We start from the raw sequence: 70,984 nt of genomic DNA, 5'->3' as shown, positions 1-70,984 counted from the left end.
GTCAGGAGTGAGAGGCTGGGAAATCCCTTGGCTCACAACCTCCTCCTTCCATATTGAAGGCCAGCAGCCACCCCCCCCCCCACCCCCCATCCTTTCTCACCTTGTATTCTTGACTCCTCTTCACAATCACATCTGATTGTAGCCAGGAAAGCTTCCCTTGCTGTTTGGCATTTTCTCTGGTTTGGGTTTTTAGGCATCTTTATAGTTCTCCATGTTTAAGGACTCAGGATTAGACTCCTAGAGAATCTTCATATTTCGTGGTCAGTAATGATCATTTCACCTGCAAAGTCTTTTCTGCCATGCAAGACATTAGTACGCACAGGTTCTGGGGAATTGGAACACAGACATCTGAGAGAGCTGTTCTCCTTTCTATCAAAAGTATCATTTAATATGTTTCAGGTTTTTCCTTTAAAAGGGAAATAAAACTTAAAAGAGTAAAAGCCTACAATAAGGGTGTGAATCCTGGGGAAACGCCAGTTCTTTTTTTTTTTTTTAAAGATTTATGTTTTATTAAGTTTGGTCATAGGTGTGTGTCTATGTATCTATGTGTGGGCAAGTGTGGCTGTTGATGAGGTAAGAAGAGGAATTCAGATCCCCTGGAGTTAGAATTACAGGCAATTGTGAGCCACCATTTGGGTGCTGGGAACCGAACCTGGGTCCTCTGCAGGAGCAGCAAATAATCTTAAGCACTGAGCCATCACTCCAGCACCCCACCTTTGCATTTTTTATGTATGTGCGTGTTGGACTGTGATGTAAAATGTATTCCTAACTGATCAAAAATGTTTGAAGGGGCCAGGTGTGATAGTGCATGTCTTTGATCTCAGCACTTGGGAAGTAGAATCAGACAGATTTCTACAGAGAGTATTTCAGGCCAGCCAACCAGGACTACAGAGAGAGACCCTGTCTCAAAAAAAAAAAAGTTAGTAAGTAAGTAAGTAAATTAATTAATTAATTAAAAACCCAGGCAGTGGTAGCACATGCCTTTGATGCCAGCACTTGGAGAGAGAGGCAGAGGTAGATGGATCTCTGGTCTACACAGAGAAAGCTTGACTGGAAGATGTATTAAAGCTGTTAACTTACAGGAGAAGATGATAGGAGTGTTCTGTAAAACAGAAATATGCTAATCCTCTTCTCTTCTCCTCCTCCTCCTTCTTCTTCTTCTTCTTCTCTCTCTCTCTATCTCTCTCTCTCTCTCTCTCTCTCTCCATGAGCCATGTGCATGCTAAGCAACCATCCTACACCTGAACTACATCACCAGGCCTATTGTTTTCAGAAAGGTTTCCACTAAGTTGCCCAGATAGACCTTGAATTTATGATCCTCCCGCCTCAGCCTCCGGTGTAGCTGGGATTACAGACTTGTGCCATCAGGCCCAGGGCTAACACTTGTCTGTCCTTGAATCAGCCCATGCAGTCCTCCTCACAACCCCACAAGGTCACTCTCTGCACATTTGCGTTATAAAAGAGAAACCTAGAACCATTGCCCTCTTGCCTAAAGACACACAGCTAAAAACCAGTACAACTGACACCAAATCCCGCTCTCTAGCCATTGCTCCTAGACATGTGAAGACACGTCTGCACTTTCTAGATCCCAAGGAAGAAAGAATGCTGTTTTGCTCACCCAGCTTCCCAGGAACCATGACTTTTGCATAGGAAAATAACCTATTTGAAATAGGAAATATCTTGGGGCTGGAGAGATGGCTCAGTGGTGAAGAGCACTGACTGCTCTTCCAGAGGTCCTGAGTTCAAGTCCCAGCAATCACATGGTGGCTCACAACCATCTGTAATGAGATCTCACACTCTCTTCTGGTGTGTCTGGAAACAGCTACAGTGAACTCATATAAATAAATCTTTTAAAAAAAGAAACAGAGCCGGGCGTGGTGGCGCACGCCTTTAACCCCAGCACTCAGGAGGCAGAGGCAGGTGGATTTCTGAGTTTGAGGCCAGCCTGGTCTACAAAGTGAGTTCCAGGACAGCCAGGGCTTTGCAGAGAGAGAAACCCTGTCTCAAAAAACCAAAAAAAAAAAAAAAAAAAAAAAAGAGCAGGGGTGGGGGGAAGAAACAGGAAGTACGAATTACTACAAAACTGAAAACAAACTGCTCCCTAACTCCTGAGAGTATTAGGAGAAGATGGGAAAGATTCAATCTGGAGTATACCCTAAGCTCCTCAATAGGCCCACCAGTCAATGTATCCTAGAGTCACAGTGTGACACTCACCATTAAGGCTAACAGATCTTAAATCAAAATTACCTAAAGGTCCTTAATAAGCCAACATACTTAGAAGAGAAACATGCATACATGCTATGAATGGTAACACTCAAACTATATTCTCTTTCTATAAATAGTATTCCATTTAGTCTCATAGTAATCAAATACCAAGCAGGGCTGGGAAGATGACTCAGCAATCACGAGCACTTGCTGCTCCTGCAGAGACCCTGGGTTCAATTCTCAGTACTTAATGCATCATTAGTGCACCAATCTACAACTTCAGTTGCAGGGAATCTGATGTCCTCCTCTGGCCTCTGTAAGTCTGACCTGTATGTGCACAGACACGCATGCAGCCAAAACAACTCATACACATAAAATAAAAATAATTCTATAGGGGGCTGGAGAGATGGCTCAGTGGTTAAGAGCACTGAATGCTCTTCCAGAGGTCCTGAGTTCAAATCCCAGCAACCACATGGTGGCTCACAACCATCTGTAACAGAATCTGATGCCCTCTTCTGGAGTGTCCGAAGACAGCTACAGTGTACTTATATATAATAAATACATCTTTAAAAAATAATTCTATAGAAAAAACAAGTGACTATGCATATGCTCTTATCAAAACTATGCTCTTAGCTGTAGAAGCAGGAATCAGAACAGTGTTATCCTCTCTCTCTCTCTCTCAAAGAAGGCATAATCATAAATGAAATCACATGAACTGTTCATTTTCCTCTCTGACCAAAGGGCTGGGGCTGTAGCTCAGTGGAGCAACATAAAGCTAGCATGTGTAAAGTCCCAGGGTTAATTCCAAGCAGTGCCAGGGGTTGGGGGAGACACCTCACTTGCCTAAATAAATATTCTTTCTGACCAACTTTCCCCCAAAGCCATTAACTTAAAATACTTCATAAAGTTAATGGCTTTGGGGAAAATTCAATACAGTGGACTAACCCAAGACCTTTGAAAACCTGATAAAGAAATGAACACTATAGGCTATTTTTATACTTGTATGATATTGAAACATGAATCAGCTGTATTTGCCAATTAGTGATAGGATCCTTCCTATATAAAATAGAACACTATTTTGCAAGGATTTACTTAATCTAAAAACTCTATGTGAATATCTTATTCCCATTTTGTGGATGATGAAACTGAGGTATAGAGGAGTAGGGAAATATTTGTGTAAGGGGACATTATTTGGGACAGGGTCTTATTATGTAATCCAGGCTCATTTTAAAGTCGAAGCAATCCTCCTGCCTCAACCTCTCGAAAACTGGAATTACGATTACAAGTGTGGACAACCATGCCCAGCTTTTTTTTTTTTTTTTTTTTTTTTTAAATCTTGGGAACCTAGCCTCGGTTTACAAACCCAGTAAGTCAGTAAGTGCTCTGAACCACTGCCTAAGTGAAACCTCTGTGCAGAAGTCAAAGGCCTCAGTCACGGGGAAGCTGAAGGACATCTCCAGGTTCTTATCCAGAGACTGTCACCTCTCTGTCCCTTTCCTTTTTGCTACCACTGGAAGCCAGGGTTCTGGGGCAGGAGTGATGGCTCAGCAGTGCAGAGTGTGTACTGTTCTCACAGTGGACCTGAGTTCAGTTCTCAGCGCGTGTGAGTACACACACACACACACACACACACACACACACACACATCAGGTCATTAACTCCAGCCCCAAGGGGATTGGACACACTCTTCTGGTCTCCCTGGGCACCTACATTCACATGCACATACCCCAGCAGACAGACACACAGACAGACACACACAGCAAATGTTTTACCAATGACCAAAACTCCAACTGGATTCTCTGAATGACAGCAGGGTATGGTGACACAGGCATGGGGTTTTTGTACTTGGAAGATAAAGGTAAGAAGATCAGGGGTCCAAGGTCACCCTTGGCCATGTAGTGAGTTGGAGGCTAGTCTAGGCTCTAAGAGATCTTGTCTCAAAAACTTTTTTTTTCTTTTTTTTTTTTAAAGATTTATTTATTTGTTTATTTATTTATTCTATGTAAGTACACTGTAGCTGTTTAGACACTCCAGAAGAGGGAGTCAGATCTTGTTAGGGATGGTTGTGAGCCATCATGTGGTTGCTGGGAACTGAACTCAGGACCTTCGGAAGAGCGGTCGGTGCTCTTAACTGCTGAGCCATCTCTCCAGCCCAACATTTTTTTTCTTGATGTTTAATAATCACTCTATTTAAACTGAGTTTCTTTCTTGATGTCTCTTTATTACCATGGTGATGTAGAACACTGCTAATTTGGGCCTTAAATATCTTTCCAATTTTATATTTGAAATTCAGTTTGGGTGGGGCATGGTGGAACATGATTTTAATCCCAGCATTTAGGAGACAGAAGCAGGCAGATCTCTGAGTTTGAGGCCAGTCTGGTCGAAAGAAAGAAAGAAAGAAAGAAAGAAAGAAAGAAAGAAAGAAAGAAAGAAAGACAGACAAAGATAGAAATAGAGACAGGAGGTGGGGCACGAGGAGGGTGGGGTGGGGAGGAGGAGGGGGAGGGGTAAGGAAAAGGGGGAGGGGACTGGAAATTCCAGTTTCAGGAATTCACAAATGAACATTCAGTATTCTCTCTCTCTCTCTCTCTCTCTCTCTCTCTCTCTCTCTCTCTCTCTCTCTCTCTCGGATCAAAGGCCCAGACATATTTCTTTAATATATAACCAGACTCTGAAGACATGACAAAGGGGGAAAATGAGAAATGAGTCCCACTTTGCAGCCCATCAAATTTCCCAGGAATGGAAGAAATCACAGCTGGTCTCTGATAGACTCAAATCTGTGCCTAAAGCTTAACTGGCCTCCATCTCTCAGCTTGTTACTTCTTGCCTTCCCCTGGAGGCAAGAAGATAAATTCCCTCTGCTCCTCCCAGGCAGGCAAGAATGAGGATTCTGTTTACAAAGTACTTAATTAGCTGGTGATATTACTCATCTTAATTTGAGAGAATTAGCTTCAAACTCATCCACTGTAGGACTACTGGTCTACCCTTCGCAATACAGGCCAAGTTCAGCGTTCAGTTTCTGATGGGGAAGAATAGAGCAACTAAACTCTTCTAAAGTGAAATTGCATTCTATGTCCTTTATGCACATCACCTGCCACCCATGTCTTTCTGATGGTGGTTTCACTATCCAGGCAGGAGTGCACAATCATACCAATTCATCCCCTTTACCAGGAAAAAACTCTCTTACTCGATGGACAGTTAGTGATGTTATCTTCAAAATTTAAAGCCTAACATTAAGGCTAGAGAGATGGCTCAGTAGTTAAGAGACTATACTGTTCTTCTAGAGGACTCAGTGCCTACACTGGGCAGTTTACAATTGCCTGTAACTCCAGCTCCAGGGTAATTTGATACCTCTGTTCTCCACAGGCATCTGCACTCCTGTGCAATATGATTATTTATTTATTTATTTATTTATTTATTTATTTATTTATTTCTGAGGCAGTATCTCTCTACATAGCCCTGGCTGTCCTGAAACTCTCTCTATAGACCAGACTGGCCTCTTACTGAGATTCTCCTGTCTCTGCCTCCCAAAGTGCTGGGATTACAAAAGTGTGCTACCACACCTAGTAAAAATATTTTATCTTAAATTTATGTGTATGAGTATTTTGCCTGTGTTAGTGCGCCATGTGCACCCAGGGTCCATAGAAGTCAGAAGAGGGTCAGATCACTGGAGTTAAGGACAGTTGTGAAGCGTGGTGCTAGGAACTGAACCTGGGTCCTCTGTAAGAGCAGCAAGTGCTTGTGATCACTCTCCAGCCTGCCAGAAAATACATCTCAAAGCATTACGCTGTTTTTAGAACTTTACCATTACTTGTTTGTTTATTTATTTATTTATTAAGACGCGTCTCACTATGTAGACCAGGCTGTCCTGGAACTCACAGAGATCCATGTACCTTCTGTGTGCTGAAATTAAAGATGTCTGCCATCACATCTGGCACACACTCCTGTATCTTTAAAAATAAGTTTGCATTACATGTTTAGGTGTGTATGTTAACATATATGTGGGTGGCAAGCACCTTTACCCGCTGAGACATCTTGCTGGCCCCCAGTTTTAATTTTTTGTTATCTAAAATAATTACAATGCTTCTGCAGAAGTAATAGGAATCGGGAACCTGACTGTCCATTTTCCTTGGGGGAGAGGGGGACATGTTTGAATCCCATGGAAAAGATAAGCGCCCAGGAGTCAAGAACTTCTAGCTGGGCTCAGTGATGCATGCCTTTGATCCCAACACTCAGAAGGCAGAGACAGGGGGTTCTTTGAGTTCAAGGCTATCTTCCCATGCAGAGGACAGCCAGGCCTACACAGAGATACACTGTCTCCAGAGCCCAGGAGAATGGGGCTGGTGTTGCTTTCTAATCAAAAGAAGTGTCATTTATTAAGCAGTCAATAGTGGAATCTTCTTCATAGAGCTATCAAAATGAAGTTGCAAAGCCTTTTAATAAATAGTATATTGTCACTCAATTTCAGGAGCTGTAAACAAGACTTTTCCATCTCCCTTCACTGCGATGTCTATTTGGTAAATAAATGGTAACCAGATGAATAGTATTCGTTTCAGCATCATTTGATAGTTTAGAGCTTTCCTGTTTGTGACTTTTAATACTCTGGAGTAGTTAGGACCAAAGTGAATGCCATTTTCTAGGTTAAAAAACAAAGTGGGAGGAGGAAGAAGGGAAGAGGGGAGGTTTTAGAAGAGGTTGGCTCAGTGTAGATTATACTTATGTAGGATTGTCCTCACAAAACAGTGAATATACACAGTTAAAACGTATTATTGTACATTTATTTCTTTTCTGTTGCTGCTGTTGGAGATGGTAGAGGGTGTGGCGTGTAAGTGCCACAGCTGGAGTGTGGAATTAGAGGATGTGCTTCATAGGTCACTCTGCCCCCTCCCATAGAGGTTCCAGGGATCACACTCAGGCCAGTGGGCTTGTGGTGGCAAGTATTCTTACCTGAGAGCTTTTATCTCACAGGCCCTCATTTAATAGAAAGAATTCTTAAAATAAAATAAAATAAAATAAAAAGACAGGCTGGAAACAGGTTTGCCTGAAGTTGCCTGGCAGTGCAGGGTAGAGCCACTGGCTGAATGATCTCTGAGGCATACGGTCTCAACCTTCCCCTCATCTGGGATCCAGAGCCCTTCCGTCTAGCAGTTAGTTACCTACCATGAGAAGGCTGGTCAAAGAGAAGGACAACCCCAGACACAAATAATTGCAAAACTATGGAGCAAGGAGGGAGCTTGTGGAGCCTAAGAGAAGGTATACTTCATGCAGGTGGCTTGGAGTGGAGGTGAGGGCTGGGAGAATCTTTCTGGAGGAAGGGATGACATCAAACTCAAAAGCATTGTGAGGCCTAGCCTCAGAACTACTTAGAAGTTTATATAATAGGATACTATTCATATCTATACTTGGTAAGAATTTAACAGACAGTACAGCTAGTGTCTTTTTTAGAGTTCGTATTGCTATGATAAAACACCATGACCAAGACCAACTTGGGGAGGAAAAGGTTTATTTCAGCTTACAGATGCAGCACATCATGAAGGGCAAGGTAGGAACCTAGAGGCAGGAACTGAAGCAGAGGCAAGAAAGCTGCTACTGGCGTGCTCAAAACGTCTTGTCTTGCTAAGCTTGCAGTCTTATATAACCCAGGGCACTCTCCAATCTCTTTCTAGCCCACACTCCTGTAGGGAGGGTCAGCCTACACCAATCATTAGTCAAGAAAATGCTCTAATGGGCTGGGCATGGTGTCACAGGCCTTTTAATCCCTGCACTCAGGAGGCAAAGGTAGGTTGACCTCTGTGGGTTCAAGGTCAGCCTGGTCTACAATGTGAGTTCCAGGACAGCCAGGGGAGACTTGCTTGCTGGATACTGTTCAGATGAGCCAAATTTTAGCAGTGCCAAGTTGAGTAAGGTGACTCACGCCTGTAATTCTAATACTTGGAAGAATTGCCACAAGGGTGAGGCTGACCTGGCTACAAGAGAGGCTCTACCTAAAAACAAAACAAAACAAAACCAAGGAATAAAAAAGTTGTGTGTGGGGGCACTTGACAGGACATTCCCAGGAATGTCCGTTGCTAAAGATGCCTCCCGTGAATTTGGCATTTGTCTAGTGAAGGAGAGGAAAGGGCCGGGTTCAAAGGTGAATGCAAATGAATTATCCTGAGGTCAGATTCTGGGTTCTGCATGGCCCCTTCCCTGGTAAACACTGTGCTGTGGCACTCCAACAAAACATTCAGAAAATTATCTAGATGTTTAGGCTTGCTCAGGATAGGCAATCGTGTCAGAGTCCACCCTGGGGTTTTTCAAAAAACCACAGGAAGCTTAAGCAATTTTTCTTCATAGCCTCTTATCCTGTGTTAAGACTAAACTGATGGATCTGTTTGTCTGTCCTGACTTTGGCCCTTGCTTCTCACTCCTTGTCTTAGTTAGGGCTTTACTGCTTTGAACAGACACCATGACCAAGACAACTCTTTTTTTGTTTGTTTGTTTTTTTGTTTTTTTGTTTTTTTTTTTTTTTTTGAGACAGGGTTTCTCTGTGTACCCCTGGCTGTCCTGGAACTCACTTTGTAGACCAGGCTGGCCTTGAACTCAGAAATCTGCCTGCCTCTGCCTCCCGAGTGCTGGGATTAAAGGCATGCGCCACAACGCCCGGCTTCCAAGGCAACTCTTATAAGAACAATATTTCATTGGGGCTGGCTTACAGGTTCAGAGGTTGTCTTAGTCAGGGTTTCTATTCCTGCACAAACATCATGACCAAGAAGCAAGTTGGGGAGGAAAGGGTTTATTCAGCTTATACTTCCATACTGCTGTTCATCACCCAAGGAAGTCAGGACTGGAACTCAAGCAGGTCAGAAAGCAGGAGCTGATGCAGAGGCCATGGAGGGATGTTCTTTACTGGCTTGCCTCCTCTGGCTTGCTCAGCCTACTCTCTTATAGAACCCAAGACTACCAGCCCAGGGATGGTCCCACCCACAAGGGGCCTTTCCCCCTTGATCACTAATTGAGAAAATGCCTTACAGTTGGATCTCATGGAGGCATTTCCTCAACTGAAGCTCCTTTCTCTGTGATAACTCCAGCTGTGTCAAGTTGACACAAAAATAGCCAGTACAGAGGTCCAGTCCATTATCATCAAGGCAGGAACATTATGCTGTTATGACAGCATCCAGGCAGGCATGGTGCAGGAGGAGCTAAGAGTTCTACATCTTCATCTGAAGGCTGCTAGCAAAATACTGACTTCCAGGCAGCTAGGGTGAGGGTCTTAAGCCCATGCCCACAGTGACACATCCACTCCAACAAGGCCACACCTCCTAATAGTGCCACTCCCTGGGCCAAGCATATACAAACCATCACACTCCTCATATGTTAAAGAGCTTCCTAATGGTTATGCTAGTGTTCTCTAGAGGCTCAAGATTGAGAAAAGATATTATATGCATGTATGTGTAGTATATGTGTGTATAATTATAAATGCAGTTAGGTTGACATGCCTGTATGATGATGGGAAGGCATCTCAGTTCAAGTTGCTGGAACCAGCACCAGCAAGATGCTTAGGTAATAAAGGCACTTACCACCAAACCTGACTACCTGAGTTTGATTCCCCCAATCCCAAATCATGGAAGGAAAAAGGCAACTCTCTCAAGCTGTCCTCTACCCTCTACACATGTGACGTGGTACACATGAGCCACCCCCCATATATATACACATGTGCTCACAGCATAAATAAAATATTATAAATTTTTTAAAAGCTGGAACCCTAAAGCAAGGAGTACCGATAATGTAGCCTAGTCTGGTACTGAAAACCCCAAATCTTCTGCAGTCACTTTTGTGAGTCCAGCTGAAAGGCTGGGGAAGCTGGGGTCACAGCACGGGTTCAGGGGTTGCTGAGCTCACTCTTGGCTTCCTCTTCTGCTTAATTTCACCCAGGCCACCAGCCTATTGGACAGTGCTGCCTACAGGACAATACTTCCTGGTCTTGTCTTGCTTTTTCCCTTTTTTTTTTTTTTTTTTTTTTGGTTTTTTTGAGACAGGGTTTCTCTGTTTAGTCCTGGCTATCCTGGAACTCACTCTGTAGACCAGGCTGGCCTCGAACTCAGAAATCCGCCTGCCTCTGCCTCCCAAGTGCTGGGATTAAAGGCAAGTGCCACCCCTGCCCGGCTCTTTTCTTTTCGACAGAATCTCATGATCCCAGACTGCCTTCAAACTCCCTATGGAGTCAAAGATGACCTTGAACTTCTTCTGTTCCTCCTTGTCTCTACCTTCCAAGTACTGGGGTTACAGGTGTCTACCACTATGCCCAGTTAGTTCGGTACTTGGGTGCTTATGATGAAATGTAAGGCTTTAGGCATTGGAGGCAAGGCACTCTGCCAATTGAGCTGCTTCCCCACCCCTTGGGTTGAAATCTTTGATACAGGAAATAGAACTTGAACACCTGATTTAACATCTCAGCTTCATCACTTATTAAGCCTTGGGCCAGTATTTAAAACACCCTAATTCTGTTTCCTCTTTTCTTTTTCTTTTTTTAAAATCTTTGTAAATTGAGGTTAACATTTCCCATCTTGCAAGATTGCCATGAAAATCAGAGCTGTTTTGTGCAAAATGCCTGGTACCCAGCAGGTACTCAGCTATACCAGGTAATAATCACAAATGAATCAACTCAGACGAAGCTCTTACGAGTCACTTATAGAGCATTATTGGTGTGACTGGATGGAGCGGTAGAGAAGGAAGAAGTTACACAGGGGCAGAGTGTGCATGGTGTCTTGGCAATTAGGACAGAGTTCAATCTTACCCCTCAACCCCAGGTAGCTTTTCTGTGTGATTGAACTCGGCATGCTCAACCACTGAACACCACCACTAGCCCCTCTCCCCCAGCTTTTGATGAAGGGCTTACTTAACAATCACTTAGAGGCATTCTGAATATAAAATAATGAATACAGGATGTAATCTTGGCTAATTACTGCCTACTAGTGAATGACATACAACTGGCTTCATGAGGGGGGAGGGTGATATTTGAGGAGGGCAAACGTGTGTGCAGAGCTACGCCACAGGAACCACGCAGCTGGCCAAGAAGCCTGGCTTCTATGTGGATGTCTTCAGGTGTCACGGCATCTTAGTTACAGCATGCCTCACTCTCCAAACTAGTGTTGCACACGTCTTTTTTTGGCTGCATAGTATATGGTATTGAATACACAGCAAATATCCAATAAATACTTGTGTAACTTTAATTTTTCAAATGCTTATGTTTAATGATGGTTTTTAAACACTTTAACCTCCCTTGTAGTCCACCACCCACCAGAGGATGGAAAAGAAAGGATACGGGGAAGTGGACCTATTTAGAAATGGTTCTTTGGAGCAATTCCCATCTGTGTTGTCTGGAAATCAGTGGTCCAGTTCATAGGTTAGCAGCAGCAGCTCGATCCATTCGCAAACACTTCATAGGTACACCAGCAGTCCAGTTCAGTAGAGTCAGGATAGCAAACACAAATCAGCCATGGTGGCACTACTTAGTAGAGAGCCAGGTCTCAGCCTCTGCTCGAATCAGCAGGAGGGACCAGGGCCAACAGGAACACAAGGAGAAGTTCTCAGCTGTGTCTCTCTCAGGGTATCGAAGATCAGAGAAGATGCAAGACCCACATGCTTTGCACAGCTAGCTCTATAAGCAAGCCAAGCTCAGCCTTTGCCAATGTCCATTAAGTTCTATTTATTCCCTCCAAGCATCAGGAGTCTTTCATGGGTCTTGCCTCAACATGTGCACTTGTCTCAGCTGACATCACTTTGCCAATCAGCCCAAGTCTGAGGAAGTGGCAAGAAACTGCAGCACACCACTGGAAGTTTTTTGGTGCAGTTTCTCTCTATGGAGTCTTGACAAATGCAGCTCAACTACGCAATGCAAGGTGGACACAATGCATGTGTGTCGTTAGCAAAGAATCCTTCATCACGTGTCCTTTCACATGCTGCTTTAGCACTACATCCTTTCACCTGACGTTCGAGAATTTGCCTTAGCCTTTCATACCTGTGTCCACTTTAACAAAACGTTCCTTCATGTGTTTGTCACACGTGCCACGTGACAAACAAAAACAAGCAAAAACACAATCCAAATGACTTTTCAAAGAACCCTTAAGTTTCCTCTTCATACTTGTTACACAGATTGGGAACTGCAGACACAGTCACGTATTTGTCTATCAATGGATCTGACACACTTTTATCCCCATTCCTGGGGCCAATTTTCCATGTAGCCTGGCAATTGAGTCATATCTAATTGCTGCTTGGCCTTTTGGCTAAAATCAAGTGTTGAGTCACAGCTAGACTATATATAGCTGTATCCTTGCTCTAACTGTTGTCCCAAAGAAGTCTGTGAAGGAAATATGTTATACAGGCGACTGGCTGTGAAGGATATTGAAAAGTGCTTAGTGTGACTGAAGAATGAATTTTCATTTTGCTTTCATTAGGCTAGATTTAGGTAACTCTATGTGTCTAGTGGCTATTGTATTGGCCATCTCTAGTCTTTGAGAAGCGTTGAGACAGGACCTCCTGTAACGCAGACTAGCCTTAAACTCACTATGTATCTGACAGTGCCTTCACCTTATGATCCACCTCCCAAGGGCTGGGGTTATATACATGTGTGACATCCTCCCTGCTGTCTCTTGTGGTGGCCAGCTCTTGTGCTTTTTTACACCACAATCAACTGGTATATGACCGACAACACTTTTTGATAGTGTTTATAGTTGGCGGGCTTCTCTAGTAGTCTTATATCACTGTTTAAGAGAATATTCCTTTTCAAAGATTTATTTTTATTTATGTGCATGTGTGTGCATGTATACCATGCATGTGAGTGCCTGTAGAGGCCAGGAGAGGATTTCAGATCCTCTAGAGGTGGAATTACAAGTAGCTGTGAGATGTCCAATGCGGGTGCTGGGAATTGAACCTGTGTCTTCTGGATGCGTAGCAATTGCTCTTTACTGCTGAACTATTTCCGCCAAGCTGTCTTTCCTGCACCCACCTTCCCATTTCTTTACTCAGCATTTGGGAGCCAGAGGCAGTTGAGTCGCTATGAATTTGAGGCCAATCTGGGCTATATAGCTAGTTCCTGACCAACCACAATTACACGTAAGATCCTGTCTGAAGAGCAAGCGAAAAAGAAATTATATATATACTTGAAGACACACACATATATGAAGCAGAGCTAGGACATAGTTCAGTGGGAAGGCACAGGGCTCTAGGCTTGCTTTCTCATGTCATATGTATCACACATATATATGCTTATTTCAACATGTGTGCATATGTTATTCATGTGTGTAAATGCATACACATAACATTTTTAAAAATCATTGTAATTAAGTCACCTGTAACTTCTTCTGTAGACCAGGCTAGCCCAGAACTCAGAAGTCTACCTGCCTCTGCCTTTCAAGTTCTGGAATTAAAGACATAACCACTTAGACTTTTTTTTTTTTTTTTGGTTTTTCGAGACAGGGTTTCTCTGTATAGCCCTGGCTGTCCTGGAACTCACGTTGTAGACCAGGCTGGCCTCAAACTCAGAAATTCGCTTGCCTCTGCCTCCCAAGTGCTGGGATTAAAGGCGTGCGCCACCATGCCTAGCCCACTTAGACATTTTAAGTGGTAAAATAAAATATGGAATTGCAACTATTTTTAAAGGGAAGGTGACGGTTCTCTGAGCACTGAGGAAAGCTGTTTTTCCTTTTCAGTTTGGACCAGGGAAGCACAAAGGAACAGAGGAGTGTGGGCATGAATGTCTCAGCCTCTTGGGCCCTAGGGTGAACAGGCTGGAGGGGATCTGCTGCCCCACTGAGATCTTCAAATATGCAAACCTCTTGGGATAGGAAACTGTGGATCCTTCTATGGTGCATCTAAAATTATATCACACATCCATCACTGCAACAATGTTTTAAGAATGGCTTCTGAGTAAATCTAGTATTACTAACTATATGAACCTTCTCAGTTCCACGGGATTTTGTGCTATGCATCCCTGAGATCTGTTGGCTTCTATCTCCTGAGTGCTAGGATTAACTGTGTGCACCGCTACATCCAGCCACAGTTTAATTTTTACCAAGATTGTTAACATGTCACTGATATTTAAAAATGTAACTACCTGAGCGCATATAAAACCATGACAATAAAATTCGATGCTGCCTGATTAAGATGGCTCAGTGGTTAAGAGCACTGACTGCTTGCTCTTTTCCAGAGGTCCTGAGTTCAATTTCCAGCAATCACATGGTAGCTCACAACCATCTGTAATGGGACCTGATGCCCTCTTCCGGTGTGTCTGAGGGGAGTGACAGTGTGCTCACATAAAATAAATAACTCCTTGAAGAAAAAAAGGAAATAATCCAGTTTATGAACTTGTAAGCCCCCTATAGTTATCTTCCATTTGTGAACAAGAGTTTAAACTCTAGTTTGTGGTTTATCTATAAGCTTCAGAGACATTATATCCTAAGGATACACTGAGTTTTGGAGCCATTTTGGTGGCTGTCACCACCACCTCCATTAACTGGAGAATTACCAGATACTACTATTTCATTGATTCCAACTCAAATCATTTCATAGATATTAATATTTCATGTTTACTCACGACTCTATAGTTTTAAGATAAAATGTTTTTTTAAAAATTTATTTTTTTTAGCCGGGCGGTGGTGGTGCACACCTTTAATCCCAGCACTTGGGAGGCAGAGGCAGGCAGATTTCTGAGTTTGAGGCCAGCCTGGTCTACAAAGTGAGTTCCAGGGCAGCCAGGGTTATACAGAGAAACCCTGTCTTGAAAAACAAAAAAAAAAAAAAAAATTTTTTTTTAATGCATGAGTATTCTATCTGCATGTACACCTGAATGCCAGAAAAGAGTATCGGATCCCATTACAGATGGTTGTAAGCCACCATGTGGTTGCTGAGAATTGAACTCAGGACCTCTAGAAGAACAACTAGTGTTCTTAACTGCTAAGCTGTCTGACCAGCCCCCAGAGATAATGCTTTTTAAAAGTGGTTGCAGCAGGGAGCAGTGATGCATGCTTCTAATTCCAGTGCATAGGAGGAATAGACAGGAAGATCTCAGCCAGCCTTGGCCACAGTGGCCCTTAAAAAAACAAACAACAAACAAATCATTTTATTAATTGGTTAAATTATATTGGACAGATAGGTTTCATTTTTGTACCGTTAAGTTTCAGATGATTTCATTTTTGTACCGTTAAGTTTCCGATGAACAGGAGGAATACGGGGACCACAGCTTTACTGCCAGAGCACCAGCATATATAGTTTCACATTTTGGTGTGCTTGGTTTTTGTAAAGACAGGGTCTCAGGTATCTCATACTGGCTTTGAACTTCTGAATTTTATTGACTGAGTTGCTTAGTTGCTTAGCTTTTGTTTGAGACAGGGTTTCTTTGTGTAGCTCTGGCTGTCCTGGAACTGGCTCCGTAGACGGGGTTGGCCTTGGACTCAGAGGCCTGCCTCTGCCTCCTGAGTGCTGGAGCCAAACTTGGGTGCCACCACTGCCTGCCTGGCTGACACTGAATTCTTGATCATCTTGCCTGTATCTCTCAAGTGTTGAAATTATACACATGTACCACCAAGCATAGCTTGAGTGCAATCTACACAGGAAGGCCTCAGTGTAGAAATTAAATTCTATATAAAAGTTTCAAGAACACAACATATTTAATGCCAGAAAAACAAATCATAATTTTTTTTTTCTTTTCTTTTTTGAGATAGGGTCTGGTATTCAACCCAGGGTAGCCTGGAATTTACTAAGTAGCCCTGGCTAGCTTTTAACTCTTGATACTTCTGCCTCACTCTGCCAAGTAATAGGACTACAGGTGTTTTCTTTTTTACTAAATCCCAGCCTTTTGTTACTACCAGTTTGTATAGACAAGTCAGCAGGTATACAAACATGTTTAGAGTGGCTGAAAAAACAGGGAGAGGATCAAAGTGCATAATCTAGCTGGGTGCTGGCTGTCCTCATCTGTAATTAAAGGGTCTCCAAACTGGTGGATCAGATATGCAGGGAACAGAGGCCTATCTTTACAGTACAACGAGGGGAACTTCCATGAAAATCTAAGGCTTACTCAAGGGTCAATAGAAAATACGGTGAGTAGCGCACAAGGCGCGCTCTATATGCTGTGAGGCACGGTGGAGTACAGCAAGCCTCTTTCCCAGACCTTGCACCACTGGTTGGGGAAGAGACAAAAGAAAGGCTCTGGCCTCGCCCTTGCGGAACTTAAAATAAGTCCGACTGGCAAGGCAGGACTTGTAAAATTTAAAAACGCAGTTAAATGGTGGAAAACCAAAACACCACCTCTGCATAACAATCGCCTAGGGGTGTTCTACAGGGCAGCGGAGGAAACTTGAAGAGATTTTTTAAAAACTAGAGCCGGAGGGACAAAAAAACCAAAAAAAAAAAAAAAAAAAAAAAAAAAAGAAACAACAACAAAAAACCCCGAAAACCAAAAAACTAAACTAAGATGGAAGAAAGGAGGCTGTTCTCGAGTGGAAAATGCCAGGTGAGGACTGAAGGCGGGTGGAGGAGAGCCTCCGCCGGGAGACAGAAGGCAGAGCGCCGGTGGAGCGCGGCGACTCAAGAGCCGGAAAGGCCGGCGGCCACTGCAGCGGGTCCGTTTAACCGAAAGGTGGCTTCCAAGAGCCTCCATTTGCGCGGCCGGGCCCAGCGCGGAGGTCGCGTCGTGGGGGCGGGGCGGGGCCTGCGCGCGCAGCCGCTCTAGCGGGCCTCTCCTCGGCAGGGGGCGGGGCGGCTATATTACGTGCGCGGCGCCGCCCCTGCGAGAGGACGTTGCGTGCTCGCTCGCGCCGGGCGAGTCTCCGCGTCTTGCCTCGCGAACTCGGTGAAAGGAATTGGCGCCGTTCGACACCAGGCGGGTCCGTTCTGCAGCAGCACTCAGCCATCTCCAGCCGCAGCCGCCGCCCGGGCCGACCAGCAGCCGCCGCCACAGGCCGAGGGAGCCAGCAGTCAGCGGGGAACCGGGGCCCTCAACATGAGTTCTTCGCCTGTTAATGTCAAGAAGCTGAAGGTGTCGGAGCTGAAGGAGGAGCTCAAGAAGCGGCGCCTCTCCGACAAGGGCCTCAAGGCCGATCTTATGGATCGACTCCAGGCCGCGCTGGACAACGAGGCAGGAGGCCGCCCCGCTATGGAGCCCGGGAACGGCAGCCTCGACCTAGGTGGCGATGCGGCCGGGCGCTCGGGAGCGGGCCTAGAGCAGGAGGCCGCGGCTGGCGCCGAAGACGACGAAGAGGAGGAGGGCATCGCCGCTCTGGACGGCGACCAGATGGAGCTGGGCGAGGAGAACGGGGCGGCGGGGGCGGCTGACGCGGGCGCGATGGAGGAGGAGGCAGCGTCGGAAGACGAGAACGGCGACGACCAGGGCTTCCAGGAGGGGGAAGACGAGCTCGGCGACGAGGAGGAGGGCGCGGGCGACGAGAACGGTCACGGGGAGCAGCAGTCCCAACCGCCCGCAGCGGCGGCGCAGCAGCAGCCTTCCCAGCAGCGTGGTGCCGGCAAGGAGGCCGCGGGCAAGAGCAGCGGCCCCACCTCGCTCTTCGCGGTGACGGTGGCGCCGCCAGGGGCGAGGCAGGGCCAACAGCAGGCGGGAGGTAAGAAGGCGGAAGGTGGCGGATGAGTGTTGCGTGATGGGTGCGCGCGGCGGTGGGGACCGTGCCCCAGGCCTGCCGGGGCCCCTCGGGACGAGCGCCGCGGGAGGTGGGGGTGGGGGAGGCTCTGCTCGCCATGCCGGCGGCGCCTCCATTATGTATGTCGGGCGCCGGGTGGGGGGGGGAACTGCAGCTGCCGCGGGGGGGGGAGTGCGGGCGGGAGCGCCGGCGCTGGGGCGCTGCGTGCGCGCGGTCCGGGCACATGTCGGCGGTGGGGGGAGGGGAGAAGCCCGAAGGTCCCGGAGCGGGCGGGCTTTGGCGGCTTAGCGCCGCGGTATTGTGCAAGGAGCGCAGGGGCTCCGGGTGACGTCACTTCCGGCGGCAGGCGCGGGGAGCGGGGCGGAAGCTCAGTACAATGCGGCGGCGGGGCACGCGGGCTCGTGTGGGGGAGGGGAGGTGGGCCCAGGCTCCCCCCCCCCCCCTCGTTTGAGCGCGGCCCGGCGCACGTGGGCCCGGGCGGTGTCGCGCTTTTTTTTTTTTTTCCACTTATTTTAAAAAATGCTTTCTGGAAGGTTGCGGTAGGCTGTGCAAGTTCAGTCTTTAGACTGCGTCACTGTCTCCAGTCCAAGTCCAGACTGAATTTTTTTGTTTTAATTCTCATTTGTCGATTAAAAAGTCACAGAACCAGTCAGAAAAAAATAATCAGTAACAGCTCTTGAGGCTCGAAACAGAAAAAAGGTGCTTAACTCCATTATTTAGTTTTCGGCCTGGTGCTTTAAGGCGGTGTTCTGTGTCGTTATAGGAGACGGCAAAACAGAACAGAAAGGTGGAGATAAAAAGAGAGGCGTTAAAAGACCGCGAGAAGATCATGGCCGAGGGTATTTTGAGTACATCGAAGAAAACAAGTACAGCAGGTAGAGGCTCCTCACCCAGTTTTAACTGTCGCCCGCTCTTTTTGTATACAAGGTGGGGAAAGCTTTATCAGGAGACAATTCTGTCTTTCAGAGCCAAGTCTCCTCAGCCACCTGTTGAAGAAGAAGACGAACACTTCGATGACACAGTGGTTTGTCTTGATACTTGTAAGTGAGGCGGACTTTCCCGCTCTTTGCTCGTTTTCAAGTGCAGTGTTACATTGGTTTTAAGTGTTAGGAAAAATAAAATGTGTTGATCTTAAAGCGGAAAAAAACAGTTAAGAAACTTATTTTAAAGCAGGAAGGTAGTAGCTTATGCTCAGGCTACAGTAGTTTAATATTAATATCACTTCAGTTGTATTGATTTAACAAGCTCTAGTAATTGGTAATATTTATTGAGTTGAAACTTCTCAGTACTTGGGGATGTAAAACTAAATAATTTTTGCTCAGCTACCAGAAACTTGTTTTTTTAAAAACCTGCCTGTAACTTGTCCTTAGATTACATGATTTAGTTTTTTCTCGTGGAACTATATTAAGTGAGCTATTTGGGCTAGTTGAATACTTACTGATTTTCCCATTAGCACACAAGTGTATTCCCTATTCTAAGGATTGTAATATTAACTTTCAATAACTGCTCTTTTGTTCTCAATTCCAGTTCAGTAGCTGCTGCTTTAACATAAGTTGATTTCTTCCAAAGACCTGGGGCAGCAGCAGTGGGCTATCTGAGCCACTAGCTTTCTTCAGCAGCGAATGGTATCAATGGCAGCACTGTAAATATGCTACTTAACCCAGTTGGGTTGCAATTGAATATGAGGAAGTATTGCAAACCATGAAATGGGCTTTAGCTGTCTGTCAGATTTGTATTTTTATCCTTTAGAGAAGTCAGTCAGTTCAGTATTTAGTAAGAACATATCTTTTGGTGTGAGCAGAATAAAAGTACAAATCAGTGCTTAGTTACAGGATTTCACTTGGTTGGTAGAAGGGGTTAAAGGCTTGGATTCTCATGTTTCCCTGTACAAATTGTTGAGAGCCCTGAGAGTTAAGTGTAAAACATGGCTGCTTTCTAACTGCATACCTTTTACAGTCAGTTAATGACTTAAAGGAGAAAACAACTGATTCTTTGGGAGTTTTGTTCTTTACTGAAATGTAAAATACTTTGAAATTTATAAGGTAGTTACAGGAATGGTTCAAGAGAAGAGTTAACATTGCTACTTAGAGTCCAGTCAGATACTATTTGTAATATATAAATTTTAATTTTGTCAGCAGTCAGGAATTTTAAGAACAAAGCTTAAGGAGAATTTCAAACTGCAGATGAGTTCAATAAAAGTGAACCACTCCCTAATTTAAACATTAGTTGCCAAGTGAGAATTCTGAGAAGCTGCCAGTTAATGAGCCCTAGTCACCCAAAGATAGTAAGGTTAAGACTGGATTTGTATAATCCAGGCAGTAGTTAATTCCTAGTTGTGACACCATTTCAGACTGGGTAAAGGAACCTTAAAAGGCTACACATTAACACTTGTTAGACTTCCAGGTTTACGGGTTCAAGCTGGCTGAGTGACAAGTTTTCAGAATTAAGGTTCTGGAACCCTAATGTTAGTTTACAAAGCACAGAATCAGCAGCTCTCTTAAATATTTGGTGGCTTCCCTTCAGTTTTTAATTGTCACTGGTAATTCTACCTGGTTCTGGCTTGCTTCACTTTGATTTCCTGCTGTCCTCTACTGCTTGCCTCTAAAACAAGGTAAAGAGCAGAGCAGGTATGTATTAATGTTGCGTTGTTTAAATCATTTAGCACTGCAAATTTTGGCTTTAATTGGCAATTGACTTTAGTATATGGTCAGTGAAGGCTGCCTTGGGGGGAGTGGGGCTTAAAATGAGAATAGGAAGGAAAGCATGTAAAAGTTCTGTAGTAATAAATTAGATGGGAAAAAAGGCTAAATTATGTCTTCAGAGCTGAAATAGTTTGGATATCAAAAGGATAATATGTGATGTAATTTCAGATAATTGTGATCTGCATTTTAAAATTTCGAGAGACCGTCTGAGTGCTTCTTCCCTTACTATGGAGAGTTTTGCTTTCCTGTGGGCTGGAGGAAGAGCTTCCTACGGTGTGTCAAAAGGCAAAGTCTGCTTTGAGATGAAGGTAAATGAGTTTTGTGACTTTTGAGAACCTATTTGTATTCAGTGGTTTAGTATAGGTCAAAAGGAACTCTCTGAAATAAAAGGGAGTTCTCAACAGACTTGGTTTGGGTTTTTTTTTTGTTTTTTTTTTTGTTTTTTGTTTTTTTTTAATAATAATACAGTTAGTCTACTTACAGCCCAAATGAAGTAAGCTAGAGTTCAAGGGGATTGTCTTGTGTTCTACAGCTAAGTCATGGCAGTTGTCTGATTTTTAGGTAACAGAGAAGATTCCAGTAAGACACTTATATACAAAAGATATTGATATACATGAAGTTCGGATTGGCTGGTCACTAACCACAAGTGGAATGTTGCTTGGTAAGTTTACATTTGAGTATAACAATCATTTAGGATCTGGTTATAGTATAACGTGAGACCAGGGTATGTTGTAAGCCTTGACCTGGTTTTACGCATTCAGTATTGCTATTTTAAAGCTATCAGGCAAGGATAGGGCTGTTTTTGTTTGTTTGGGTTTTTTTCCTTTTATAGGTTTACAGACAGTTGAAATAGATTGCTTTTGACATGCAGATTTTTTTGTTTGTTTTGGTTTTTCTATGGCAGGGTTCTCTGGGTGTTCTGGAACTCACTCTGTAGACCAGGCTGGCCTTGAAATCAGAAACCCACTTGCCTTTGCCACCCAAGTGCTGGGATTAAAGGCTTGTGCCACCACTACCTGGCTAGATTGTCAGTTTATGTATCCTGCCTGACCTTATGTCACTTAGGCATCTGTTGTATAGAGGCATGCTAGATTGTTGGATTGTATGTATGCACACTAATAATTCATAGCATAGATTTTAAATGGAGGTTAGGTGGATCTTTGGACTGCTTAGATAACTAAGTATGTTTTTTTTCCCCCAAGGTGAAGAAGAATTTTCTTACGGGTATTCTCTGAAAGGAATAAAAACGTGCAACTGTGAGACAGAAGATTATGGGGAGAAGTTTGATGAAAATGATGTGATTACATGCTTTGCTGTAAGTTACCTGTAAATGTTATTAGCTATGTAGGTAAAAGATTCTTACCAGTGTGGTTAAATATATGCAACGGTTCTAAGCTAAAACAGGAGAGGCTTGGCACAGGCTCAGTGGTTGGATTTGTGGTGTGTAAGGTGAGGGGACCTGAGTTTGGATATCTTTCACTACTTGAGATTTCTCTGGGAGGGAAGAAGCAGCAGCTCCAGCTTTAGTGACAGGAAGTTGCCTAACATGGAACCTTGGACACACAAAAGCCGTTGAAACTGGGAAAATAGAAGGTTGTTGTTTGAAGGATCATTATTAACACGTTTTAAAAGGAAAAAAATTGGTCTGAAAAAATATGTATCTAAGGCCTGATTCTTGGGACTTGTTGTTTATAACCATTAGTTCTTAGCATTAACCTAAACATGGTAACGTGTGTCTTGGTGAGTTGAGAGACCTTACAGGGAGTTTAAACCATCTATAATGGGATCTGTTGCTGTCTTCTGATCTGATTTTTAAAAAAATTCTATTCAACAGAACTTTGAAACTGATGAAGTTGAACTCTCTTATGCGAAGAATGGACAAGATCTTGGTGTTGCCTTTAAGATCAGTAAGGAAGTTCTCGCTGACCGGCCACTATTCCCACATGTTCTCTGCCATAACTGCGCAGTTGAATTTAATTTTGGTCAAAAGGAAAAGCCATACTTTCCAATACCTGAAGACTGTACTTTTATCCAAAATGTCCCCTTAGAGGACCGAGTTAGAGGACCAAAAGGACCTGAAGAGAAGAAGGACTGTGAGGTAGGTTTGTTTTATTGTGTGATGGTGTAGAATGTGTTGCAGTTGACATTAGGAGAAGGGTAAAGAATGAGTAGATTATAGATTTGTTACCATTTACTGCTGAGAGACAAAGTAGTGATGGCACTTGTTTTTCTCACTGTAGGTTGTAATGATGATTGGCTTGCCAGGAGCTGGGAAAACTACCTGGGTTACTAAACACGCAGCTGAAAACCCTGGCAAATACAACATTCTTGGAACAAATACGATTATGGACAAGATGATGGTAAGTAATCATTGAAATTAAAGTGTTGAGAAGGAGTGGGGAGTAGAGCAAAGAAAGGGCAGGCAAAACACTATACCCTGTCTTTAGTCTTCAGCACTATGACAAATAAACGGGGTCAGAAATTATCCTGGGTTAATGTTGACTTGTGTTTTCATTTATTAATCTCTTAGAGGAAATGATTTTTGCTAAAACAAATTGGGAATACTTAAGCTTTTATATCTTTCAGTGTCTGCGTTTTCATAAGTCATTAACAGCAGTACCAAAAGCTACATATTTTTTGGTTACCATTGAAAGGATGCAATTGAGTATTTATAAAATGATGCCTGGTCCCTGTAGCTCTAAGCTTTTTACAATCTTTTGTTAGGTGGCAGGTTTTAAGAAGCAAATGGCAGACACTGGAAAACTGAACACACTGCTGCAGAGAGCCCCGCAGTGTCTTGGCAAGTTTATAGAGATTGCTGCCCGGAAGAAGCGGAATTTTATTCTGGATCAGGTAAGTAGTAGCTTTGAAGTTAAAGAGAAATTAACTGATAATTGGTAAGGTGTAACATTAACGTCTTTAACATTTTCCCCTCAAGACAAATGTGTCTGCTGCTGCCCAGAGAAGAAAAATGTGCCTGTTTGCAGGCTTCCAGCGGAAAGCTGTTGTAGTGTGCCCAAAAGATGAAGACTATAAGCAGAGGACACAGAAGAAGGCGGAAGTAGAGGGAAAGGACCTACCAGAACATGCTGTCCTCAAGATGAAAGGCATGGGATTCATCTTATTACTGTCTTAAGTCCGGTTTGGTGATTTATACCTAGAAAATAGCTTCACACTTAGAGATTAGATTAATCTGCTAAATAGAAACTTGTATGGTTATTATACAAAGAATGTGATGAAGCCACGATCAGATACTGTGAAAGTTGAAAGAATTAAACACATTAAGAGATAAAGTTCATAGAATTTACATTTTCATAATTGACTTATAAGTTTGACTTTATTCCCTGTAGGAAACTTCACCCTTCCAGAGGTTGCAGAATGCTTTGATGAAATAACCTATGTTGAACTTCAGAAGGAGGAAGCCCAAAAGCTTTTGGAGCAATATAAAGAAGAAAGCAAAAAGGCACTGCCACCAGAAAAGAAGCAAAACACTGGCTCAAAGAAAAGCAATAAGAACAAGAGTGGCAAGAACCAGTTCAACAGAGGTGGTGGCCATAGAGGCCGTGGAGGATTCAATATGCGAGGTGGCAATTTCAGAGGAGGAGGCAAGTTAATTTTGCCTGTTATTTGGTGTTTGAAAATGAATGAGTTTATTTTTTAAGTTAAATAGGAAGTTGGTTTCTTCGATAATTTGCTGCCATGTTTGACTAATACACAATGAGGGGAGTGTATTGGGTATGCTTAAAACTGGGCATTGCTTACTTTTTTGTTAATGATAAGAGATAACTGTATTAACTCTTCCTTAATGTTGTGACAGCTAAACTAAACCCTTTGTGCATTTATTTAGCTCCTGGGAATCGTGGTGGATATAATAGGAGAGGCAACATGCCACAGAGAGGTGGTGGCGGTGGAAGTGGTGGAATTGGCTATCCATACCCGCGTGGCCCTGTTTTTCCTGGCCGAGGTGGTTACTCAAACAGAGGGAATTACAACAGAGGTGGAATGCCCAACAGAGGGAACTATAACCAGGTATTGATTTGCCCTGAAATGTTGTAGATGAATGGATGTTGGGAGTCTTAACTGGCAGCGTTGATGACATAGTTGTGAAACAATTTAGTTATTGGACTTTGCTTTTTCAGGTCACTAATAACACAGTGAGCTTGGGGAATAAGGGTTTCTGCTTACCCCTCCCTAACAAATAGCCAACCATTGCTTGAGAGCTCTTTACTTAACAGTTTTTTTTTTTTAAACTTTCATAGAACTTCAGAGGACGAGGAAATAATCGTGGCTACAAAAATCAATCTCAGGGCTACAACCAGTGGCAGCAGGGTGTAAGTAGTTTCTTAAATGATTACGTACATTCTAGTGTTGTGTTTACAAGATTGAGATGGAAGTTCTTACCTAGGAATTGAAGAGTTTATACATTAATGGGACAAAGTGTCTATAAATTGTTACTGTAACCATGGATAGGCTGGATTTTAACATTACTTTAGATAAAGTAATATTTAATACATATGGTTGTTTTACTACATGGTCATTTTTAATAGTTTTAATTACATAAACTAACCCTAAGTCTTGTGTTTCCTTTGGTAATGTGTATTGGTAAATAATATGGGTAATTGGTAAATTAAAATTAAGTCTCTGATCTGATGTAGAAATTAAGTGTGATAAATTTGTTTCCAGCAATTACTCTGAATTAGATCATTGTCATTTCCTAAAAACAATTTGAGTGGCTTATTGATGTTTTTTTCTTTAAAAACAAAATTTTCTCTTACAGCAATTCTGGGGTCAGAAGCCATGGAGTCAGCATTATCACCAAGGATATTATTGAATACCCAAATAAAACGAACTGATACATATTTCTCCAAAACCTTCACAAGAAGTCGACTGTTTTCTTTAGTAGGCTAACTTTTTAAACATTCCACAAGAGGAAGTGCCTGCGGGTTCCTTTTTTAGAAGCTTTGTGGGTTGATTTTTTTTTTTCTTTTCTTTTTTGTACATTTTTAATTGCAGTTTTAAAGTGAATCGTAAGAGAACCTCAGCATTGTGCACGATAAGAGAATGTGTCAGTATTTCAGGGTTCTACATTTTATCTGTAAAATGTGACTTTTTTTTTATCACAACAAAAGTAAAATGTTGCTTTGTACCTGGTGTCTTTTATTAAGCATTTACTCCCCCATTTCTCACAGAGAATAACAGTCGGGAGTCATTGTCACAATAAAATAGCAATGTTAGCAGCCAGATTCATGGAAGGACTAAGGGGGTCCTCATGAATTGCATTAAGATTCTGTACTGCTCACGATACACTCCATCCTCTCTAGACTGCCTGCCGGGTAATAGTGGACGGGTAATCTCTGACAAAACGGGAAGGCTTTTTTTTTTCTGTTTAACAATGAAATTGGCATAATTGGGAATGAAGATAAAATTTGGAACCAAGATTGAGAAGATGGAGTGTATGTAGAAGGGCTGTTCAAAAATGTAAACTTGGTTGCATTATATGTGGAGGCTCAAACTTGTGAAGGTTAAATACCACAAATTTTTCCATTTGTTCTGCATTTTGATTCTGAAAAGAAAGCTGGCTTTGCCCATTTCTTATTAAAAAAAACTTGTTGTAAATCCAGTTGTCTAATGGGATCTATATGAAGTTAGCTATGTCTGTATGCCCTTCTCCCACAAATACTGTATTACTAGTGTGCTTGTAGTAGTTAACTCCACCATCTTTGTAAGCTAATGAAATTGTGAGTCACCCATTTATATCTTAATTTTTAATCATGTCAGTTCTTGAATGGGTATCTCCTTAGCCTGCTGATTTCTTTTTCTTTCTAAAGAAAGTGGGTGGAGAAATTAATTTAGACGTTTGTTTGCAATAAAAAGAATTCATTTTACTCTTGTTTGGGATTCTCGCCATCAAGGTCTAAATCCCTTTATAGTATGACTCCCAAGAGGAGAAATTTTAAGTGTGTGCTTTCTGGACAGCTTATTCTTTACTCTGTACTTTGGAACATTTAGGTTTTAAAAACTTAAATGTATACTGATGATTATTATAATATAAAGTTGAATTCTTCCCTTCCCCTCCCCCCAAGACTGCTTTTAACATTTATGAGGGGCAAAGGTACTGGCTGGGAGAAGTTAATGTTCAGTTGACCATGTTTATGAAATGTGAATGGCTGTCCTCACCTGATATATACATATATGATACATGAAACTTTGGGAACAGATGCTTTTAGAAGCCATCATGCAAGCCAGTCATTGATTTCACTACTACACAATGCTGCTAACTTAACTAGCTATGTGATAAATTAGATCCCCTAATTGTAATTTTATTGGGTTTGCACAGAACACTTAAATCTTGTAAAGGAGCCTCACTGTGTGATGTGAGGAATCAGGAGTCAAACTGTAGAACTAAAATTAGAATTTAGTCTAGTTAGTGTTTTTAGCCTGCTTCTGGTAAGTTCAGATTTTCCTGTATTATTGATTGCTGTCGTACTTTGTTTTAAATCAGATTTTTAAAATACTATATTATACTCTAGGAATTACTACAGGCTAGTTTCTGCAAACAGGTTGCCTCAGAAATAACACTACAAAGTAGTATCTTCTCGGCTTAGTTAACTGCTATAAACCATTATTGGTATGAGTATCTGCCCTATATACATAACATTGTTATGATTATATATTCTTAACTCTGGGGAGTAATTCAATTCAGTGTTTATCCTAATGTTTTAATCTGTGCCTTTCAAAAATCTTGTATAGACCTAGTACTAGAGACTCATGGCTACAAAAAAAGGTCAAATGACAAAGTAGAACATGATTACATGCATTGCCTGAAAAATTGGATGGGAGGGAAAGCTTGCTATCTGAAGTGATCTCACTAGTTACATCTGTACGTGTTTTCTTTAATGGAAAAGAGGCAATCCATTCAAAAAGGGGAAAAATGGCTTAAGTTACTAAAAGAATCCCAAATATTGATAGGATCAAAATTGACTTGATAATCAAGCTGGGCATGACAACAAAGGTCTGTAGTCAATCTGCAGAGGGGCAAAAAAGATAGAAGCTAGAGGGCAGCCTGGGCTATATTTTACATTGTGAGGCGTTCTCTCTGTAATTAAGTACCAGCAGAGCCAAAAGCTGGGGAAGGTGGCTGCCATTGTAGATCAGTGGTAGAGCTATTATCGGCACCTAAGAGGTAATAAATTAGTTAACATTGTTACTGGGGAAATGGTATAGATTAATAGTAGCAAAGAAGCATTCTCACTAATGTCTAGACTATTTTAATGGCAAATATTATTTTAATCACATTTCAATGGCATTTTAGGTAGTATGCACTTGGGTGTGAAAGACTAGTTGTGTGTACATCAATGTGAATATAATTGATTTTTTTAAAATGTAGAATAAGCTTAAAACTAATTCCTTTTTTACATAAATGTAATATATTTTTTATTAAAGTGAACAAAATTTGTAGCAGATAACTACACTCCAGCATTCATTCTTAAGCTGTTTTCCATAGACAGATTAGCAACAGTACTTATTTTTGGGTAAACTTTGTTAAGAGTCTTTCTTTTCCTTCTCCATATTAAATATTCTGGTGCCTGGGTCAGTACTTGGCAATGCTTGATAGTTTTGTGGTTTGTCCAAAACACTCATGGAGAGCCTTTCCCTTGTATGATTTTTAGCTTGGCATTTGAGCAAATACAGTAGATACAAGGCATGCTTCAAAAGGAAGATGGAAAGTTCTAGGCAGTTTGAGTTCTAGGGTTTTTGTTTTTTGCTTACTATTAGTACTTGGTATGGGTACGTGTTTATAAGAGAAGTATTTAAAGAACTTTGTCTGGTTGACTGCAATCCTGTCACTAACCTTTTTTTTTCTGAAGACCTTGGAGCTGTAGTGCTTATTGAAGGAGATAATGCAGCATTGGTATAGAATAAGTGGAGAGAATCAGGAATCCTTAAGTGGATGCTACTTTATTTGCAAATTCATGGGTTTGATACCAAATAGGTTGAAAGTAAGAACTTAGGAATGATTATATCAATACATCCTTAACTCCCATTGCATAAAAGTACAGGAGATTGAATATTGAAATGCTCTAGAATTTCACTTAATTTGTAAGGTGGAATTCAGAAGGCAAAATTATATATGATCACTTAGAAAATGAATCATCTTACAAACCCAGTGCTGGTAGGCCTAGTATGTGTTGAAGGTAGTGATAGGTAATCTGTTACCAAGAAAGACATTAGCTTGTAGTCACCCTTCTGCCTAAATACAAACTTGGGAAAGAGGTCTATATGACAAAATTTAGTATATACCTGAACCAAGAGAAGTGAGTGGAGAGGTTTGCTTTTTAACTTAGCTGAACATGCATATAGGGAACTTACAATGTCACTAATGGTAGTTTAGGGTAGTGTATATTGTGTAAAAACCTCCAAGAAAGAGGTTCTAGGCATTTCTTTGGACAACTGAACAGCTTGTGTAGCAATGGCATAATGCTATATCAGTATAAGTTAATCTATGAAATCTACTTGGGTTTGAGTCTGAATTAACAGCTGAACTGCTGTTGGGTTATTAGTTAACCTTTTTTCCTTTAGACTGTTTTTGAGATAATAGAAAATAGTTTATCTACTTAAAAAGCCTAACATTTTAACACATTTGAAGAAGTTGATACTGGCCAAAAAATTGAAGCCAAATCAAAATTTGATGGGAATTGAGATGTTAAAGACATACCTAAATGCTTCCAGTTTGTCAGCTAAGTACTTAGCTAATTGAGAGGGAAGAATCATGGACGATAAGAACTCAAGTGATCCAGCATACTACATTTTCTTGTTAGCTTAGAAATAAAAGCAATGTGTTGATTTAAATTTCATCTCCTTTTTCTTAGTCTGTCCATGTGAATGTGCTGTGTGAAGAGTAAAGGGGGCCCAACTAAATGTGTTCCAGTGATTCTAATAGGTATTCAAATTAATTGCTGCTTGTATGTTTACCAATTATGCTAGGTTTCCAGGACCACCTTATACAAAGCTATTGGCAACCAAATGGACAGGAAAATCCTCTGAAGGGTTTTCTAACTTTGCCGTTGTATATCAGAAGTAAAGTGTCAAGACTATAATCAAGTCTAAGCTTTAAAGACATTTACCCTAACAGTGATCTTTAGGGGACTTTTCTGCCCTTGCTTACCAAAATTTTTTCCTGTCTTGACCAGACTGTGGTAGTGAAGTGAATAAAAACAAGATGAAGAAAGTCAGATGCTGAAGTTAATGGGAAACTTGGTGTGAGCTTTGGTTATGCCATCCTCAGAGCTTTTACTATTGTAAAACATAAGATGAAGTCTAGGTAAAGTCCATGAGAGGACTTGTTTTCATTCAGTTTTGATGGCAACAGTTATATTTGGGTTTGTGCAGTAAAAAATGGCTGTACCCTCAGAAGACAACCCAATGGCTTTCTAAGAGCAGGCAGCCAAAGGGAAGTTGTAGAAAATCTATTTAATATGCTTTAAATTTGAGTGGCAAAGCATGTTGTGTCTCCATGATAGAGAAGCATTTGTTAGGGAACATGTTTCCTTACAGCACATGCAGGTTATTCTCTTAAGGAGTATGCCATAAACAGGTAGTTTAGACACAGTATAAGCTTTGTTACAGTTAGAAATGTTTTAACATTTAATTTTAGTCAATGTCTTCATTAGAAACTGGAAGGGTAGAGTAAATATAGTGTTAAAATACAACTTTTTACCTAGTAGTAATTATGCTATAAACTGTAATACATTGGAAAATATCCTAATTTTTCCTTGCTGCAACAGCTTTGCTCTCAAATAGTTTAAAATATTAAAAATTGAACTTAATATAACATGTATTATAGTACCAGTATTTGGGTGGTAGTAGTGGATTCTGGCTATTATATTGACCTGATATAATTACTAGAACATTAACCTGCTTCAAAATTGATTTTAAAGGACTGTTACAAGTCAGACTTACAGAAATTGTTTAATTTTCCTATTTACTAAGGTCTGCGTACCCAAAGAATAGTATATATTTAACATGATTTCTAAAGGGGTGCGTTGACACCTGTCAGATTTCTATCTAGGAATAGAAGGATTCAAACCCTATTTGATCCTTAGCTCTTTGCTGAAAAGTGCATAAACAGGAATCCTGAATTTATTATATAGACCTCCGCATTATATAATCGAAGCAAAGGGAAACCATCGATGGAGTTAGAGGTACGTAGACTATAAAGAGATGCTTGCAAATCAAATACTGGTTTTAGCATAGTTGCCAAACTCAGTAAGTCACAAGTCCAGAAAAAAAGCTGTTCCTATTAAATCTCCCTGAGGTCCTTTTACTAAGATAGAAAAATAAGGAGTCAATGAGGGGAGGGGTTGAGGGAAACGGGAAAGGAATTATAGCCTAGGAATGGTAGATAGCTACCCCAGAACTTTTAAAACTACTAACACTACAATTCTATTTTAATCAGCTTTTTGGCTGGTACCTACTGCTATACCACCTAGTATGACATTTCGGGATTATCGGGACAATGAAAGAAGCGGTGTACATGGAGGGTATAGAAGGTAGGTTGAATTTAAAATTTGTAGTGTAAAAGTTTGGGTTGGGGTGGCCATATTATTGTCTTAGAATTTACCTAGTAGTATGTTGCTATGGAACTCAAATTATGCCTGACCTTATGAGAAACAGGGTTTATGTGGTACATAGGCTGTGACCAGTTTTAGCTACCACAGAAGATAAAATACCCAGAAGTTTCTGGTATGCAGGAGGCTCAGCTTAATTGTGTAGATGGGGTGAGAGTAGGTTGAAATACGCTGGATATGGCTCACACCTATAATACCAACACTGGGATGCTGACCTAGGCATTACAGTGAAATTGTCAAATGCAATATTAAAGGGATCAGTGGTCAGGGAATTATAAATATATAATGGCATGTCCAAACAAGTGAAGGAAACTAAATGCTTTGTGACTCTCTTTATCCAGTTGTGCTGCTATGAAAATGAACTTGTAAGTAGTGAAGATGTTTCCAGCCAAGAGAGGTCTCCCTTTCATGGTAAGATATAACTGCAAAATGATAAAGCTGGAAGGAATTTAAAATATCTGGTTTTTCATAGCGATATGGCTAAGACCATAAAAAGTACACTGTCCACACAAACTCAACAAAATTGTGGTTTCTACCAGATGAGTAGCTTCAGTGCCCACCACTGACTGACAGTTACACAATTCTCTACACCCTGGCTGGCCTTGGTGATTAAAGGAAAGCAGTCTTTACTGAAGGATAGGTAAAAAACAGAATTGTCAAGGTTGGCTCATCTTGACACAAAGTTCTAGGGCCAGTAATGGATATATATCCTTGCTCGGGTGTGATTTCTCCTTCAGGCTGATGGTGCTTTTTTGTGAACATGTAATTAAGCTGACACCTTGGGAAGGTTTTACATTCCATGTTTTTGGCATGGTCTAACAAACATACTGTACTGGCAGTAAAGAACAAAAGGATTTCATGTAAAACAATACAGTTCACACATTTTTGAGTTTTTTATTAAACTATGGTTGATTCACAAGTTGTTTGGGTTTTAAGCTGATTGAAGTTGCTTAGCTGCTGTTATTGGTCTTCATTTTTCTTTCAGGATCAAGGTGGGTGCTTTCATATAAAATCTTATTTTTTATTCCTTCTCTGGCAATTCTTTCCTGGATCCTCTGCTTAGCAAAATTATACCTACAGTGGAACCTTGTAAGAATGAAAAAGAAAGAGTAAGCTACTAGTTCCTATATGAGTAACCTAAGGAATTTTAATTCACAGATTTCCAAAATGCTTATAAAGAGGACTATCCCAAAACTAACTTTAAAGGTGTTTATACAAATGTTCTTTATAGCTACATAAAACATAGATTTGTCTCCTTAGGATAATTATACCTGTTGTAGAACAAACACTGTAGGAATCTCTTGGGTCTGACTCACTCAAAACTTAATGGAATTCTGCCACTCATCTGTTTAACATTCAATGGGTAATAATAGAGGTTTAGATATTGCCATAGTTTCCAGCAAAAAATCAAAACAGCTAACTGGTGGCTCATAGCTTTAATCCCAGCACAGTGAGAGACCCTGTCTCAAGTGCGTGCATATACACATCCATTTTTATTGAATGAATCCTGTTACTTTATCCAGCAAACATACCAGCATCCTAAAGTCACCAGGATAAATCCTCCTACTCCAACATCACATGATCTTCTAATTCTACCTATTGAAAAAAGCATGGTCAGCATAAATTCTGTGCAGAAAAAAGTATAATAGACCTGTTTTAATTTAAGAAAAATACTCACTGGTCACCAAGAAATGTCCAAGTCCAGTCACAATAGATCCTAATGAGCCATAGAGTATAGATTCTCGAGCACATGGAGTGTTCTCAACATCTAAAATACCTAGGAGCTTGAAGGGCTAGGATAAAATGAAAAAGAATTTAGCCTGAACAAGAAAATAGTTGGATTCCTATTCAATTTTGAATTACCATTCAGCCAACTTAAAAGAGTTCTGATCTGCCACTTCAGGATTCACTTCAGCATTTGAAATAATGAGCAGCATAGTGATTAACTTATGAAGTGACCAGTCTTCTAAGGACATGTCACTCAGCACTGGCTCAGAGATGGGGGCCAAATCACTTTTCACATTCTGTTCATTCAAGTCTTAGACATCTGGTGACTGTAATGTAATCCCAGCAATCGGGAAACCACAGCAAGAAGAAACACAACTACATTGCTGTGAATTGGAGGTCAGTCTGAGCTTGAGGATGCAAGACTACACATAACTTGTATAAAATAGCATGTGCGAAAAGAAGCCATTCTCTTGTATCCCAGCCCTGGAAGCACAGATGTTTTCTGCAATACCACTCAATGCTTCTAGAGGATGACTGCATAAGAGATGAAACTTAACACTGGTGGGGAATGGAGGAAAAGACGTTAGGTTTGGGTAAAGATAGGGTAGAACTGCACTCCCCTTAGCTCAAGGATCTGCCTGAACGTGTAACCTGGTTTTCATTAAAGTAAAATTGTTCTTTCACTCATGACTTGCTTCTCTTGTTTTTAATCATACACCCAACTTTTGAATGATTCAATACAGCAGGGTTGTAGTTTCAATCATTGTGGGCTGTTCTCACCATCAAGCTCTCACACATAAGATAAACTACAGGTCTACTGGGGAGTTCACCACCCTGGAGGAACAAACACCTATGGCCAATGATGAACATGGAGACATTCTGCCACGGGACTTCTGGCAGCTTAAAATTGGGTTTCTTGTGAGTTGTGAGAGATCACTTGTTCCTTGCTTATCCTATCACCTACATGGTGGTTTTATAACTCCCGTTCTAGAGAACACTAGGATACAAGCTGACTGTCCATCCTTTACCATTAAGTGTGTCATTGCAAAAGGTGACCTGGTTGACATTAAACCTTTTCAAGCTTCCTGTGGCAAGTTCATCAGTGGTCCTAAAAGCCAGTTTTGTACTCAAACCAGTCTTCCCCACAAAGGACTGCTTTGTATGTAATCCTTTCATTTGAAAGGATTTTAAATTCTGTAAGTCATATCTGGGTGCCTGGCTTGGGCAGGTTTGCCACAAGAGCTCCAGAGACTTCAACAGAGGTGGTAAATAATCACCTTTACCTTCTGAGGATTCCGCTTGCTTCCACATTTTTTTTTTAACAAGTCCTAATACCATTTTTCTGTTCCCTTGCAAGACTATATTAACTAGATGCTCCTCTTTTTACTTAAGCATCAATTTAGTACCCACATGCTCATGACCACTGTTTAGGCAAAGATAGACTTAGATTCCATCTCATCGGGAATCTTGGGAAAACATTTGATAAAATTTACAGTAATTGGCTTGCTTTTCCACTGGCCTGGGGATTTGGCAGTAGCAACGTTCCAGTAACAGTGTCCCCTCCTTTTACGGATTTAACATTTCTTTGTGACCTGTCATCAGCTGAATGCCATTTATTCGACTCCCTGTTTGTGAGACTGGTTATTCATTTGCTTATTTGTTCGTTTTGCAAACCGACCAAAGTATTTTCAAGTAGTTTCTCTTGCTTCCAACATCTTTTCTGAGACAGGTTTTCTTTATAGCCCTGGCTATCCTGGAACTCACTGCCTCCTAAGTGCCTGGTTAAAAAAGGTGTGCCCATCCCAAGCCTTCATGGCTTTATTTTTCAGAGCAGTCTTTTATCTTTGTCAAGTCCACTGTTCAATTTCAGCAGTCTAGATGAGCTATGAAGCAAACACTACATTTGACCTTACTTGTAGAGCTAGCAAGTTTTCATTTGATCAGTAGTGTTTTAGTTGTTTAACAAAAATGCGTCTTATGACATCTTTAGACACTTGACCATGGCTTATTAGTCTCCACCTTCCTGTAGCCTATCAGGCCTAAGAGTTCATGGCCAAACTGCAGTTTTTTCCCGGCTAACTTAAATGGGTGAAATTCGACTGTCCCGTTAGCCCAGTAGGATGTCAGTTTCATGCAGAGTGGAGACTTTTTTGATAAGAGGTCAAACTGCAGTACTCACAATGAACCAACAAATCTACCTTACCTGTGAGTGCGCTCCTGTGCTGTGCAAGGAAAAGGACTGATAGACTTGCTGGCCCAGAACTCCTACCCCTGCCTCAGCCTTCAAAGTGCGGAGACTAGTGGCATGCACCACCACGCCCAGCTCTCCTGAGAGTTTTCTTTTCCCCTCTATTAGCCCTTTCTACCAAGTCCAATGCTAGTTTTGGATTAGTCTCCGTTTTCCGACCCTGCAGGCCTGCTCATCACTAGTTTAAACTGGCAATTTAGATATATCCGGCATATGAGGACTAGCTCGCTGATATACCTCGCGGGCGTGGGGATAGGTCTAGGGAACCCGGTGGCGGCCTGCGCATCGCACCCCCCCGCCCCCCGTGCCCCATGGCGAACATTACCTTTTTCTCCGTCTCGTGGGGCTCTGGGGCGGCCGCCATGGGCACCAGTCCTCTCCATCGCCCCGCCCAGGCCCGTGACCGGAGCAACACGGGCTCCGCCCACCCCATCCCTGCGCCGCGGCGGCGGCCATCTTAGGGAGCGTTCCTGAGGCTGTCCGGAAGCCCGCCGTGGCACACTCCTTTGTTCCATGGAACCGGCCACACTGTTTTCCAACCCCGCAACCGACCATGAGGAACGCGAGAGGTGGCAACCTTAGAGAAGCGCCACCGGTTCCTGTCTCGCAGGCAGGGTGGCCCGAGTCAAGGAGCACCGAGAAACTCGCTTCCCTCAGCCCCTCCTCCGCCTTAACCGCCATTTCAACCGTTGTGCGCGTCCCCGTGCTGGGCGCCGAGGGCGGAGCCGGGGCCGCGCATCGCGCGCCGCTTTGTCCTCTTAGAGGGCGGGAGTCCGGGCTTGACGGCCCCCTCACTGCCGGAAGTCGCCTGGCGCTGTTTCCGCGGGCCTCGTTCCCGACGTGTCCTTTGTCCTAGCTTTGGTGACCTTGACAACCTCCCGCACCCCCGCCTCGGTCCCTCGCGGCGGCCTCCCAGCGCCCGCCAGGCCCACGCCCCTCCCCCTCCGGCCCGCAGGTTTAGGTTAAAAATAGCGCGCCGCTCGCGTGGAGGAGACCCAGGACAAAATGGAGGCGGCCGCTACCTAGGGGCATGCGTCAGGCGGCAAGCGCCTTCCTTCGGGAGGGAGGCCGTGGGTGACGCGACGGTGACATAGCGGGTAGAAACCCAGACCATGGGTCGTTTGGGCCCAAGTGTCAGCCAGTTCAGCAGGCGGTGGCGACTCCGTTTTCGGGTTAATGTCCTGGACCCGGCCTCTTGCCTTTCTTTGTTTACCTATTTCCCGATTTGGCCTCTTCCGTTCCAAACGGCCCTTCCCCGGAAAATGTCCCGGCCTGTCATTGTGCAGAGTCATGCCGCCTTTCATGTAACGTGCTGCACGCTACTTGCCCGTCAGTGTTAGCTGGGAGGGTCTCATCCTAACTACCATGCCGACTGCTTACTGTCTCATTCTTCATGCTCATTAACTGCTTTCCGCCAATCCCAGGGGGTAAAAGTGATTTATATTTCTCTTTATGCGTAGTAAGTTGTTTTTTTTTGTTGTTGTTTTAAGGAAGCTGGACAGTTACAAAGTGTATAATGCTCTAATATTACTAGGACTAGAAAAGGAACTGTTATCTTGACAGTTTGGGATGCTCTACTGAAATTCTTGGCTAGCCAGGCTTTGAATTTTTGTCTGGAAGGTAATATTTAAGGTAGTAATATTCCATAAAGGAGAGAGGAATTCTTTTGCATTCCTAATTGCGGTATAAAGGACGTGACGGGAAAAATACGGAGGAAACAGCATTACCATTTTACTTGTTAACTGAGACGTTGCTAGAGTATACTGAGTTGGAGTCCATTTCACTTGTTTGAAAAATGTCGTGGATTCGCTAAAGTTTCTTAATTTAACGAAAATAGAATATTTTTCAGTTTTGTCTTTTAACAGTTAATAATGAAAAGTAACAAACTCACCCTTGCCCCTTCTCCCTGAAGGTGTGGATGAAAAAAAACAACTTTACTTTGAAGAGAATAGAGTTTATCCTGTAGTAAAATGTAAATGATCATGACCCAAGGACAGGATTCAAACTGCCCCTAAACCATATTCAACATAAAAGTGTTACAGTCTTATGAATTTTATATGGTAACAAAAGAGATAAGCCACTTCAGTTCATGGACTGTCTCTGGCTATTGGCCTTAGATTTCATCTGATGACATGCTCAGTCTTTGGGATTGGTTGAAGTTAGTGTTCTGTTTATACATTTCAGAAGGACAGTCACAAGGATAGATGCTAAGCTATACATAGAAGTGGGCAATGAATGGCTATTAAGGAGGCCAAGGATAGCCTAAGATAATTTAGCTCCAGGCTTGCAGCATTCCAGGTCTCTACTGTCACAGTAGAATCAGCCTTGTAGAATTTTTTTTTTTAAAGATTTATTTATTTATTATATGTAAGTACACTGTAGCTGTCCTCAGACACACCAGAAGAGGGAGTCAGATCTAGTTACTGATGGTTGTGAGCCACCATGTGGTTGAACTCCTGACCTTCGGAAGAGCAGTCGGGTGCTCTTACCCACTGAGCCATCTCACCAGCCCTAGAATTTTTAACTAAGGATTGGGGTGAGTGGTTGTGTGGTTTCCCCCTCATAGGAACTATAGTTAACAAAGGAGTTAACTGTTGTGTTCTTCCAATCTGTTTTCCTTCTCTTAATTAAAATTATTATGCAAATGCATTTTGGAGTCATTTAAAATAACATTAGATGCAGATGTGTTGGCTCTGACCTAAAAGCCCAGCATTCTGGTTGAAAGAGTAGGTTTCTTGTGACTTCAAGGCCAGCTACAAAGTGAGGCTCTGTCTCACAAAAAAACTGATAATAACAATGGAGGGTTTGAAGGTATAGCTCAGTGGATAAAGAGTACCCAAGGCCTTGTTTTTTATTTGATACCCAGAACTGTTAATATATGCACAAAAAATTTTTAAAACCTACCAGAATACATGGATACATGGAGTAAAAACTAAAGCCTCCAATCTCCTATATACATCTTTTTTACATTAACCTGATATGACTGACGTGGGCCTGCTGCACCAGCGGCACTGTTTTCCACCTTTGGTTATTCTTGACCTGTGTGTGTGTCTGTGAGCACTTGGAGGTCTACTCCCTTCAATGGCTGTACAGTGTCCCCATAAGCTTTTTGCTGCTGAATGACATTTCTTTAGAAAGCTGCACATTTTCCTACCAATCCAAAACCATAAAACTTCAGCAAACATCTTTGAGCATACGCTAAAGATTTTCTGTAGAACACATTTCTAGATGAGGAAGCTGGCTCAAAAGCCTTGGACACTTTGTTAGGTCCTGGTATTGTCCTCTCAAAAATGTTGCCCGTGTGATTCCCATGAGAGTGACTTTCCTCATTGATTTTTAGAATCGCCTTTTGTAATGTTTGACAGTTTCTGAATCTGATGGAAGAATTTAAACTTCCCTATTACCAGAATAATTGAGTACTCTTTCAAATGCTACTTTGTGCTTTAATCTTTTTATTACCTTTACGTGTGTGGGTGTGTTCTACAGTTTAGGTGTGGAGATGAGAAGATAACTTGCAAGGGCCCTTTGTCCTGTTATAGGGTATCTGAAGAGAACAGCTCCCACAAGACCTGAATAACTTGAATGGAGTCTTTATTTAACCTTGGGCAGGATTGCTCCAAGGGAATTATTGGGAAGTATTGTGGAACTCCAGTTGGCTTGATTTTTTTTTTTTTTTTTTTTTTTTTTTTTTGAGACAGGGTTTCTCTGTATAGCCCTGGCTGTCCTGGAACTCACTCTGTAGACCAGGCTGGCCTCGAACTCAGAAATCCGCCTGTCTCTGCCTCCCAAGTGCTGAGATTAAAGGCATGCACCACCACTGCCTGGCGTGATTTTTATTTTTAAAAGGGGAAAAAGATGCAATTGTGACATATACAGAAATCAAGTATTGCTTACAGAAGTAGAGAGGTAACAGTTTATGGTCAGGCAGGTAACATTTACCTCACAGCCCCGTTATACAGGAATTTGGGACTAGTCCAGAGACCAGTTTTATCCAAGATAATTTAGCACTTAAAGTATTCTTAAGAATATTTTGTCCCGGGGCTGGTGAGATGGCTCAGTGGGTAAGAGCACCCGACTGCTCTTCCGAAGGTCCAGAGTTCAAATCCCAGCAACCACATGGTGGCTCACAACCATCCGTAACGAGATCTGGCGCCCTCTTCTGGAGTGTCTGAAGACAGCTACAGTGTACTTACATATAATAAATAAATAAATCTTAAAAAAAAAAGAATATTTTGTCCCTTTTCCCCTTCTGCCACCACCACGCCATCCAGACTGAGGAAGACCCGGAAACTCCGGGCCCACGTGAGCTATGACCATGGCTGCATCGGTAAGCACCAGTGCAAGCACCCAGGAGGCTGTGGGAGTGCTGGAGGCAGGCATCACCACACGGTCAACTGGACAAATATCATCCAGGTTACTTTGGGAAAGTTGGTATGAGGCACCAGAGCTCCTGCCCTACTGTCAGCCTGGATAAATTGTGGATGTTGGTCAGCGAGCAGATGCGGGTCAATGCAGCAAAAAATAAGACTGGAGCTGCTCCCATCATTGATGTTCGATCAGGCTACTATAAAGTTCTGGGCACGGAAAGCTCCCTAAGCAACCTACCATCGAGAAGGCCAAATCCTTCAGCAGAAGAACTGAAGAGAAGATTAAGGCTGTTGGAAGCCGGGCGTGGTGGCGCACGCCTTTAATCCCAGCACTTGGGAGGCAGAGGCAGGCGGATTTCTGAGTTCGAGGCCAGCCTGGTCTACAGAGTGAGTTCCAGGACAGCCAGGACTACACAGAGAAACCCTGTCTCGAAAAACCAAAAAAAAAAAAAAAAAAAAAAAAAAAGGCTGTTGGAGGTGCCTGGGCCTTAAAAGCCATGCTGGAGGTTAATTATATGCTAACATTTAAAAAAAAAATATTTTGATGAGCTGTTGTAACTATAGCTCTGTAGCCTACTACAATTCTGCTGTGTGGGCTGTAGAATTGAATCTAGGTCTTTGGGCAACAAGCTGTTGAGCTGCTTCGCCACCCCCACTTACCCCTTTCATAAGACTCAACTTCAATAGTAAGCTTTCACGTGCCTCAATAAAATGGGATGCTTAGTGCTAGGTAGAGCCTGTGCTTAGCGTGAGTGAAGTCTTGGGTTGCATCCTCAATACTACAAAAATGAACAGTAGTTACGATTGTTTTCTTAATTCTCAGCTTCTCTTTCTAACTCTGAAGAACAGTTTTCTTCTAGTCCAGTTGCTTTGGTAATCTTGCTTATGGAATTTTCGGTTATCAAATATTTAGCTTTTCCTGTAGAGTCACACCTGCCAATGTATTCTCTCATAGTTCTTTGGAAAAAAAGGGTTTATTTACTTACTTATTTGCAGGCATGTGTGCTTTGTGATGTTAGTACACATACTGTGGTGTGTATGTGGAAGTTGGTTCTGTCCTTGCACTATGTGTGCTCTAGGGATTGAACCCAGGTTACCAGGTTTGGCAGCAAGCTCCTTTACCAGCTGAGCCATCTGGCCAGCCCTTCAGGTAGTTTTGAATTGATCATGTTGCTAGATGCCGAACTTTGGGTTTGGCAGTTATTTGGCTTGAGATACATCTTCTGCTTTCCTGAATTTGAGAGTCACTAATAAGAGATTTGGTGTTCTTATGTTTCTGCCTTTGTGGCAGATTAGCCTATCCCCTTCCTGCTCTGGTAGCTCAGTTGACATGTCCTCTCCTGTCCCCAGCTTCTCATATTATTTCTTTGCTCTGTATCCCTGATATCTTGACTATAATGCATTGTGGAGAAGTTCTTTTCTAGCCATGTTTATTTAAGGTTCTAAGTGTATTTCTAGAAAAAAAAATAGATATTCACACAGTAGAAATTTTTTTACAATTTCATTGAATAAATTTTCTATGCCATTTTATATGTGTAAGCTCCTTCTAGCTGCAGATCCTTGGATTTGATCTCTTATTCATAGCCTAGAATGTTTGAACCTTGTGGTCATGATAATTATTTATTTTTCCTTATTGATATATTTTTCTTTTTTTGAGACAGGGTTTCTCTACATAGCCTTGGCTTTCTTGGAGCTCTCTCTGTAGACCAGGCTGGCCTTGAACACAGAGATTCATGGATTTAAAGGTGTGTAGCAGGTTGTAGAAAAATTTTGATTGTATTTGATCAAGTTTGTCATCTAGACTTATTTCCTAGGCTTCTGATGTTCTTCTCAGAAGGTCCTGTCCTCTACCTAGATCTTGAGGCATTTTACCTAAACTTTTTTTTAGCAGCTTCAGAGCTTCAGCCTTTACATCCAAATTCATTTGGAATTCATTTTTATACAGTGTGAGAGATAGGAATCCACTTCCATTCTTTTACATGTGGATATCTAGTTTTCCCAGTGCCATTTGTTGAAGAGGCTACCTTTACTCCAATATAGATATATATAAAGATTACTGGGGCTAGAGAGATGACCTAGCATTTATAAGCACTTGCTGTTCTTAGGATCTGACACCCTCCTTTGGCCTCCACAAAGACACCAGTAAACATAAAAATAATCTTTTGACATATCAGTGGTAAGTTGTGTGGGTTTATTTCTGAATCCTTTCTTCTGTTCTGTGTGTGTCTACTTATGTGTCAACACATGTCGGTGTAGCCCAGGCAGAGTTGGTTGAGATTGAGGCAAGTTTGGGCTACAGAATGAGATGGCTCAGTGGTTAAGAGCACTGGCTGCTCTTCCAGAGGTCCTGAGTTCAATTCCCAGCAACCACATGGTGGCTCACAACCATCTGTAATGGGATCTAATACCCTCTTCTGGTGTGTCTGAAGACAGCTACAGTGTACTCATACATTAAATAAATAAATCTTGCTTTAAGGAACTTTATTTTAGGAATAAAATGAAAATAAAAAGTTTTAATGTAGATTTAAGTACATTAATTAAGAGAGGCATGGTTATTAAAAAAAGGATAGTTGCACACACCCAAGAAGTACAAATTTGAGCAGAAGTACAAATTTGAGCAGTTTAAGTAACTGAACAATAACAGCACATGATTTTGGTGACCTTTGAAATTATATTGTCCATATCATTAAAAGATTGAGTAAAATGTTTCAGCTTGCTTTTATTTGGTAAATAAGGCCATAAAGTAGTTTATGAAGTATACTGTACATGCTTACAGGCTGTCAAAGTCAAAGCATAAGTCAAAGAGAATCAAAGGACTCCTTGCTGTGCCCAGGTCATGAGGAAGCCAGGGCACATATTTTTCTGGAAACATGGTTGGTACTTTTGTCTGTGAGACCCTCAGAAAAGCACAAGAATGAGAAATGGCACAGGTCACACCTCTATACCTTAAACACTGTTCACTAATATTATTTGAAATATCTCTCAGAAATGAGTGTTGAGAAAATGTCTAATTAGTCATCTTCATAGCAATTTTTGTTAGCTATATAGATTTCTTGGTTCCCTACAGGCACAACTTAAACTAGATCCTGGGCCTGTTTTCTCCTTCTTGTACCCCTTAATGCTATGATGGTGCCCACGTGTGGGTCCCTAAGGAGAGCCAGTGTCTCCATGGACAAAGTGGAGTACCTTGATACCTACTCTTGACTAGCTGTGAGGAGCATCATCTGTGACAGTGACAGGCATGGTGGCTTATTCCTGCAACCCCAGCACTTAGGGGCCTGCAGGAAGATCATCATATGTTTGAAACCAGCCTGGGCTACAGAGCAAGATCCTGTTACAAATAAATATCTGGATATAATAATAGGTATTTTACTTGCAAATTAAAAAAATTCCTAGTCTAAGACCTGTGCAAAATTATAAAAATATAGTCTGTTAAAAGAAGGTGCCGGGCGTGGTGGCGCACGCCTTTAATCCCAGCACTCGGGAGGCAGAGGCAGGCGGATTTCTGAGTTCGAGGCCAGCCTGGTCTACAAAGTGAGCTCCAGGACAGCCAGGGCTATACAGAGAAATCCTGTCTCGAAAAACCAAAATAAAATAAAATAAAACAAGGTTATTTTCAAAGTAGAAACAGGGGCATTGGGGGTGGAGAGCAGGGTGTGACATGTGATGTTCTGGATTAGGTTCCAGAACCAAAAAATAGATAAACAGATCAACAAGGTAAAGTTAGAAATGTAATTTTAAGGACTGGAGAGATGGCTCATCGGTTAAGAGCACTGACTGCTCTTCCAGAGGTCCTGAGCTCAATTCCCAGCAACCACATGGTGGCTCATGACCATCTGTAATGGGGTCTGATGCCCTCTTCTCTTGTGTCTGAAGACAGCTACAGTGTACTCATAAATGAAATAAATCTTTTTTTTTTTTTTTTGGTTTTTCGAGACAGGGTTTCTCTTTATAGCTCTGGCTGTCCTGGAGCTCACTTTGTAGACCAGGCTGGCCTCGAACTCAGAAATCCGCCTGCCTCTGCCTCCCGAGTGCTGGGATTAAAGGCGTGCGCCACCAAGCCCGGCTAATAAATCTTTTTAAACATTTTTTTAAATGTAATCTTAGGAGTTAGATAAGCCTCCATTTTCACTAACTGAAGTGAATGGTATTATAATGTAGATTAAGTCTGGATAGTTTTATTTCAGAAAATTCACATAAGCTGTCAAGTTGACAGGATAACCTAATGCTGTCCTCCCTGTAGCTTCAGCAATGACCATTGGGCCTATTTTATTTCATCTGTCTCCATCACGTATGTGTGAAAAAGAGGGATGTGTTTTGGGGCAAGGGGAGTGAGTGTCTGTGAACACTGTGGCCAGCAAAGTTGATCCAAGGGAGGCAAGAAGGTGGTTTGATTTAACAACACTAAGTAGCCTGTGCTGGTTCAGACTTTGGGAGTGTGACCCTGAGTGATTTATGCTAGGTATATTTACAGCACAATTAGGTGAAAAGTTTCCTCCTGATAGTTAACACAGTCTCATGTGTACAATAAAGCATACAATAAGCTAGGTAACGATTAGATGTTGCTGGGCTGGAGAGATGGCTTAGCAGTTAAGAGAACTGGCTGCTCATCCTGAGTTCAGTTCCCAGCTTCCACATGGTGGCTCATGCCCGTCTGTATGAGATCTGGGTTGCTTGCTAGGGCGCACTGACCTCTCTCAGTACCTGTGTTCTTAGCAACTGGTGATAACTTCAGATTAAGCCATTTCTTTTGTGATTACTTCCATTCCTCCTAGATTGATTAACTGGAATTTGTAGTGGAGAATTGGGGTTACTGTAAAGCTAACTTTCCAAACACAAACAGGGAGGCTTTGTGGTGAGAGGAGCAGTGTGAGAGCCACCTGAATGTGTGAGTATGTCAGACAAGCTCTGGTCTCTCTCCTTAGCTGTTCTTTTAAAAATTTATAGCCGGCACAGGACTTTAATCCCAGCACTCAGAAGGTAGAAGTAGATGGATCTCTGAGTTTGAGGCCAGCCTGGTCTACAAAGTGAGTTCCAGGACAGCCAGGGCTACACAGAGAAACCCTGTCTTGAAAAAACCAAAACCAACCAAATGAAGACAAAAAACAAAACACAAACAAATAAACCCCCAAACCATTCATTCATTCATTCCCAAGCCTTTTTCCTTCTGGTCTCCATTTATTAAATTCTGAGGTTATAAAGGTTTATGAAGTTTTGTTCCAGGCTGGAGACATAACTCGGGTGGTAGAGTGCTTGTCTAGTTGCAAAGCCCTTGGGTTCCATCTCCAGCACTGACAGGCAGGGCATAATGGTGCCTGCCCAAGAGCCCAGCAGTTGAGCACAGATGCAATTGGGCAACAAATTGTGCTCCCTAGTGGCCAATCTGTTTATTACACTGTTTATTGGGATGTGCAAAAGCAAAAACAACTTTCCACTGAGTGTTTGTGTTACCAAAAGATTCTACAATTAAATGTTGTTTTTACTCGCGAGCGTGTGTGTGTGTGTGTGTGTGTGTGTGTGCGCGCGTGTGCGTGTGCCTGTGTGTGTGCTAGTGGAATGTGGTGTCCATTCGAGTGCCAAGGAGCCAAGATGGAAAGGTGGAGGTAAGAGAACAATTTGAGATGGTTTTCTTCTTCCTCCTTGTGGGTCCCAAGGATAGAACTCAAGTCGACAGGCTTGGCGGGGAGTTTGTTTTCCCACTCACACATCCCACTGGCTCCAGATTCTGCAAATTTTTGTCAAGAATTTTGTTTGTTTTAAAATAAAACACAGGTGCGGCTAATTGCACACAACCAACTATATAGCTGATAGGTCCTCTTACAGAAAATACCCCTGTAATTACCACCTGGGTCAAGAAATACAATTTGACAGCTTTGAAGAGGACCTGTGCTCCACCAACCACAGGTAGGCAGCCATGCAGTTAACAAATGTACTTATAACTCCTGAACCAGGAGAGGGAGGACCTTCCAGTGGCTCCAGACTAGATGTCACCAGCAGCTGTGACAGTGGGATTCCAGCAAGACCTCTGAACTGTCAGGCACGGGGAGGAGGGAAATGAAGAGGAGGAAGAGGACTATGAACTGCTGCCAAACTTCGGTCAACTCCAGAAACACCCAAGGAAAAGGCTAAGGAGCAAGGGGATGGCAGACTTGGTGCTTACTCTTGCTTGGGACTCTGGGGTGACCTGTTCCTTGGGGATATTTCTCCTGCCCGTGCCTCCCCAAGAGTCTGGGAGGTTTGCACGGACTGGTGAGTTTCTCTGGCCGACCTTAGACTTCATCCAGATAAGACTGCTTGCATTGGTTAAGCATTTTAGCCCTTCTCATGCACATCTGTTGAACTGGCTTATAAATGTCCCAAACCTTTACAGCACTTAGTTTTCCAAGTAGCAGGACCTGCTAAGCCCCCAGGAGATCTACAGCTTTCAGATACCATGGTTGATAATCCAGTGTGGAATGAAAATGTCTAGACTCTGACCTGAGTGTTCTGATGTGGAGGGCCTTTTGGGGTGCTGCTTGGCAGGAGTCTGACATTGGCCAAGGACAAGGAAATGGGCTTCAGGCAGGAATCTGACATTAGGGCAGGATAAGGAAGTAAGGAAGCAAGAATCTAACTTTAGGCTATAATAGGGAAGTAGGGGAAGGCAGGAATTTTAATCCTAGGATGCAACAAAAGAAGTAGGCTTCAGGCACGATCTTGGGCTTGGACGAGGAAGTGGGCTCAAGTATTTCGGTCATTATGACAAGCCCTTTTAAACTGTCATGGGAGTATGGGACTTTGCTTTCTGCCTTGTTAGTTCCTTATTGTACTGCTTGCCCAAAATACTTGCATGTAATTAAAATGGTATAAAAAGTGGATTGGGAAAATTAAATTTGCCTTCAGTCTCAGAATTGACTGGGGTCATGCTACAATGTTGTCTTTTTTCTTTTTTCTTTCTTTTTTTGGTTTTTCAAGACAGGGTTTCTCTGTTTAGCTCTGGCTGTCCTGGAACTCACTTTGTAGACCAGGCTGGCCTCGAACTCAGAAATCCACCTGCCTCAGCCTCCTGAGTGCTGGGATTAAAGGCGTGCACCACCACTCCCGGCTTGTCTTTTTTCTTTTTAATCCTCACTCCCACGCTGGAGAACCTGTTGACTTACTGAGCAGGCTTGGTCATTCTGTGTTTTCTGGATTCTCCTTGAAGACCTCACCAAGCAGTTGCTTCAGACTGGGTGAGCTGAACCTCCTTCACCTGGAGCTACAGCTCTATTGCAGATCACCTGCAAGTGGCCATTCACAGGCGTCAGAGGACATCACCCCGCTGGATCTCGGTGGCCACCAAAAGCAGCTCCAGAATTCTGATGTCTCTGCCTTAGTTAGAAGATACCCCAGCATTGTCCAACTCAAACTAAGTGATGTCATGCTAAAGATTCTGACTGTGTGATGGTTTGTCCAAGACCCCTATAGGTTCCCAGTCGATGTTTGGGGAAGTGGTCCGGTCTTGCGGGAGGAAGTTCATCCAGTTGGAGCAGGTTTTGAGAGTTCCTAGCCTTGTCTCACTTGCAGCTCACTCTCTTTGCTTCCTACTTCTGAAGATGTGATTGCTCAGCTTGTTCCAGATGCTTGCTGTCCCCACTATTAAGGACTCTAAACCCCTGGAAGTGTAAGGCAAAATAAACTTTCCTATAAACTGCCTTGGCCATGGTGTTATCCAAGCAGCAGAATGCTAACTAATGACAGACTGCTTTCTAGAGTTCCCCAAACCGAGCTACCTGCAATGCTCATCAGGCACCAACTGCTCCTGTTAATCCAGCATGCGCAGGATGGCTTTGGCCTCAAGATGAGCCAAGAGCTTTTAAGGTAAAGAATGCAGAATTGCAAAAGCCCATTGTTTAGGAAGTATAAACGCAGGATGTGGCCTCTTCTTTGGATGCAAATGTAGGAATAATTACAATTGATAAAGCCTTGGCTTTATTGTATCAATAAAAGTGATAAAACAATTTCATTACTGGCTTTCCCTTACCCTTAGTTATACAGGTTCTTAGAGAACCACCCAAGGGAGATCTCTCTCTCTCTCTCTCTCTCTCTCTCTCTCTCTCTGTGTGTGTGTGTGTGTGTGTGTGTGCACCAGAGTTTAACGCTGGATGTCTTTCTGTTTTTGGTTTTTTGAGACAGTGTTTCTCTGTGTAGCCCTGGCTGTTCTGGAACTCACTCTCTAGACCAGGCTGGCCTCGAACTCAGAAATCCACTCTACCTCCAAGTGCCAGGATTAAAGGCATGTGCCACCACTGCCTGCCTAAAAGTCACTTTTAAAAAGCCCAAGCCTGTCATTCCTACTGTGGTTTGAATGAGAAGGTCTCCCACAAGCTCAGTGTAACTTGAATGCATGGTTCCCAGCTAGTGGGGCAGTTTGGGGATGCTTGGGCTTGTGTGACAGAGGAAGTATGTCACATGAGGTGGCCTTTGATTGCTTAGGGCCTACTCTTCATTTGTTCCCTTGACCAAGCCAGATCAGTCAGTCAACAGGTTCTCCAGCACAGGAGAGAGGATTAAAAAGAAAAAAGACAATTAGAGAACACTGTAGCATGACCCCAGCCTTTTCTGAGGCTGAGGCAAGTTTAGTTTTTTTTTTCCCAATCTGCTTTTATACCATTTTAATTACATGCAAGTTTTAAGATTGGCTAGCAATTGAGGAACAAGCAATACAATAAACACAAATAGTCAAGCAACAAGCACAGCAATAAACAAAGTCCCATGATCACTCTCGAGATTACTGTTTCCAGGGCTTATCAGTATGGCCAAGATATCTGAGCCTGCTTCCCTGTCCTAGCCCAAAATCAGATTGTTGCCTGAAGCCTACTTCTTTGTTCTAGCCTAAAATTAGGTTCCTGCCTGAGCTTACATCTTGTCACGGCCCAAGGTCAGATTCCTGCCTGAAGCCCATTTCCTTGTTCTTGGCCAATGTCAGACTCCTGCCAGGCAGCCCCAAAAGCTCTCCACACTCCCCCTGCCACTTGCGGTTTAATATGCGCCAGCCATGTCTGCTTCCTGCTTCCTCCCAGCAGAATGGTGAACTGCTCTTGCCCATCTGGGACCCAAGCTAAATAAACCCTCCTATAAGGTGTCCTGGTCATGTCTTCTTATCACAGCCATAGAAAAATAACTAAAAAGTAAGTAAAAAGTCAGTGCCAGCTGGTGAGATGGACCAGCAGGTAAAGGTCTTCATTGCCAAACCCAATGACTTGAATTCAATACCCAGGACCCACATGGTGGAGAAAGAGAACACAGCACCCTCTCCCTGCACACAATATGTCACGTGTGCATCCAACACACAAAAGAAAACATAACTAAAAATATGATGTGCGACACAGTGATATGAAGTGCCTGTATTTGCTTGAACTTCAATGTATGTCCTGTAACTCACTTTGTAGACCAGGCTGGCCTCGAACTCAGAAATCCACCTGCCTCTGCCTTCCGAGTACTTGGATCAAAGGTGTGTGCCACCCCTGCCCTGCGTAATGTACTAGTTTTAATAGCACAGTGCCTGTCTGCTCTTTGATAGACTCACATATGCAAACAATACATTCCGATGATGTGCACCTTCAATGTCCTCCTCCCACCCCTGCTTGGGAACCTCAACTCTTTCTGTTTCTCCCAAGTTCCCCCAGTAGGGGCCTCCTGAAAGGTCCTGACAGAATGTAAAAGGTCACAGAAGCCCTGAAATTGGCAAAATAGATTTCATTGCTAGCAGAACTAGCTCCACTGATTTAGAAAAATAGAGGTGCACAATCCTCTGGCCACTCCTAGAACCCGTGTGTCTGCCAATGTTCTGACTGTTCCTTGAACCCATGTGTGTGCCCACTGATGAAGCCCATTGCCAGGTGTTTGTGATATTGGTTGCTGGGGAAGAGTTGGAAAATCTCCCCAGCAACCACAGCCGGGCCAATCCAGAGTTGTTACACCTGCACCAGACTCTTTCCTTTTACCCCTCCCATACCCATTTCTTTTCTTTTCTTTTTTTTTTTTTTTTAAAGATTTATTTATTTATTATATGTAAGTACACTGTAGCTGTCTTCAGACGCACCAGAAGAGGGCATCAGATCTCATTACGGGTGGTTGTGAGCCACCATGTGGTTGCTGGGATTTGAACTTCGGACCTTTGGAAGAGCAGTCGGTGCTCTTACCCACTGAGCCATCTCACCAGCCCATACCCATTTCTTGAGAATAGACATTGTTTAGATCTGGAAATCCCCTACTCCCCCCTTCTCCTTTTTCCCCTGAGGGTCTATAAAAACAGACCCCTTTCCCCTCGAGGTCGACTCCTCTACCCCTGCGTGGGATATGAGTCGTCCCCAGAGCTCTGGCTTTCCCCGATTAAACCCTCATGTGGTTTGCATCAAGCTTGGTCTCTCGTGAGTTCTTGAGTGTCCGCTATTGTCCCGAGGCCTGAGTGAGGGGTTCCTCTCAGAGTCTTTCACTCCCACTTCCTATTCTCTCCTTAATTTTAATTAATTACATGATTTTTGGTTTTCTGAGAAAAGGCTTATTCTCTATGTAGCCCTGGCTGTCCTAGAACTCAGTCTGTACACCAGACTAGCCTTGAACTCAAGAAATCTACCTGCCTCTGCCTCTTGCTGAGATTAAAGACTTGCGACACCGCTGCCCAGCCTTATTTTTACTTTTTTTAAAAATAATAATCCAGCTGGCGTGGTGGCACATGCCTTTAATCCCAGCACTTGGGAGGCAGAGGCAGGCGAATTTCTGAGTTCGAGGCCAGCCTGGTCTACAGAGTGAGTTTCAGGACAGCCAGAGCTATACAGAAAAACTCTATCTCAAACAACAACAACAAAATAATAATAATCCACTAGGTCCAATCATGCTGTCTGTTGGAATATTAGCTGATCTTGTCACCTTGGTCTTGGTTACAATAAAAGTAACCAAGTAGGTCTGTTCACAGCACTGCCGTCTACTCCCCAACTCTTACCTTCTTCCTTCCTCCTCTTCTGGGATGTTTCTAACCCCAGGGGTGGGGTGAGGGTGGGTGCATCTTGATATAGAAGTCCCATTTAGGGATGAACACTCAATAGACCTTTTCTTAGCCTTTCGGCCAGTTATGAGTTTTGCATTAACTACTGACCACTGCAGAGAGAATCTCACTGGCCAAAGCCAAAGATAGTGCCAGTCTATTGATATAAGTATAAATATTTCGGAAGCATTTGATATCGTGTCATGTAGTAAAACAGTAGTCGTTTCTTTCTAGCCATGGACTTAAAAAAAGGATGTATCTTAATTATGTGAATACACGTGTGTTGGACTGATTCTGTATATATGTGTGCAAGGTCCAAAGAGACCAGAAGACGGGAGAAGATGCCCTGGAGCTGAGTTATGGGTAGGCAAGACACCTGATGTGCTGCTGGGAACTGAAATGAGGTCTCCAAATGTATCACATTACTGTTGAGCCATTTCTCCAGCCCCAAGCCATGGGCTTTGGACCAGCTTTACAACTCTGGGTCTGAATTCCTTCCTGTGGAATAGTCCTCTCTGCCTCTCTGCCTCTCTGCCTCTCTGCCTCTCTGCCTCTCTGCCTCTCTCTCTGCCTCTCTCTCTGCCTCTCTCTGCCACTCTGCCTCTTTCTGCCTTTCTGCCTCTTTGCCTCTCTCTCTGCCTCTCTGTCTCTCTGTCTCTCTGTCTCTCTGCCTCTCTGCCTCTCTCTCTGCCTCTCTGCCTCTCTCTCTGCCTCTCTGCCTCTCTCTACCTCACTGCCTCTGCCTCTCTCTCTGCCTCTGCAATGCTGGAATCTTTTCCTCTTCCTCCCCCTCCTCCTCCTCCTCCTCCTTCTGCTCTTCTTCTTCTTCTTCTTCTTCTTCTTCTTCTTCTTCTTCTTCTTCTTCTTCTTTTCTTCTTTTCTTCTCTTCTTCTCTTCTTCTTCTTCTTTCTTCCTCCTCCTCCTCCCCCCCCTCCTCCTCCTCCTCCTCTTCTTCTTCTTCTTTTCTTCTTTTCTTCTCTTCTTCTTCTTCTTCTTCTTCTTCTTCTTCTTCTTCTTCTTCTTCTTCTTCTTCTTCTTCTTTCTTCTTTCTTCTTCTTCTTCTTCTTCTTCTTCTTCTTCTTCTTCTTCTTCTTCTTCTTCTTCTTCTTCTTCTTCTTCTTCTTCTTCTTCTTCTTCTTCTTCTTCTTCTTCTTCTTCATTTTTCCACAGGGATTCTCTCTGTAGCCTTCTTGGCCTTAAACTAGAGATGTGCTTGCCTTTGCCTCCTAAGGGCCAGGATTAAAGATGTGCACTGCCCCCCACCCCGAAAACTCTTCCTATTTTTAAAGTTATATATTTAAATTATCTTACAAAATAGTGGGATTCCATAGAGTTTGGAGTTTGTTGGTGTCTTGTTTTACTTTTGTTTTGAGACAGAATCTTGCTGTATGGCCCTGGCTGACCTCGAACTCACAGAAACCTGGCTGCCTATGTATCGCAGGTGTATACAGGGCTTTTCTACAGCCTGAGCTTTTGTTCACTCTCCTAGCCCCTCCTCTACTCTTTATAGTAGTTAATTTTATTCCAAGAAAAAAAATGCACTTCTGTTATAAGGGTCTTGTTTTGCCTACTTAACCACCAGGTGGCGCCACAGCACACTTACCTGTTGCTGCTTAGATGAACTTTCTCCTAATTTACTAAATGGGGCAAGTTCAGTTACTTAAAAACAAACAAAGAACTTGTATTTAGTTGCATCATGAAACCCTAAACATCCTAGAGAATGTAATGAAGACTAAAAAGAAAAGAAATAAGCCGGGCGTGGTGGCGCATGCCTTTAATCCCAGCACTCGGGAGGCAGAGGCAGGTGGATTTCTGAGTTCGAGGCCAGCCTGGTCTACAAAGTGAGTTCCAGGACAGCCAGGGCTATACAGAGAAACCCTGTCTCAAAAAAACCAAAAAAAAAAAAAAAAAGAAAAGAAAAGAAATAAACATATTGGTCTGGTGCAGGGGGGGAACATTGGAAAACTGGAGGAATGGGGGGAGCGTCATCTCACTGTTGCTTTATGAAGTTCACTTACAGACACCAGGAAGAAGTGTAGTTTTCTTTGCCATGATCCTTTCCCAGAGACTCCATCATGGTTTTCAAATGTTATTGATTGAAAATTTTAAGGCACTGTGTGGTATCATAAGCCTTTAATCCCAACGCTAACAATGAAAAGGCAGGCAGATCAGTATGAGTTCAAGGTCAGCATGGTCTACATATAGAGTTCCAAGCCAGTCAGGACTACATAGTGGGATGCTATCTCTAAAACAAACAAACAAATAATAAAACCTCTTGTACAATGTTTTTTTGGATCACTAAAGTATGGGGGATTAACTCAGAAGAGAGTCCTGAGATAGAGGGTACAGACAAGTTCTGCAAGTCTTCTGTGGAGATTAAAAAAAAATCCTTTCATGAACAGAGATAGATGTACAGGGCAATTTAGGGTCAAGGGTCAAATGAGTTTTCAGGCTGTGAGTGCTGTGCTCCAGGCTCTGAGATGGACAGAGGCTTAAGAAGTCTCCTGTGATCCTCAGCCACAGAAGTCAAGCTGTGGTTCAGGCCAGTGACAGCCCTGGCAGAGCCCCTGGAGGCTAATTCACCTCATCATCTAAGAATGGGTTCTATGTCCATTGGAACCATTTGAATTTGCCCTCCAAAGCTGTCCTTTCATGGAGATTGACTTACCTCACACCAGGTAGCTCTCACCTGCTTGGGTGTTGACTGAACTCCCCTACCCTACCCCTTGTATGATGTATCTCTGATCACAAAAGACGCCCTCTGTACTGTCTCAGCGTGACACCCCTTCAAGCTGGTGCACAACAAGCTAGTGTGGGATTGGCTGTTGTTGACTGTGTGGTGGCTAAGCTTGGTAACCAACCTGACAGGATTTAGATACCATTTAGCAGCCCTGTGAATGCTACATCCACTCCAGTAGTGACTCGAGTGACAGGCCTAGAAACCTGGACACAATCCTGAGGTGAAAAGTTCACAGAAACTTAGCTTCCTGGAACCTTGGCAGTCCCATAGCATGTATGCTCCAAACCTGTCCCTGTGTTAGTCTGGTGTATGGATCTGTGTGCTCTCTTTCAGTATTGTTTTATTATAAGTGCCTTTAAGGATTGATTTTGACATAGCTAAGCCTCCACCAGTGTCCTAGGAAGTCCCTGAAGCTGACCCTGAGCTTGGAATTCAGTAAGAATGTTACATATTCAGTAACATTCAAATTTACCTCTAGTAGAGACAGTGAAAGTAATCATTACAATTTACTTGAATAGAGCTAGAAAGCCTAGGGCTAGTCTACATCGTACTTACTTAGAACAACAGCCGAGTCACACCCATACACAGGAATACACAATGGCCTAGAAGAAGGTGGGTTGTGGTTTTAGTGGAACTGTAGTATTATTCATGAGAGGGTTAGAAGAACAGAATTCCCCTTGTGCAGGTTTTTTCACTAGGCCAGAGGAATAGCATAATCAGGTATTTACTAAGGAACCCCTGGTGGTGGGTTTAACAATAGACTAGCATTGCATCAGAGCATTCACCTGGCTCCTGTGTTTAGCTGATCTTAATTAAGGGTTGTTCCTATTCTCAGTTGTAAACATGGCCTGGCTCCCCCTAGCTTTTTATGTATGCATTTTCTTTGTTTTGTGTCGATGTACCTTGGCGGATGTATTCACCTAGCTTTCTTGTTTTTCTTCTGTATTAAAAGTCTGGTGCAGGCTGGTGAGATGGCTCAGTGGGTAAGAGCACCCGACTGCTCTTCCAAAGGTCCAGAGTTCAAATCCCAGCAACCACATGGTGGCTCACAACCATCCGTAACGAGATCTGGCACCCTCTTCTGGAGTGTCTGAAGACAGCTACAGTGTACTTACATATAATAAATAAATCTTTAAAAAAAAAAAAGTCTGGTGCATAGCTGGGCGTGGTGGTGCATGCCTTTAATCCCAGCACTCGGGAGGCAGAGGCAGGTGAATTTCTGAGTTCAAGGCCAGCCTGGTCTACAAAGTGAGTTCCAGGACAGCCAGAGCTAAACAGAGAAACCCTGTCTCAAAAAACAAACAAACAAAAAGGAATTATTTTCTATCAAATTACTAAAGTGTTCTGTTGTGGATAACCCTGGTACTGTTTGTATTTTGAATCCCATGGATTCACCACTGGAGGATTTAGATTTACTAGGGCTTGCAAGACTAGGATTCTAGATGATGTGCCCAGTGACTGAGTTACCCTTGATTCTGAACTAAGTTTGTGTGGTGTTTTCCTTCACATGGCGGCTTGACTAGGTTCCAGAGAGAAAGGTATGGCGGCAAAGTGTGGGTTTGCCAGAAATGCACCCCAAAAGGCTGTGGGGATTTTGAAGCATGGGGCTGGCATGGTAGTGACCCACCAGTGGGAACGTAGTGAGCTGGGTGGAGAGATTTTAGAGTGCTGAGTCAGTCTCCACAAGATGAGAACTGGCTGGCAAGCCCTGGCGAGTGAGCTTGCCAGCGTAGCATGAATTGCATTTTTAAAGATATTTCCCGAAATAGTGTTCAGATACGTATGAAGGTGTTTTATAAACTGTAAAGTTCTAAGGAATGGTATTGCTTTAACCTTGCAGAGATAATGTAACGAATGAATTGTGTTCTAAGTGGAAGACTCTATATAATACCGTCCTTAACAGAGGCAGCCTTCCTAGACCAGACTCCCATAAACACCAAGCTGAGAAGAAAGAGATACAGAAACAAAGTTAAAGTTCACTGTTGGGAAACCATGTATTTTATATAGCCCTCAAGGGGGTGGGTTCGAATGAGCTCACACAGGCAAGAAAAAGTCTACAACTCAGCTCCCCCCATCTAAGCCTTTTGATGTGTGTGTGACTCATGAGCTGTGACACTCATGTTACAGCCCTTAGTGGTGCCTCACTAGTAGTAATTCTTTTATCAGGGGATAAGGTGAAGCCGATAAGTTACACAATGCTCTTCTTCAGTTTAGACTTCTGGGAGCTGGGAACATGGCCTTGCTCTGTCCTGGCTGGCCTTGACTTCACCCAACTTAACCTCAGCACCCTGAGTGACTGAAGGCAACCAGGGATGGGATTCTAAAGCGGGCACTAAGGAAGTGCAGGATGTTCTTGAGTTCTGATAGGGAATTTACTAACCTTTAACCAAACCTGACTGTCTCTTTCTGTTGTAGAGGCAGGCAACACACCACAGTAGATCAGTTCTGGGATCTTGTCATCAACAGATGCCGCTTAAGTATCTCTGCGTGTGCAAGGGTGTAGGTATCCACATGTCTTTTGAGACAGGGTCTCTTAAAGACCCTGGAGCTCCAACTGTGGCCAGCAAGCCCGAGAGATCACTTTCCTCTGTCTCCCAGCTTTGTGATAACAAACACGCACCCCGATGGCTGGCTGTTACACATGTGGCTTCTGAGTCTGGAGCTCAGGCTTGCAGAGCAGCCAGCACAGTTGTCTCTGTATCAACCTGGCAGCTGCCTTGTAAGAATTGCTCCTTCATGGTACTGGTAGTTACATTTACTATTATTATTAATTATTATTATTTACTACTACTTTATTATAGTTATGGTATTATTATTGAATGTGAATTAATCATATGTCTATAATTATTTGAGGACTGAATAGATGACACAGTAGCTAAGAACACATGTTGCAGCATGCTGTGGTGGCACACTCCATTAATCCCAGCACCAGGGAGGCAGAGGCAGGGGGATCTCTTAATTCAAGGCCAGCCTGGTCTACAGAGTGAGTTCCAGGACACCCAGGCCTACACAGAGAAACCCTGTCTAGAAAAAATCCCAAACCAAACCAAACCAACCAACCAACCAAACAAACAGAGTACAAATTGCTCTTGCAGAAGACCTGAGTTCAATTCCCAGCACACAACATCAGACGACTTACAACCACCTGTGACTCCAGATCCTAGGGGTCCAGTGCCTTCATCTGGCCTCCAAGAACAAGTGCTCACCCCCACAGACACATATGCATGCATGAAGTGAGTTTGGCCTCATGTCATTTGTATTATAACGCTAATTTTGGTCCCCAAAACTGTTTGTACAAGTGTCTGTCTGTATGTAAGATGCTGAGGGACCCTGTCCCAAGTTGGTTTTGACTGATAAATAAAGATGTCAGCAGCCAATGGCTGAGCAGGGCAGACAGAGATGACACTTTAGGATTCTGTGATGGTTTGTACATTCTCAGACCAAGGAGTGGCACCATCTGGAGGTGTGGCCTGGTTGGAATAGGTGTGTCACTGTGGGTGTGGGCTTAAGACTCATCCTAGTTGCCTGGAAGTCAGTCTTCCACTAGCAGCCTTTGGATGAAGACATAGAACTCTCAGCTCCTCCTGCACCATGCCTGCCTGGATGCTGCCATGCTCCCACCTTGATGGTAATGGACTGAACCTCTGAACCTGTAAACCAGCCCAATTAAATGTTTTTTTTTTTTTTTTTTTTTTTTATAAGACTTGCTGTGGTCATGGTGTCTTGTCCCGCGCTGATTTTCCCGCCAGCAAGAAACAACGCGGCACACAAACAGGATCCTTCTGTAGCAAGCTTTAATGCGTCTTGAGAGGGAGAGCATCAGCTTCACAAGGCGGAGACCCCAAGCCCGAAAACCGCCTCCCTTATATAGGAGATTTCTCTCGCCTCGGACGTGGCGATTCCCTATAGGCCAAATTCTTGTCACCCGAGGTGACGTTGTCAGGCGGGCAACTGGCACCATGAACGGTTAATGCCAGCACACTTGTTCATCTCCAGAGGCAGGCGATGTCGGCGCCATCTTATAATGGCGATGATGTGGGGTGGCGCCCCACATCTCCCCCTTTTCTATACAAAGGCAAGCCAGCCACCCATTCAAGGAGGGCGGAAGTAGAGGCCGAATCCCCAAAGATAATTTAAAAACAAAAGATATGTGCAGGGGTCTTGTCTAGGCTCTAGGTGGGACCCGACATACTCCTGACCGATCTCTCTGTCGTTTTTCTTGAGGAAGGGACACTAGGACAGGCAACCCTTTTCAAGACGGCATGCTTCCCAGAGAGAGCGGGGGTATCTCTCTGTGCGATGCTTAGCTCAACAACCCTCATGGGCTGCTCAAACCGGGCACTCATCCTCGTGCGACGCATAGAGATGCTGAGGGTGCAAGAGCTGCCTGGCCGGCGACCGGCTGCTAACATCTACTGCCGTTTTAGTGCCGCAAGCCAGACTTCCGCTGACCTTCCATGCTCTAAGGCCATGAGTGCCTGAGTTATCATAATTTTTTCTCTCTTGTTTTTACTATAAATTTTGCAAATTAGCCAAAGCATAAAGCCCAGTCCGAGGCAGAAAAATGCTCCAAACATTCTCACCCCCACCCACTCTTTAAAATGAGAAAATGCTGAAGAAATCCAGGAGGCGAGGCCTTTGGTGAGGGACAGGTCTAGGCGGGTGGAGTTGATTTGTAATATCGCTGTTCGGAGTTCCCGCAGGGTCTGGTCAAATTCAACTGTCCAATTCTGTAACAAATGCTGGGATAAAGCTTTAGAAAGATTAGCAGCCCGTGTGAAATTGTCATACTGTACAGAGGTCACACAAAGACCTGGCAATCTTCTTTCGCACCCTAATTGGGCAACTTGCCACAAAACATCTAATTGCTCTTGGACTAAATCTATGCGTTGATTCACTAGCAATAACCTGCCTTGAATCTGGGTATAAGCTAGATGTCCAGCCTCCATGGCCGTGGTCACCGTAGAGGACAATTTATTTATGGTGGCAGCCGACTGCACCGTGCCCTAAAGGGTCAGGGCCGAAGCAGTAACCGATGCTGTTACAGCGGTGGCTGCGATGATGCCCACAATTACGGCAGAAATTCCAAAATCTCTCCTTTCTCTGAATAATGCCATTGAACTTGGGGCCTCCACAGGAACAGGCACAAATCGGGGCAGGCGTGCTACCAGGGCCAAGGGGAACTCAGAAGCATTCCAGCACAGAACATAATAACATGGTTGCATCATACAATCAAGCTTATCGGAATTACTTGGCAAGGAAGCATTACTAACAATCTAAAGAAAAGGGGGCCATACGCATATTGGCATCCTGACCAAGGCAAAGGGGAATGCGAGTCCTCCTTTGCATGGCAGAACGGGGCCAACTTTGGTTGTCTGAGACCTTCAGAATAATTAGCCCAAATAATTCTGTAAAATTCCCACCCCAATGTGTAGCATTTGTCCATCCATTAATAATATTTGACATAGATTGAGTATGTAACCCAATATAACTGGGCACCGTCCCATTGATGCTAAAGCATAGGCTACCCAGAAGGTAGTGAGTTCTATTATCCACTACTCGTTCTATTTGAGAATCCCAGGGCAAAAACGGAAGGCCTAATTCTTTATCAGTAGTAAACAAGCGAGGGAAAACTTGGGCGTTATACATCACCGGCATTGGAAGTGGGAAGGTTGACATGATTCCCCATCGAAACTCATGTGTCCTTATCGTTGGCACTAGGGTTATCCACAGAAAGGTCAGGAGAATGATCATCTTCTTGGTTTATACTTCGTGTTAGCCGCTCCGGGATCCAAAAAGGATTTTGTTCACTCTGTGGAAAAACACAAACAGCTCCCCTGGATCTTATTAGGATAGGATCCGGGCCTTTCCATTGATTAGTCAACACATCCTTCCATTTTACCAATTCTTTTGGTCTCTTTGGTTCCGAGCAGTGGCGCTCTGCAGCGCTCCTTCCTGCATCGTCCAGGTTTAAGAAATTTAGAGTAAAGAGTGCCATGGATAGTGCCACTCTTGGGCCAGGGGGCAACTCTGTTATCGCTCCCCCTTTCTGTTTAAATAAATAGGATTTGAGCGTTCGATGAGCTCTTTCAATGATGCCTTGTCCTTGAGGGTTATAAGGAAGTCCAGTGATATGGGTCACCTGCATTTGTGCACAGAATTGTTTGAATTTATTTGAGGTATAAGCAGGTCCATTGTCTGTCTTAAGACATTTTGGTCTACCCCAGGCACTCCAGGCCTCGAGGCAATGTTGAATTACATGAAATGTCCTTTCTCCTGAAAGTGGAGTTGCAAATAACACACCAGAACAAGTGTCAATAGACACATGAACGTATTGCGTCTTACCAAAAGATGCAATATGAGTGACATCCATCTGCCAAACTTGTAGGGGGGAGAGTCCCCTCGGATTGACACCATAATGAGGTGTGGGCAGAAACTGACAACAGTTTTGGCACTGTGTGACTATCTCGCGGGCTTCTTTCCTTCTTAAAGAGAAGCGCCGGCGAAGTGTTTCAGAGGTAACATGAAACTTACTATGAAAATTTTTGGCGGCCTCTAGTGGTGAGGATAGTGCTGTGGCCACAAGTCGCGTAGCCTGATCTGCCAGCTCATTACCCTCTGTCATGGGGCCAGGGAGTCCAGAATGGGCTCTCATATGTACGATATAAAAGGGATGTTTTCTTTGTAATAGAAGGTTTCTAATCTGTTCAAAGGTTTGTGCTACCCTACTAGAAGGTTTTATTAGGCCCGCAGTTTCTAGCAGGCGAACTGCATTAACCACATACAAGGAATCAGAAATAATATTGAGCGGGCAATCAAATTGCTGTAAAACTTCTAATACTATCAAACACTCAACAATTTGAGGGGAAACCTCCGAATATTGTCTGATATGGGTAATGTTATTAACTACATAGGCCCCTTGCCCGGTTTTGGAGCCATCTGTATAAATTACAAGACCATTTTTAAGTGGGAAATGACTTGTTACTTTGGGAAAAACTAATGGATGGGTCAGGGCAAAGTGTAACAATGGGTGCTTTGGATAATGATTATCAAATTTTCCACTAAATGTGACACATAGAATGGACCAATCATTAGAAGCAGCAGCTAACACCTGTATTTGATTAGGGGTATAGGGAATGACAATGATATTAGGTTCAAGGCCGAAGTATTTGATTGTCATTTTTAATCCCTTTAATGCTAATTGTGCTACTGCGGCCGGATACCAATCGATAATCTTTGCAGGGGAGGCTTGTGGATGAACCCAGCATAGGGGCCCCTCTTGCCAAATGACAGCAGTTGGTAAGCCTCGAGTGTCCAAGATACATAACAAAACCGGCTTGGAATAATCTATTCTAACAAGCTGCGCTTGACTTATTGCTTTTTCTACTTTATTAAGTGCCTCCACTGCCAAAGGATTCAATTTTCTAGGAGAGGTGATATGAGAATCCCCTTCCAAGATATCAAACAGGGGTTTCAATTCTGTTGAAGGGATTTTTAAAAAAGGTCTAAGCCAATTGATATCTCCCAACAATTTTTGAAAGTCATTTAAAGTATGTAAATTATCCATCCTGATTTCTATTTTTTGTGGCTTAATAATGTTGGGCTGTATAAAAGAACCTAGAAACTGTCCAGAGTCTGCCAATTGCACCTTTTCAGTGGCTATCTGTAGCCCCCATTGCTCTAATGTTTTCTGTAACACAGGAAAAACCTGTTGCAGTACAGATGGATTCTTATGGCAAAGCAGGACGTCATCCATGTAATGGATAGACACTATTTGTGGAAATTGTCTCTTTATCGGGGCGAGTGCTTGGTCTACATACAGTTGGCAGATAGTAGGGCTATTGGCCATCCCTTGGGGCAAGACTCTCCATTGATACCTCTTATCTGGTTCTGTATGATTGATAGAGGGGACACTAAAGGCAAAGCGAGGTCTATCCGCAGGGTGTAACGGTATGGAAAAAAAGCAATCTCTGATGTCTATAATGAGGATGTTCCAGCCCTTAGGAAGGGCGGACAGCATAGGTAATCCTCTCTGTACAGGCCCTAACAGGGACATCTGTCCATTTATAGCTCTTAAATCATGTAACAGACGCCATTTGCCAGACTTTTTCTTTATTACAAATATGGGGGTGTTCCAGGGGGAAGTAGAGGGTTCAATATGGCCGAGTTTTAGTTGTTCTGCAATAATTTGTGTTACAACGCTCAATTTCTCGGAGGTTAGCGGCCACTGAGGAACCCACACAGGATCCTCCGTTTTCCATGGTATAGGTCGTACTGCCTCAGTGGCGCCTAGGAAAAACCCAGGCCTGCTCTGTCCTTATTGGCCTTGTGTGAGATTGGGCGCGGTTCGCCTTGTTCATGGCGTCCCAAACCCTGGCCTTCTTGATAACCCATTTTCTCCATCATTTCTCTAAGACGTAATGAATAATCATTGGTCAGAGTCAGTCCTAAATCTGTCATGACATCTCTCCCCCAGAGATTTACAGGTAGGGGTAGAACGTAGGGGGAAAAGCATCCTTTTAAACCCTCTGGTGACGTCCAGACCAGCTGGTTGGTACTAATGTCTGGACTGGATTGATACCCCAGGCCTTGTAAAGAATGAGAAGATTTTGTCACTGGCCAAGCTTTAGGCCACCAATGTGTGGAAATAATACTCTTATCAGCTCCGGTGTCAAGAATGCCCTCAAAATTTTTACCATTTATGTTAAGGATTAATTTCGGGCGCGAATCAAGTGACAATGTCAAATAGGCCGAATCCATTTCTGAAGATCCCATAAGTTTTTTATCTTGATTGGGTAATTCTCCCAGCAGCGGGAGGAGGAGGAGCTGAGCAATCCTGTCCCCTTTTTTAATAGAAAATACACCATGAGGGCTGGAGCATAGAATCTGCATATTTGGGATGTGTTGATTATCTGTTATGCCTGGATGGACTATTAGTCCGCATGCGGTAAGGGCACCACGGCCAATGATAAGTCCCACCGCGTTGTCCGGTATGGGAGGCCCTAAGGGCATGGCAGGGACAGGTTGAACCCCCATCTGAGGTGTTAATAAGATTGAGGTGGTGGCGCACAAGTCCATTCTTGTGCCTTGGCTTGATCTGCCTCCTCGCTCAGGGGACTGGTCCCAGCGAATTGGGTCCCGTATTTTTGAGGGCCCCGGGGCCGGGGGCCCGCAGGCCCGTTTTTTGGCTCCTGTCTAACAGGGATAGCAGGCGGGAGGAGGTTGCCTTTAATGTCTCTAGTTGATCTGCATTGACTGACTGGATGGTAACCCTTTCTACATCGGGAACATAGGGTAAGAGTTCTCTGGTTTTGCTTAGGTGCTCGGCAATCTTTTGCGAGATGCCCTGATTTCCCACAGTTGAAGCAGGTGCGACTGCTGCCCCCAGTAGGGGGAGGTCGCCTTTGTGCCTGTAAAATGGCTGCGGCGAGCCCAGAGTTACTCAACGGTCCACCAATCTCTCTACATATTCTAAGCCATTCTGACAATCCCTTGTTTTTCCTCGGCGCTATTGCACTTCTGCACTCCTGAGTGGCTTGTTCAAAGATTAATTGCTCTATAAAGGGTCCGGCACAATCAGGATCCCCGAAAATCTTTCCTGCTACCTCCATCATCCTGGCCACATAGTCTGAGAATGGTTCCTGAGGTCCCTGTATAATCTTGGTGAGCTGATTACTAGTTTCTCCTTTACGGTTGAGTGATTTCCATGCTCGTATAGCAGTACTGGATATTTGGGCATAAGCTCCCCAATGATAATTGACCTGATCTGCTGCATAAGGACCCTGTCCTGTAAGGAGTTCAAAGGTCCAGTCTCTTTGCTCTGGGGTCAGGGCTGCGGCATTAGTCCTAGCCTGGGCCTGTGCCGCCTCATGCCATAGGGCCTTCCATTCCATGTATTGTCCCATGCTTGGTAGCACAGCTTTCGCCACTGTTTGCCAGTCACTGGGCGTCAGGGCGGTTAATGCCAGTCGATCTAACTGCATTAGAGTAAAACTGGCATTTGCTCCAAACTTTCTAACTGATTCTGCAAGCTCCTTTATTTGGTTATAATCAACAGGAGCATATACTCTCCCACCATCTTGCTCATAGACAGGGTAAGCGAGCCTGAGCTTGCGATGCACCTTTTCAGGTAACAATGAGAAAGCTTTAGGGCGTATCTCATAAGGTGGTGGGGCAGAGGGAACTGTCTGTACGGGATTCCTGGGTAAAGCATTAGGTTTTGTTGAAATGGCAGGTTTAGAGGTCCGTTTATTTAACGGCCTCTCATCAGGATAATACCTCTCTCTCTCATATCTGGTTGCTTCCTCATCAAGTTCTTCCTCTTCCTCTGTATCTAGTCTCCCACTCTCTGCTCCGGATGACTCTTCAGAGCTTTGAATATTGAGTGCTTCAAGCTCTTGGGTTGGGTACAACCCAGGCTTAGATATAGGTTGAAAAATCGGTACTCCCTCGGAGTCTGATTCCTCATGTGGGGAGGCAGGTATACTGCTTGTTCCCCTCTCTCCCGCCCTCTTAGGCTTCCTGGGAGGTCCTTTTTCACTTTTATTCTTTGGGATCCTCTTCCTAGTTTGTGCACGTGCACCCATCCTCTCACTACGCTCAGATTCTGACATGCCATCCTGAACGGTCTCCAAAGCTATTTGTCCCTTTTTTCTGACTTCCTCACATGTTTCATCCTCAAGGCAGTTTTTGATCATCTTCCAAACTGCTTTGGTGCCCATACGTAAGTCGGGGCACAAATCAAGATCCTTCCCCAATTTTTTCCATGAGGCCAAGGTCAAGGAGCCAGAAACGGCATACCAAGGGGCAACTCTATCTACCTCCTCAACAAAGTGCTTAAGAACCTTGTCCCCTAGCTTTAGGTCTCTTTTCTTAAGGAGATTTTCAAGTGATGTTTGGATTGACTGTGACGACCCCATAACGGGTCAAAAGTAACCGCAGCTTATCTACGTCCGCCTTAAGTCACTGTTAGAATCAAAAAGATGTCTTGGCGCGGCCCACGGCTTATCTACGTCCGACTTACGGCAACAGCGAGAAACCGAAAGTACGGCTCGCCTTTCTGCTCTTTCATTTACAAGAGACTAATTTGGCGCCGCGATGGAGTGCAACGCCGCTTATCTACAACGGACTGATATGCTGTTGGAAACTTGTTAACACCACCGCCTATGTTCACAGATATAACTGGCCAGGAGGAAGAGTAGAAGAGCTAAAATAGCGATGATAATGGCCTCTGGAAATCTAAACCACAATCCGGACAAACCCAATACCTGGGAAAGAGTTAAAGAAAAGGGTTCATGTTCAGGCATACCTTTCCGATGCGTAGTCTAGCCACAGTTCTGAACCCTCCCCGTCGCCGAGGGGTCTCCGAAGGTGCTGACGATGGTCTGGTCACAATTCCCGGGTTTTTCGGCACCAAATGTCCCGCGCTGATTTTCCCGCCAGCAAGAAACAACGCGGCACACAAACAGGATCCTTCTGTAGCAAGCTTTAATGCGTCTTGAGAGGGAGAGCATCAGCTTCACAAGGCGGAGACCCCAAGCCCGAAAACCGCCTTCCTTATATAGGAGATTTCTCTCGCCTCGGACGTGGCGATTCCCTATAGGCCAAATTCTTGTCACCCGAGGTGACGTTGTCAGGCGGGCAACTGGCACCATGAACGGTTAATGCCAGCACACTTGTTCATCTCCAGAGGCAGGCGATGTCGGCGCCATCTTATAATGGCGATGATGTGGGGTGGCGCCCCACAGTGTCTGTTCACAGCAGTAAAACCCTAACTAATACAGATTCTCAGGCTTGGAACAGAAAGGAAGGAGAGAAGGGGGCCAAATTGCCATGAGAGGGACTTAGGATAGACCATGCCTTGAAGGAGAGGAATCTGAGATGGCCAAAATGTAGTATAAATAGGGGACGGGCTGTCAAGAATGTAACAGAGCAGCAAAGATAAAATGTAGATTTGGAGGGTGTTAATTCAGGAATACCAGAGGGGAGTGTGTGCTAGTCACAGGAGGTTGGAAGTGGCCAGCCATTGAGCTAGTTCAGGTACAAGGTATGTCAAAATTAATTGGTGTGTGTGTGTGTTTCATTTGTGAATCCAGAGAGCTCCTAGGTGGGTACAGCCCGAACACAACCTGCTGAGAGCTCAGAGCAGGATTAACTAATTGCCACTACACACATACATAATCTACATAATCTTAGAAATATGGGCTGGAGAGATGACTTAGAGGTTTAAAAACTGACACTGCTCTTGCACAGGACACACAAGTCCACTGGCTCACAACCACTTGTATCTTTGGCTCCATGGGGTTCTGATACCTCTGGTCTCCATGGGCATCTGTACACACCTGTACATCCCTGTGGGACTGTGAAAGGCAGTCTGTATTTTGGTGGAGCGAGGCTTAGTCCGGAGACCCAGTAGAAAATTCTACAAGGGACAGAACAGTGAACTTTGCCCTAGACACAGATGCCTGACACCACAAGCCCTCAACTCCATCATCCTGTGACTGTCAGTCATGTAGACAATGTCCCAAGCTCCTGGTATTCTGGCTACAGCCAGGTATGCTCCTCCCCACAGTTACCTGGCAATAGCCCAGCCCACTATAAAAGGGGTTGCTTGGGCCCCTCCTCTCTCTCTCTTAAACTCTTGCTCTCTCCTTATCTCTTAAGTCTCATTCTCCTTCTCCCTTCCCTTCCCCCTCTCTCCACATGGCCACAGCTGCCCTCTACTTCCCTCTTCTCCCTTCCCTCTACTCCCTCCCCCCCTCCCCTCCCCCTCTTTCTCTGCCTACAATAAACACCTTCAAACCATGGACCATCTCTGCTTGTTGAGATCAGCCATGTTAGAGCAATGGAGCAGGCTTCCCTCTAACCTGCTGGGAGGCCTTCTTGTGCTCCAGCCAAGGCTGCCAGACAACCCAAGCCACCCCCAAGCTAGCAGCCTGAGCTAGCCAGACTCTCGCATCCCTGTGGTAACCTGCTAGAGCTCTCCCCTTACCTTCCCCTTCGGTACCTGGGCCAGCATCTGTCGGAGGGCCTGTTCTCAGCTCTTCATACAGAGGTCTGGGATGTCCGAGAGGGAGAACTAGTCCTGGGCCACTGTGAAGCCCAGGGACCCCAAAACAGGCTACCCCGTGGTAACCAGCAGTCTGTGGTGCCCAAGAGTCAGAGCCAACACTGTGTCTTCCCTACCCCCTAGAGCGGGGTTGTTCAGCCTGTGAGGCCCCACGCCCATCCTGGGTGGTTCCATGGGGTCCTGAAGCAGTCTACCTGAGCTCTGGCAGGACGTGGGTCCCCCACCCCTTTAATTCCCCACTCGAGGCGCCCCATAGATCCACCCACACAGATATACATATAACATAATAAATCTCAAAAATAATAAGACAGGACAAAAGACTCATTGTATTTGCTATGATTTGTTTCCTTTATGATTCTTGTGGGTTTTTTTTTTTTTTTTTTTTTTTTTTTTTCCAGTGCTGGGACTGAGTTAGAATTTCACACAGCCTACCACTGAGCTTTTTATAGAGTCCTAAATAATATATCAGCCCTTCATAGGAGATGCTCACAACCAAAACCATACAAGTGTCGTTCCTAGAAGAGGTCATAGCTGGTGTAGTGGTGCGTAGCTATAGTTCCAGGTGCGGAGGCAGGAGGATCATTTGAGCCCTGGAGCCCGGCAACATCTGGCAGCCCTGTCTGAAAACAAATAGATGCATAGACATCACCAGATTGCCAAAGAAAGCTAAAGGCACTGTACTGGCTATTTTTGTGTCAACTTGACACAGCTGGAGTTATCACAGAGAAAGGAGCTTCAGTTGAGCAAATGCCTCCATGAGATCCAACTGTAAGGCATTTTCTCAATTAGTGATCAAGGGGGAAAGGCCCCTTGTGGGTGGGACCATCCCTGGGCTGGTAGTCTTGGGTTCTATAAGAGAGCAGGCTGAGCAAGCCAGGGGAGGCAAGCCAGTAAAGAATATCCCTCCATGGCCTCTGCATCAGCTTCTGCTCCCTGACCTGTCTGAGTTCCAGTCCTGACTTCCTTTGGTGATGAACAGCAGCATGGAAGTGTAAGCCGAATAAACCCTTTCCTCCCCAACTTGCTTCTTGGTCATGATGTTTGTGCAGGAATAGAAACCCTGACTAAGACAGGCACCAAGATACCATCAACCTGTTCTAAAGCTGCATTTCTTTGCAGAAAGTTTTTGCAATATACTGTTAATATGACTCACACATCAAAGAATTGTCAAAACACGAGGGACTCAATGGAACATGGTTGCTAGGGAACCAAAGCCCAATGATAGGGTAGGAAAGAAAGCATGGGATACCCAGAGAAGGTTGAATATGGTTTACTTGCTCTTGTTAATACCTTTAAAAAAATTTAGGGCTAGAGAGATGGCTCAGTAGTTAAGGGCACATACTGTTCTTGCAGAGAACTAGAATTCAGTTCCCAACATTGATGTTAGCGACTCACAACCTCCTGTAACTCCAGCTCCAATCTGGATCCTCTTTTGGACTCCATGGGCAACTGCAATCACCTACAAATTACGATACCACCCTCACCCCTACCACCACCACCACCACCATATACGTGTAATTAGAAATGTAAAGTTTTCGCAGTGCTGAGGATGAAGCCTAGGCCCTGGTACATGCTAGTAAGCCTTTATCACTGAGCTATGTCCCCAGCATCCTCCACACAGGAGCAAGAGGGAGCCAGGGAAACAACACCTTCTGAAATGGTCATACTTAACTTCCTGATTCTCAAATGCTTGCTAGATAATTTCTGCAAGATGACCCTCTGCTGGATATTAAAATGTCACACAGTGTCTGAGGGTTATCATTACTGTGATAAAGCACCATGAACAAAGTAACTTGGGGCAGAAGGGGTTTCTCTGGCTTACACTTCCACAGTACTATTCATCATTGAGTAACGTCAGGTCAGGAACTCAGTCAGGCAGGAGCTGATATAGTAGCCATGGAAGGGTGCTGCTTGTTGGCTTGCTTCTCATGGCTTGCTTAGTCTGCTTTCTTATAGAACTCAGGGCCTCCACCCCAGAGATGACACCACCCACAATGGGCTGGGCCCTCCCCCATCAGTCACTAATTATGAAAATGTTCCACAGGTTTTCCTATAGCTGGATTTTAAGGAGACATTTTCTTAATGGAGTTCCCTCCTTTCTGATGACTCTAGCTTGTGTCAAGTTGACATCAAACTAGCCAGTCAGTTTCACTATAGCACCTCACTTTTCACGGCACCTGTCGAGGGCCTTTCATACTTCCCATTTAATCTTGTGTATTTGAAGTTGATATTATAGTAATCCAGGTTTTATAATTGAAGAGACCGAGGCCCAGAAAAGGGAGGAATCTTGCCCTTGGCTCACAGTAGCTTGTGACTCACAAGGCATAAGGGCATGAAAACACTATCCATGCTTCTGTTTCTGTGGGTCTGGGGACTTGTCTGGTGCTCTGGGGTGGAGATGGCTCCTTCAGCCTGCTGCTGGGTCTGCTTCTCTGACTGGCCCCCCTGTGACCAGTGGCATACCTGATGAAATGGTCAGAAGATGGGAGTGGCCTGTGGCCTTCTTAACCCTGGCTGCAGCTTCCCTGAGTGGCCCAGAATCAGAAGTGATGGTGGCTGTCACCATCTGGGGACTTATGAGGTGTGTTCTCTCATGCTTTCCTGAAAATGGCCTGTACTGGCTATTTTTGTGTCAACTTGACATAGCTGAGTTATCACAGAGAAAGGAGCTTCAGTTGAGGAAATGCCTCCCTGAGATCCAACTGTAAGGCATTTTCTCAATTAGTGATCAAGGAGGAAAGACCCCTGTGGGTGGGACCATCCCTGGGCTGGTAGTCTTGGGTTCTATAAGAGAGTAGGCTGAGGCAAGCCAGTAAAGAACATCCCTCCATGGCCTCTGCATCAGCTCCTGCTCCCTGACCTGTCTGAGTTCCAGTCCTGACTTCCTTTGGTGATGAACAGCAGCATGGAAGTGTAAGCCGAATAAACCCTTTCCTCCCCAACTTGCTTCTTGGTCATGATGTTTGTGCAGGAATAGAAACCCTGACTAAGACATGGCCTATATCATATCCTCTGCAGAAAGAAATCCTTGGAATGTTCTGTGAAGTTACTGTCCTAGACCAGTGCCCACTGACAGCTCAGGGTATGGGGAGGTAGCCATGATCCCCAGAAGGGTGCATCACAGTGGAAGACACTCATTTCTCTGGTCCCCATATAGGGCAAACATCTCACATGAGTCTTATAGTTTGTATTTTGAATGTTTTCTGAAGACCTGTGAGTTAAAATCTTGATCCCTGGGCTGGAGAGGTGGCTCAGTGGTTAAGAGCACTGACTGCTCTTCCAAAGGTCCTGAGTTCAATTTCCAGCAACCATATGGTGGCTCACAACCATCTGTAATGGGATCTGATGCCCTCTTCTGGTGTGTCTGAAGAGTTACAATGTACACATATAAATAAAATAAACAATTTTTTTTAAAGTCCTGATCCCTAGGGTGGTTCCACAGGAAGATGAGGCTTAGTGGAAAGTCTTAGGTCTCTGGAGGGAATGTATTCAAAGGGAATTATGGAACCTGGCATCTTGTTCTTTTCCTTTCTGGCCATGAAGCCAAATTGCTCTTCTCTATGCTCCCATCACAGTTGACTGTGGATATTATTATAACCCCAATTTTACTATAATATTTATTCATTTGGGATCTCCAAAACTATGAGCCAAAATAAACTTTTCCTCTTTTGTAAGTTGATTGCCCTTGGGTATTCTGTTATAGTGTTAGGGTGACCTTACTGACTCCCTCAATTCCTGTTTCTTCTCAGCCAACCTTCTAAGCAGGATTTTACTTTTCGTAAGTCTTGACCTCTCAGTGACTGAGTCTTGTAGATGAAATGTCTGTGCCTCTATGGCTAGAGTGGAGCCTGGGGCAGTTGAGTTTAAGAAGACTCACAGGTGACTCATTTCCTTTGAGGATGGAACCTATCATTTACCTGGAAACAGGAATGCAAATGCAGATGCTTTCCCTGTAGAAATCCAAGCTGTTAACTTGATACTTTGTTGCCAACTTGAAAAAAGACTATGTGTGTTAATGACTTAATCCACACGCTTGGATGTTCCAGTTACAAAGTGTTAAGACGTCTACTATAAAAAGGTAACACCTGTAGCAGGGATGTGGCTCAGCTCACTGAGAGCTTGCCTGGCATGAAGGTAACCCTGGGTTTAACGCCCAACGCCTCCTAACCAGGCATGGTGGCACATTCCTGTAATCCCAGCACACAGCTGGTAGAGGCAGGAGGATTGTCTAAATTCTAGGTCAGCTTTGGGCTACTAAATAAATAAGTGAATAAATCCATTTAGATTGACTGCTTCCCAGAAATTCTATATTGAAAAAGGAGCAAGCTGAGAGATTACACTGTTTTGTCTCTGTCATGCCGGGTGGGTAGGTCACACTTAATAGAGTTTAAGACAATGTGTTTTTCTGTCCTTGCAAATGCTTTTGTAAGAATATAAAGCTAAAAATAGAGGTATTCATTAGGTAGAAATACAGTAATTTAGAAGGTCTGTCGGGTACTGTGAGTTCTAGGAAGGGCAATTTTCTGCTGAGCGCTGCTGTTCTGACAACCCACTAGATCCCTCTGGTTACAGGGATGCTTGGCACTTAGCACCATTGTGCATGTTAGCTCACATTGTCTCAGTGATTGACACTAGACACAGCTGTCCCTCAGTATCCATGGGG

The 70,984-nt window shown here is 43.6% G+C and overlaps 2 protein-coding genes and 1 long non-coding RNA gene across 4 annotated transcripts; 2 read left to right on the top strand and 1 right to left on the bottom strand.

The window, feature by feature from the left end:
• The first annotated feature begins 16,960 nt into the window (after positions 1-16,960).
• Hnrnpu (heterogeneous nuclear ribonucleoprotein U) lies at positions 16,961-25,682 on the top strand. Its single transcript, XM_021166235.3, has 14 exons — positions 16,961-17,798; positions 18,598-18,709; positions 18,801-18,874; positions 20,705-20,844; positions 21,098-21,197; positions 21,739-21,851; positions 22,371-22,634; positions 22,777-22,896; positions 23,261-23,389; positions 23,475-23,643; positions 23,887-24,141; positions 24,384-24,565; positions 24,796-24,867; positions 25,314-25,682. The coding sequence occupies exons 1-14, from the start codon at positions 17,183-17,185 to the stop codon at positions 25,365-25,367; spliced, it is 2,400 nt and encodes a 799-aa protein (XP_021021894.1). The 5' UTR covers positions 16,961-17,182; the 3' UTR covers positions 25,368-25,682.
• A 6,360-nt stretch (positions 25,683-32,042) lies between these two features.
• On the bottom strand, positions 32,043-35,996 carry Cox20 (cytochrome c oxidase assembly factor COX20). The gene is made up of 4 exons (XM_021166213.3): positions 35,466-35,996; positions 32,843-32,957; positions 32,697-32,760; positions 32,043-32,250 (listed from the first exon to the last, which is right to left on the bottom strand). The coding sequence occupies exons 1-4, from the start codon at positions 35,571-35,573 to the stop codon at positions 32,115-32,117; spliced, it is 423 nt and encodes a 140-aa protein (XP_021021872.2). The 5' UTR covers positions 35,574-35,996; the 3' UTR covers positions 32,043-32,114.
• Positions 35,997-36,216: 220 nt separating this feature from the next.
• LOC147006284 (uncharacterized) lies at positions 36,217-42,289 on the top strand. 2 transcript variants are annotated; one of them, XR_015048524.1, is made up of 3 exons: positions 36,217-36,567; positions 39,412-39,794; positions 39,975-42,289. It is a non-coding gene; the product is annotated as an uncharacterized LOC147006284 (long non-coding RNA). The 2 variants fall into 2 exon arrangements; XR_015048523.1 differs by having other exon boundaries at positions 36,217-36,599.
• The last annotated feature ends 28,695 nt before the right edge of the window (positions 42,290-70,984 follow it).

The sequence above is a fragment of the Mus caroli genome, unplaced genomic scaffold (assembly GCF_978045245.1).
Source record: "Mus caroli unplaced genomic scaffold, Mus_caroli_1 scaffold_1, whole genome shotgun sequence".
Lineage (NCBI taxonomy): Eukaryota > Metazoa > Chordata > Mammalia > Rodentia > Muridae > Mus > Mus caroli.
Note: the sequence above shows the minus strand (reverse complement) of the source record. Positions and strands in the feature narration are given on the sequence as shown.

Excerpts from the sequence above, each read along its gene's own strand:
- Hnrnpu (XM_021166235.3), top strand. The coding sequence starts at position 17,183 with ATGAGTTCTTCGCCTGTTAATGTCAAGAAGCTGAAGGTGTCGGAGCTG. Across the intron at positions 23,644-23,886 it reads TGCTGTCCTCAAGATGAAAG|GAAACTTCACCCTTCCAGAG; the intron begins GCATGGGATTCA and ends TATTCCCTGTAG. Across the intron at positions 24,566-24,795 it reads ACAGAGGGAACTATAACCAG|AACTTCAGAGGACGAGGAAA; the intron begins GTATTGATTTGC and ends AAACTTTCATAG.
- Cox20 (XM_021166213.3), bottom strand. The coding sequence starts at position 35,573 with ATGGGGTGGGCGGAGCCCGTGTTGCTCCGGTCACGGGCCTGGGCGGGG. Across the intron at positions 32,958-35,465 it reads CCCACGAGACGGAGAAAAAG|CCCTTCAAGCTCCTAGGTAT; the intron begins GTAATGTTCGCC and ends ATTTTATCCTAG. Across the intron at positions 32,251-32,696 it reads CTGGTGACTTTAGGATGCTG|GTTCCACTGTAGGTATAATT; the intron begins GTATGTTTGCTG and ends CATTCTTACAAG.